General features: G+C 48.1%; 5 protein-coding genes and 2 pseudogenes across 5 annotated transcripts; 2 read left to right on the top strand and 5 right to left on the bottom strand.

Moving 5' to 3' along the window:
- Positions 1–2,050: 2,050 nt before the first annotated feature.
- On the bottom strand, positions 2,051–2,815 carry LOC101784660. The gene is made up of 2 exons (XM_004959155.1): positions 2,408–2,815; positions 2,051–2,116 (listed from the first exon to the last, which is right to left on the bottom strand). Exons 1-2 carry the CDS (start codon positions 2,813–2,815, stop codon positions 2,051–2,053), a joined length of 474 nt encoding a protein of 157 aa, XP_004959212.1.
- Positions 2,816–11,101: 8,286 nt separating this feature from the next.
- Positions 11,102–14,509, bottom strand: LOC101753047. The gene is made up of 11 exons (XM_004956052.4): positions 14,417–14,509; positions 14,237–14,308; positions 14,032–14,150; positions 13,691–13,945; positions 13,229–13,380; positions 12,807–12,832; positions 12,226–12,306; positions 12,001–12,132; positions 11,790–11,917; positions 11,426–11,719; positions 11,102–11,299 (listed from the first exon to the last, which is right to left on the bottom strand). Exons 1-11 carry the CDS (start codon positions 14,496–14,498, stop codon positions 11,117–11,119), a joined length of 1,524 nt encoding a protein of 507 aa, XP_004956109.2. The 5' UTR covers positions 14,499–14,509; the 3' UTR covers positions 11,102–11,116.
- Positions 14,510–29,100: 14,591 nt separating this feature from the next.
- Positions 29,101–30,407, bottom strand: LOC101786510 (two-component response regulator ORR5). The gene is made up of 5 exons (XM_004956050.3): positions 30,154–30,407; positions 30,001–30,047; positions 29,806–29,883; positions 29,636–29,706; positions 29,101–29,519 (listed from the first exon to the last, which is right to left on the bottom strand). Exons 1-5 carry the CDS (start codon positions 30,383–30,385, stop codon positions 29,429–29,431), a joined length of 519 nt encoding a protein of 172 aa, XP_004956107.1. The 5' UTR covers positions 30,386–30,407; the 3' UTR covers positions 29,101–29,428.
- Positions 30,408–33,138: 2,731 nt separating this feature from the next.
- On the bottom strand, positions 33,139–34,143 carry LOC101783856. Its single transcript, XM_004959154.1, has 3 exons — positions 34,046–34,143; positions 33,781–33,881; positions 33,139–33,686 (listed from the first exon to the last, which is right to left on the bottom strand). The coding sequence occupies exons 1-3, from the start codon at positions 34,141–34,143 to the stop codon at positions 33,139–33,141; spliced, it is 747 nt and encodes a 248-aa protein (XP_004959211.1).
- Positions 34,144–38,636: 4,493 nt separating this feature from the next.
- LOC101785704 lies at positions 38,637–42,187 on the top strand (annotated as a pseudogene).
- A 2,809-nt stretch (positions 42,188–44,996) lies between these two features.
- On the top strand, positions 44,997–50,626 carry LOC101785032 (exonuclease mut-7 homolog). Its single transcript, XM_004956048.2, has 8 exons — positions 44,997–45,543; positions 46,379–46,510; positions 47,434–47,557; positions 47,741–48,054; positions 48,203–48,279; positions 48,397–48,532; positions 50,003–50,206; positions 50,292–50,626. Exons 1-8 carry the CDS (start codon positions 45,073–45,075, stop codon positions 50,349–50,351), a joined length of 1,518 nt encoding a protein of 505 aa, XP_004956105.1. The 5' UTR covers positions 44,997–45,072; the 3' UTR covers positions 50,352–50,626.
- Positions 50,627–52,073: 1,447 nt separating this feature from the next.
- On the bottom strand, positions 52,074–53,785 carry LOC101783453 (annotated as a pseudogene).
- Positions 53,786–70,116: the final 16,331 nt, after the last annotated feature.

Raw genomic sequence — 70,116 nt, 5'->3', positions numbered from 1 at the left:
CTTGGATGAGGTGAAGCACCAGGTCGCCGATGTTGAAGGCTCGACCCCGCACCTTACGGCTGTGATACCGTCGCAAAGCTTGCTGGTACTTAGCTGAGTGCAGTAGGGCCACGTCATGCACTTCGTCGAGCTGGTCTTGCGCATCCTCGAGTGATGCTTGATTCCCTTGTTCATCGTACGCCCTGACCCTCGGCGACCCATACTCCAGGTCGGTGGGGAGGATTGCCTCAGACCCATAGACCATGAAGAACGGGGTGAAGCCGGTTGCCCTGCTAGGGGTCGTCCTCACGCTCCATAGGACCACGGGGAGCTCCGCAACCCATCGGCCGCTGAACTTGTTGAGTCGGTTGAAGATCCGTGGCTTGAGACCCTGGAGTATCATGTCGTTGGCTCGCTCAACCTATCTGTTCATGCGGGGATGCGCTACAGCCAACCAATCCACTCGGATGTGGTGATCATCGCAGAACTTGAGTAATTTCTTCCCGGTGAACTGCGTACCGTTGTCCGTGATAATGGAGTTGGGGACTCCGAAATGATGGATGATGTCAGTGAAGAATTGCACTGCCTGCTCGGACTTGATCTGCGCGACCGGTTGAGCCTCGATCCACTTCGAAAACTTGTCGATGGCGGCGAGTAGGTGGGTGAAGCCCCCGGGCGCCTTCTTGAAGGGCCCGACGAGGTCCAGACTGTTGGAGGTATGCCCTAGAGGCAATCATAGAGATGATGATATTCCATTTGTATCCATAATTTATATTGTGTTCCTTGAATATCCATTAAAGGCTGAATTGATTTGCAATTATGTGAATTGTGTGTGAAACTCTTTACTTGTATGGTTATTCTAAAGTTGTCCCTATTCGGAGTTCATGTGAGGACACACATGAATATTAGACTAGCACATGTATTAGTTGATGACTATGTTTCACAAGTCATGGACATGGAGATGTTGAACTAATAATGTGGGCACATGTGGAGACATGTGCTAGGATTGACCCAATACGAGAAGTAGTTCTCTCTTTAAACAACATATACGCTTTGTCCTTAGACCTGAGATTGTCGCATGTATTCAAGATGTGGATCGACCTACTTAGGGGCTATCAAACGCTACGCCATAACAGGGTAGTTATAAAGGTAGCTTTCGGGTTTGTCAAGAAGCATGTTGTGAGACATGGTCAATCAAGATGGGATTTGCCCCTCTCTGATTGAGAGTGATATCTCTGGGCCCCTCGAGTGATCGGATCCAAAAATGCATGGCCATGCTACGTTCGGTTAAGAGTTAACCTACAAAGGGATTCCGAATCACAGGATCGAGAAAGAGCGATCGGCTTGAAGATAGACCAAATATCATGAGGCAAAGGGAATAGCATGTATATAATGTTGTGATCTTCGTGTGCATATAGGAGTTGGCACGTCTTGCTAGAGGTCGCTACCGACTATTGGGCCGAGTAGGAGTACTCGGGCCATGTCTATATGTATCCGAACCCATAGGGTCACACACTTAAGGGGCTAGAAGCCCAATTCGGATGTGATCTGAGTTGGATTAGGTTTAGAAGTACTAATGGGCCTTAGACCTAGAGGCCTGTTAGGAACCTCTATAAATAGAGGGGTGGGGGCGCCCTAGGGTTTACACCTTTTTGGCGAAACTCATCTGCCGCGCCTCCCACGCCCTAGCCTGTTGCAACTCATGGATCTAGCAGTTCGGCTTGCGATGCTTCCTCCCTGCACGTGTGGATACCTTCGAGGTGTTGCGCCTGCAGCACTTGGACGAGCCGCTGACGAGCCACCGACGAGCCACGACGATCCGCCGACGAGCCACGACAAGCCGACGACGAGCCGCGGCACGAGGGAGATCTTGCTGCACGTGGACGAACTGCTGAGGAGCTGCTGGATGTCAACGTGATCGACTACGTACAACTACGTTGATCGACTTCGCTGCATCGACACGAATCTACATCTTCCGCACTAGTTGTGCGTCGAGTGGTAATCCCATGATCCTTATACGGCAGTTTTCCTAGTTTACACGGTAGAAAATTTTGTTTTGCGCTAGTGTAGCCTACCTCGTATCCCAACACAGACCCCAGACCACGAAGGGCCACATGATGGGGATGGTCTGGAGTACCTGGGTGGGCAAATGGGTTTGTCGCACGAAGAACTGGCATCCTTCGCAGGTGCGCACCACGTGGGTGGCGTCGGCTACCGCCATCGGCCAATAGAAGCCCTATCGAAAGGCGTTCCTGATGAGGGTTCTCAGTGCGGCGTGGTGGCCGCAGGCTCCAGCGTGGATGTCTTGTATCAACATTTTTCCTTGCTCGATTGGAATGCAGCATTGCAGGATGCCGGTGTGGCTCCGCTTGTAAAGCTCCTGGTCGATGATGATGAAGGATTTGGCACGGTGGGCAATCCTTCGCACCTCTGTCTTATCCGTCAGGAGTGACTCGTGGATGAGGTAATCGAGGTACGGGGTTCTCCAGTCAGGCGGGGGGTCAGGCCCCTCTGCTAGGTTCGTGTCGATTTCCATGACCTCGGGGTCAGAGGGATCGGCCCCCAAGTCTAGGATAGGTGGCATGTTGCCAACCTCTCTCGGGTCGGCTCCCGAGTCCAGGATAGGTGGCGCATTGCCAGCCTCTCCCGGCTCCTTGTAGCGGATCGAGGGCTTGTACTGGTCACTGATAAAGATACCGTCGGGGACTGGCTTTCGACCGAACACTGCCTTTGCCAACTCGTCAGCTGCCTCGTTGAAGCGTCTTGCGATGTGGTTGAGTTCCAGACCATCGAACTTGTCCTCGAGCTTGCAGAATTCGTTGCAGTACGCCACCATCTTGGGATCATGGCAGTTCTACTCCTTCATGACTTGCTCGACGACTAGCTGAGAGTCGCCCCGGATATCCAGCCGCCGGATGCCCAGCTCGGTGGTGATGCGAAACCCATTGAGGAGAGCCTCGTACTCAGCGACATTGTTAGATGCGGGAAAATGGAGGCGGATCATGTACCTCATGCGCACGCCGAGGGGAGACACAAAGACCAAACCCGCTCCGACGCGAGCTTTCATCAGCGACCCATCGAAGTACATCGTCTAGTACTCCTGCTTCTCTGGCGCCGATGGCGTTTGGATCTCCGTCCACTCTGCGACAAAGTCAGCGAGTACCTAGGACTTGATGGTTGTCCAGGGGACGTAGGTGATGCCCTGGTCCATAAGCTCGAGCGCCCACTTCGCGATCCGCCCTGTGGCGTCCTGATTCCGAATCACTTCGCCGAGGGGGAATGATGACACGACCGTCACCGGGTGGGAGGTGAAGTAGTGGCACAGCTTCCTCTTCGTGATGAGGACTGCGTATATGAGCTTTTGGATTTGAGGTTAGCGGGCCTTGGATTCGGACAAGACCTCACTAACGAAGTACACCGGGCGTTGCACCTTGAGGGTGTGTCCCTCCTCCTCTCGCTCCACCACTAGAGCTGCGCTAACCACCTGGTTGGTTGCCGCGATGTAGAGCAAGAGTGGCTCCCCATCAGTCGGTGGGACCAGGATCGGGGCCTTCATCAGGATGTTCTTGAGCTGGTCAAGCGCCTCCTGGGCCTCAGCGGTCCACACAAAGCGGTCAGTCTTTTTTAGGAGTCGGTAGAGAGGGAGTCCTCGTTCACCAAGGCGTGAGATGAAATGGCTCAGGGCCGCAAGGCATCCCATGATGTGCTGTACTCCCTTCAGGTTTTGGATCGGTCCAATATCGTTGATGGCCGATATCTTCTCTGGATTGGCTTTGATGCTGTGCACGAAGACGATGAAGCCGAGCAGCATGCCCCTCGGGACCCCGAAAATGCACTTTTCGGGGTTGAGTCTGATGCGCTTGTCTCTCAGTCTTTTGAAGGCCAGTTCAAGGTCGGGGATGAGCTGGTCGCCCTTCTTGGACTTGACCATGATGTCATCTACGTAGGCCTTAATGGTTCGCCCGATGAGGTCCCCAAAACACTTGAGCATACATCGCTGGAACGTAGCCCCCACATTTTTGAGGCCGAACGACATCGTGACGTAGCAGTAGGGCCCGAAAGGGGTGATGAAAGAGGTCACGAGTTGGTCGAACTCTTTCATCGCGATTTGGTGGTAACCGGAATACGCGTCAAGGAAGCTAAGGGTTTCGCACCCTGTGTTGGAGTCGACTATCTGATCTATGCACGGCAAAGAAAACGGATCCTTTGGGCATGCTTTGTTGAGACCCGTATAGTCAACACACATTCTCCATTTCCCATTCTTTTTTCGTACAAGAACAGGATTGGCTAACCACTCGGGGTAGTGCACTTCCTTGATGAACCTGTCCGCAAAAAGCTTCTGGAGCTCCACACCGATGGCCTTGCGCCTCTCCTCGTCGAAGCGGCGTAAGCCCTGTCTCACCGGTTTGGAGCCGGCCTTAATGTTCAAGCAGTGCTCAGCAACTTCCCTAGGGATGCCTAGCATGTTCGAGGGCTTCCACGCAAAAACATCGTTGTTTGCGCAGAGGAAGTTGATGAGCGCGCTTTCCTATTTGGGGGATAAGGTAGCGCCTATCCGCACGGTCCTGCCGTTGGAGTAGCTGAGGTCGAGAGGGACCTCCTTTACGCCTTCCGTGGCTTCAAAGGAGGTGGTGGACTGCTTGGAGTCGGGCGGATCCTCAGAGCTCTCCGCAAGCTAGACCGCGTGGTCCTCCGAACAGGTGATGGCCGCAGCATACTCGCAGCATTCGACATCACACTCGTACGCCTTCTAGAAAGACGTGCCGACAGTGATGACCCCGTTGGGCCCGAGCAGCTTGAGCTTGAGGTAGGTGTAGTTGGGGATGGTCATGAACTTAGCGTAGCATGGCCGCCCCAAGATGATGTGGTAGGTCCCACGGAAACCCACCACCTCGAAAGTGAGGGTCTCCATCCTGAAGTTGGAAGGAGTCCCGAAAGTGACGGGTAGGTCGATCTGCCCGAGGGGCATTGCTCGTTTTCCCAACACGATGCCGTGGAATGGTGCCTCACTGGGACGGAGATGGGATCGGTCGATCCTCATGGCGTCGAGGATCTCGGCGTAGAGGATGTTGAGGCCGCTGCCTCCATCCATGAGCACCTTGGTGAGGCGCTTTGTGTCGACGATGGGGTCGACGACGAGAGGGTAGCATCCTAGCTGCAGGACACGCTCCGGGTGGTCGGACTGGTCAAAGGTTATGGCGGACCTTGACCAGTCAAGGAAAGTCGGGGTAGCGGGGTCGGCCGCGTAGACCTGGCGGCATTCCAACTTTCGGTGGCGCTTGGAGTCGTAGGCCGCCGGCCCACCGAAGATCATGAAGCAGCCGTCCACGTTGGGGAAGCCATCTTCCTTCTCTCCAACGTCCTTCTTCTCTTCCTCTTCGGGCTTCCATCTCCGGTCACCCCTCACCGGGTTACTCACAAAGTACCTTTTCATGAGGTTGCAATCCTTGTAGGCGTGCTTGGCAGGGAACTCGTGGTTCGGGCATGGTCCCTTAAGCAGTAACTTGTCGAAGAAGCCGGGGGTGCCATCGCGCCGTTGCTTGTTTTTCTTCTTCTGCTGGTGGTTGGAGGTGCCCTCGTTGGCGTCCTCTTCCCGCTTCACCTTGCCTTTGGAGCGATCAAAGATTGCCCCGACGGCCTCTTCTCCCGAGGCAAAGCTAGTGGCGATGTTGAGGAGCTCCTCAGTGGTCCGTGGGTCCCTGCGTCCCAGCTCGTGGACTAGGGGCCTGCAGGAAGTTCCTGCCAGGAAGGCTCCGATGACGTCGGCGTCGGCAATGTTGGAGAGCTCAGTGCGCTTCCTGGAGAAGCGCCGGATGTAGTCCCGAAGGGATTCATCCGACCCCTGGTGGCAGCTTCGGAGGTCCCAGGAGTTTCCGAGGTGCATGTACGTGCCCTGGAAGTTTCCCACAAAGATTTCCTTCAGGTCGTTCTAGTTACAGATCCGACCTGACGGAATGTGCTCCAGCCAGGCTTGGGCTGAGTCGGCCAAGAATAGCGGGAGGTTGCGAATGATGAACAGGTCGTCATCCGCCCCACCGGCCTAACAAGCAAGCCGGTAGTCGCTGAGCCAAAGCCTGGGGTTTGTCTCCCCAGAATATTTGGCCATGTTGGTGGGCTACCTGAAGCGCACTGGGAACAGCGCGTTCAGGATGCACGCGGAGAAGGCCCTAGGCCCCGCTGGGTTGGGGCTCGAGCTCCGATCTTCTTTGCTATCATAGCGGCCACCACGGTGGACGTGGTAGCCGCGGTCCGCTCCATCCTCCTTGTCCGCGCGGGAGCGCCTACGCGCATCCAGGGTGTCGCGGGCGTCGCGGACGGGACCAACGCGCCAGTGGACGGATGGTGCCCCACCACCTGCAGGTGGTGGGGTTCGTCGAGCGGGCGCGGCCCGGTTCCCCCCGGGCGGAGGCTGGTGAACGGACTCCCCACGCCTTTCAGGAGGCGCGGTGGGCGCTGCCCTGCTGGGGTTGTGCCCGCGTTGCCGGGATGCGAAGCTCTCCGCCTGCTGGACTGCGGTGCATTCAAGCAGGTTGCGCACCTCTTGGTGAGCCTGTCTCTCCTCGGGCGTTGCTGGCTCAAGGAGTCATCAGAGTAGAGCCACTGTGACGGCGATGTTCTGGATGGCACGTGCGACGAGTTGAGGATGATCCTCGTCCTCGCAGATGCATTACTGGACGTCGCGCGCCCGTTGACACGTCCCACCTTCATTGCGGGGGCGCTCGACCTCCTGATTGGGTGCCGCTCGTGCCTTCGGCAGACGTGGCCGCTCCAGGACCCTAGCGAGGGCCCCGGTTGTAGCTGCAGCGCCCAGTGGGGGAGTGCGCTGCCTCCCTTTGGCGCCGTTGTCATTGGACCCCTCGAAGTGTGCGTCAGCCATGAAGCACTCATAAGAGGGGTGGTGGCTCCCATTGTCGGAACCAGCGTTGGAGGCTGTCCCCATCACGCCCACGAACTCGTTGTTCGCGGGTGGCACAATCATGGATCATCCCAGGAGACAATCGTAAGTCACCACGGCGTTGCGCGGGCCAAAGAGCCACTCCTTCAAAGGAGGCCCCGTGGTGCGTACCCACCCACCCACCACCATTCCGGTGGCGGAGCCGAAGATGACGGGGTGAGCAACCAGGACGAGGAGAGGAATCAGCTCGATTCCCTCTCCCGTAGCGAGGAAGTCTAGGCTCCCGAAGCGGATGTGGGAGCCGGGAGCGAAGCCGATGTCGTGGTTGGCCATCCAAAGCCAGTGATGATCGTCGTACGTGCAAAGGTCCCCTACCTGGCGCGCTAACTGTCGTTGTCAAGAATTACGAGTCAAGACTACGGCAAGTGAATTTGTTTTCTATGGGCGTAAGGCTCGGATGGTTGCGCGAGAGGACACGGGGTTTATACTAGTTCAGGCAGGAATAGCCCTACGTCCAGTGTGGGAAGCTGCTCGTGTTACTCACGCAGGGTTTGCAGTAGGGGTTACAAACAAGGAAGAGAGGGAAGCTGGTCCCAAGTCTCTGTGGGTGTGCACTGATGCTCGTGAGGAGAGAGTGTGAGTTTGGGGGTGTTCGGTGGCTGGAGAGTCCTCCCTATCTCGGGCCTCCTGGTCCTCCTTTTATAGCGCAAGGAGGGTGCAGGAGTTACAATTGAGCCAGGAGCCGAAGGGGAGTGAAGAAGGTGCGTAGGGAAGTAACAGCGCAGGGGGAAAGACCAGGCCCCCGGGGTCGTCGCCTTCCCCTCTGGTGTCTGTCCCCTGTCAGCATCACCACCGGAGGGGGATGGTTGTCTGTCTTCGGTCGGCTGTTGTATCCAGGCATGCGAGATATGCGTGGCGACCGTCCGCTGTAGCCATACGTGATGATGATGATGTCTGGCCACCGCAGTTGTGCACGTCGTGGAGGGTGGTCGACCTCTGTAGCCTCACGTGCTGACTGGGAGGTGCGGCGAACATGCTCCTGCCGCCGGGCCGTGCGGGAAATCAGGCGGCGCTCCCTCCCTTGCTGGGCGGCGTGGGCAATGAGTGCCCTACGACGAACACCATAGGGGAGAGTTAGGACGGTGCTGCTGTAGCCCCGTGCGGTCGTGGCTATAGTGTACCGCCCAAAGACTGTGGTGGGTCACGTCGAGGAGCACGTGCGCCTTTCTGCACGTCAGAGCCGCATTCCGTGTAGGCGCCCCACAGGTCGCATTTATGGTGAGATTGGTGGGAGCCGACGAGATCCGCGCTCTCGTCTGCTGGTATGCACCTACCCTCGGGCGAGGCGAATCCCTATCTTGTGGGCCCGGATGCGCCCGACCCCTAGTGCCTGGGGTCGGGTGAGGCGGAGCCTTGCGGTGAGGGGTCGGGTGCGTCCAACCCCTTGCGCCCGGGGTCGAGCGAGGCGGAGCCTTGCAGCGAGGAGTCGTGCGCGTCCGACCCTAGGACCATGGGTCGGGCGAGGCGGAGTGGAATATTTCCTGTCCGTACCAAGTCAGCAGAGGTCTCCGTCACCGCAGGTGGGCCCAGACCCTTATGACCATTGTTTAAGGAGTACAAAGAGGTCGTTAATATTTCCCCCCAACAATATCTAACCATTCTTTAATCTTTATTTATGTTACATTTTTTAACTTTCATCATGTTATTCTCATCTTTTAGGATATCTTTGGTCAAACTATTGAGGCAATGACTTTCATGCGATTCTAGCTCAAGTCTTGGATGTGTTGAATTATAGTTACACCGATTGAAACTCTATACGCACTAGAGATTTCAAGCTCCAAGCTCATCTCACTTTCTACTGGCTTTATGAGTTTAGCTCTCCATTGTTCGAAATCTATGGTAGTGCATGTGACCGTCCATGTGAAGCGATAGAGAGTGCACTAATTTATGGTCTAGTTTACATCGATGAAGTTCTAGGCTTTAGGATTGGAGACTTAAACTATCTTGCATATCTCAGGAAGCAAAACGGAGTATGAAATATGTAGTGCATGGATGTACCCTTACCCTTTTCATTTGGATTTGAACTTAGTTCTCTCTAAGACCTTAAGTATTGAAGTATGAACTTGTGAGACTAGTTATATATATATTTCATTGCACATACAATATTCTCTAAGGGTTGGATCTGAATGGGTTGATACTTATGAGACTTATATTTAAATAGGTTGATACATGGGAGAACCACATTTTAAAAATTTGGCATGAAAATGGTACAAAATTTTGGTAGGAACGATATTTTCAAGGACAGGTGACGCCATCACCCGCTCCTGGAAAACAATTTGTTTCCAGGAGTAGACCCGTTACTGGCTCCTACAAACAGCTATTTGTAGCTGTGAAAAACAGGAGCAGGTAGCGTGTACGCCCCTGCAAATGTTGTTTGAAATCATTTTTGTAGTAGTGCATGCCTAGGAATAATAGTGGTCTGCTTATCTCTTGCTCAAATAAATCTTGCGCGATCCTATATTTGCTCAAGTATATCCGCGATTTAGCATAAAAAAAGATACATTTTTTTATCATCAACTAAATCTTGCTCAAGTTGTTTTCTTTATTTTTTAGGTCAAGACAAATCAATAAGTAATCTCCGTAAGATTTACTTCCTCTGTCCTAAAATACAAGGTATCATAAAGATTTTAGGACATATTAGCAGGAGTAGCAAAAGATGCATGTACCCCTAAAGTATAGATGGGAAGTTGTATTGTCCGGCTCTTTTAATGACAAAATTGCATATAACAAGAAATTTATTTTTAGTAATAATCCACCAATCAGCCATCCTTAATTCAATTCTGGGTATAATTAAATAAGCAATCATCCAAATGTACTTATAATGCCTTGTATTTGAGGATAAATTTTAAACTCTTGAATGTCTTGTATTACAGGATGCAGCGAGTACTCCCCTATATATACAAAGAGTAGAATTGAATCTTGCCTTGCAGCCGCTTCCACCGCGCACCTGCGAGAGAACCTAAGGTTGATTCCGCTTACCCATGTTGGGGACATTGGCTAAGCAATTGCATCGTGAACCGGGAGAGGGCGAGAGGCAGCACGGAGCAGGTGTTTGGGGCGGCTACAGGTCCGACAGGTTAATGATAATTTGGAGGAAGAATGCAAGGGTGAAGACTGTGCGACGGTATTTTAGGGAAATGATAAAAATAATTGACCTGTAGGATTTTGGACGAGTAGTATTTTAACAAAAGTGACGGAAACTACGACGACGAATAATATGGGACGGAGTGAGTACACATGAACCCATCCAACATCTCATACAAAGCAGCTCAACAAAGCAGGTAAGAGATAACATCTGAAACGATGATCAACGAAACAACTTTCCTTCCAAACCCCACGGAATAGAGGTGTTGGGCTGCAACAGCAGGCGCACAGCAGAATTTGTTTACTCCAGCGCAAGTTAACAGTCGGGATAAAATTTGATTTGTTGGAAACGTCCCTACACACGGTCACAGCAGACCTCATTTGAGCAGACAGGAAGAGGTAGAAAATGCCAACGGATTCCAATTGTGTGCCTGATTTCTAAATTGAGCGACACTCGGATTGACTCCGAGACATAAAATAAAGATGCATGTAAACAGGTCCAGATGGAGAGATTAGTATTAGCTCAAGCTTAAAAACCACACATTAAATGTAGGTACATCAAAAAAAGACAATAAACCATTTATATCTTACATAGCATACAAGCTCAAACTAATACAAGTACTTAAGACATGCCAACTCGAACAAGCTCCAGTGAAGTAGAGCAAAGACTACTTGAGCACGCATTTAGATCCCATATCTTACTGGGCAGCCATCAGCTACGACTTCTTGTTTGTCATTCATATCATCCTCCTCCACATCACTTGGATCAAACCAATATGGATCAGGCACTGGCCACCTGTTATTCAGTAATTTACAACCAAACGTACTATGATCAGCAACTTTATAATGCAACTTCAATAGCAATGAGATGTATCAGCTTACTCATTTATTGGTTCCTCATCTCTACGGACAGTGTCCCCGAAACTAAACTCCGTAGTTCTGTGAAATACACAGAAAAATAGATTTAATAAAACAATTATGCTTGATAGAACATCCTTCAAGTAGTTTATTCAAATGTTAACCAAAGCTTACAGCTAAGTGCAAAATAAACTGAATACTTGTTCAAACAGGCACAATAACCAAAATAAAAAAAGAAATCTAGACATACTTAAAAAAACAAATATATACATACTTTTTTGTCTTCAAACATTCCAGGATTCTACAGAGATCTTCATAATCCATGTACGGGGTTCCTATTTTCTCACAATTGTAGCACATTCCATGAAAGTTCATGCCAATAAAATTACCATCAACATCAACAAGGGGCCCTCCAATCCCCACCTAACCAGGTTACAAAGGGGTTGTCAATTGTAATGCAAAGAATCTCAGTACATGATGTGATAGGTTAGTTAAACTTATATTTACTTCCCAACATGTTTAAAGTGGGAAAAATAAGATCAACACTACCTTACTGATTTTACATGTGGAGTAACAAAGAACTTTGCAATCAAGCGAGCTTGACCCCAGAGTTAGTTTCCCACTTGCAGCCATTAACGTGCCTGATTGGAAGATCCGCCCAATAGCTACTACCGTAGAATTATTTACCAGAGAATCATGAAGATTCACAGGACGCTTCTCAAGATTCATAGGACAAAGAGCACGGTGATTATCAACATTGACTACAGCAACATTGTAATGTAAACTATAATGTTTCAATGTCCCTATTACTCTGCACTTTTTGCTTGGGAGCAACACATCAATCTGCAAACAATACAATGAAACTTAGGTTGTATCTAGAAACAAGGATCACAATATAGTCAGGAGCACTAACCCTCAGGTCCTCAACGATCTTATTTGGATCATTACGATCTCTAATCAAGCTTGCTGAAGTAAGAATTTTCGGATACTCATCATCATAGTCAATAAAAACTCCAGTGCATGCAAAAAACCTTGTTTCTCCTGGACACCACGATTCTGATCATCAGCAAATGATGACCAAACACAAATATGAAATAGTAAATAGCACATTACTGCAAAATCACCTTTGAAAGAAGCAAGTGCCACAACATTTCGAGATATCTCAGAAGAAACTCTTTTCCTGAATTCACCCCAAACACCTTTAGGATATAAATCACCAAAAGGATCTTCACAAGTATTAACCAAAATCATGCCACCTGAAAAATGATGCATGGTATAATACTAGTGGTACAACAGGGCTGTACAAAGGCTCAATGCAGGATAACTAAGAAAATGTACAAGCCACTCACGATTGACCATAGTCCTTGATGGAATAGGATAACCCAAAGAATTCAGATCCTGAAATTGTTCCTTGTCAACAACATCATATGCTGGTACAACATGGTCAAGTGATTAGAAGTAGCACATACTAAGTCTAAGTAAAATTTGCAACAATCAAATATACCCATAAGCACCTCATCTCATCTCAAGGAATCAATGATGGTCATGGTGTGCTGTATGCACAATCTAGATCTTCTGTAAATGGATTTATGTAGACATGTGAATGCAATATTTAATAGCATCCTATTGCCCTATATGCAATTATGCATGTGTATACGTACGAGCCAATTGATGATAAAAATTTTAAGGCAGCGTAATGTTACTTTTCAAAATTAGAATCCGTGGAATATCAATTGAGATACATCACATTGCAAGGGCACCATGCTAGCACGGTAAAAATGTTGACTGATTAGCGTACGCTAACAGAAAATCACAACTTAATAAAGAAAAGGTTAAACTAGTTAATGGTTATCATGGAAGTACATAAGCTACTTTGCACTACTAATGGTGATGGATTGCACAATAAAGACATTTGATCGGTCATGCTCACCTTTAGGATGGAAGTAAAGTTCCCCCCTGCAGAAGAACATCAACATGAGCACTAGCACCAACACTAAGTATCAACCAAGCACAATACAATGCCACCATGGTGGCAGAGTTGTAGGAAAGGAAAAGATAATAGAGATGAGTTACGATGGACACTTCAAAAACTTTTAGTGTATAGTCTGAACAAAAAAACTCACATATTTTGAATAAGACATAAGCTTCAATACTGACACAGGATGACAGGAATATAGCTACTCTAAAAAAAATGCAAACTGTGACAGATACCAATAGCACAACTGGTCCATTGGCAGTTATCTTTAGGTAGAGGTACCAAAGAATTTTGTTGTTATTAGGGATCAACATTAGGAACTGCAACAAATGCACAAAGAAACTACAAAAAGGAATAAAGCTAACAAAACAGCTTACCTTTTAGTCTCATACCAACCATTCATGCCAACATAGCGAAATACCCCCCTTGATGTTGACCGTTCGAGAAATATTCTCCTTGGCAAGAAATAGCAGTGGTTCATGCCAACAAAATTTCCATCTATATCAAAAAATGCCGCCCCTAACGAATTCTAGAAAAAGAAAGAGTAACATGGATTTCACTGGAACAAAATAAAATGATCTGAAACAAGAGTTACTCCCCACTTTATCCCCAATTACTTGTAAATGCTTAGAAATGTATAATATCTTTAAAGTATGTTCCATTGCAAATCTAACCAATACAGAACCCATTCAACTTTATTGTACAGTTTAAAAGAACTTAGAAGCCAAACTATAGTCAATGGTGTTAAATAGAAGTAAACCAAGAGGAACACCATTTTCTATAGAATATGAGATGTAGCATTTCTAACCAAAGATTAACCCATATGAATGCAACTGTACCTCAGGGGAACGAGAGAATATAAGAAATTCTCTATCTTTAGATCCACGTGATATTTCCCCACTTGTTGCTATGAATTCGTCAAAGACACGCCCTACAGCTATTAGCTGCTTACAGGGCACAGATTCCATCCCAGGATTAAGATGTATGCAATAAACATTAAGGGGGGACAAGACTTTGACAACAGCAAGTTGACAGTCAGAATCATATTCGTCCAGATAGCCTGTGGCAACATTTCCTTCATAGTGCACTTCGATCTATAACATAAAGCATAGGAAATATTAAGGAATGACCATAGTTATCTTAAGTACACAATCAAAAATTAATGATTAGCAGCACCAACCTCTTCTTCATAGTCGCACGTCTGAAGAACACTAACCAACTTTCCAGTTGTCACAAACTTTGTGACATTGTTCTGGCATTCTATGGCAATACCAGAGAATGGAAACCGAAATCCGCGTGCTACAGAAGATCTTAATTTACATCATTCATAACTAACAATGTTTAAACATATATTTCGAAAAGTAAGGATACAGCAGCATAATCACCATTCAAAACAAGTGAGACAACACTTCTACGAAGATTTGATGCAACGTCTTCATGCAGCTGACTCCAAATATCTTGATTGTCCCCAAGTAAGTCAGTCAAAGAAACACGGTACAACAGAGATGTGAGTGATCAAATAGAGCTGCAAAAAAAATGTAGTGAAAAAGGAAGAGCCAGCAGACCTGAGATCGATGACTCTCCATCACTGCAAGTTCTTTTTTTCTTTTTTGAGAAAACACCTCTCTTCCCCTTACTTGCTGACATCTTTCCAGCACTGCTAAAGAACTAAAGGTCAACTCTAGGTTACAACAAGCAAAGCATCGATGCAAATCCATGGCTGAACAGATAATGAAAGGGCCACTTTAAAATTATAGCCAATGCTGCTGGTTCTCTATCCAACAAATGTTTACTGTAAGCCTCAAAATCAACTTCAATAAAGCAAACAAAAGGTATTAATTCACTGGTTGTTAGTTTCTCACTTCTCAAATAATATCGACCAGTAGAAAAATGCAGTTCACAACCATGTTCAACCCAACACTGAGAAGTATAAGCAAAGTGATAACTAGGCCGCCTACCAGGTAAGTGAAATCGATGGGAAGCTACTCAGTAAGATGCGATATAGGTACCAACCAGCCCTAATAAGCTAATCAACCTTGAAAAGCCAAATACAAGGTCAATGAAGCCATCATACTCGAACTAAGAAGGCCTCATTTTTTTAACAGATTCAAACAGCAAGAGAAGCAATCTGATGAACTGACAATTCAAGAAATAAGTCCTAAGCTAATGTCGATTTTCCAAATTTGGCGTTGGCGGCGTCCTGAAGAAATAATAAACCCACAATCCAACCACAGCACGCAGATCAACGACTATAAAAGGCGAAATATTTCAAAGAGTTCAAGAGAAACCTGAAAAATTTTCAGTTCCGAACGAAAAGACGAGTTAAGATATGAGCTTGTCATATTTTCCTATAAAGAATGGTATGTTGATTCAGCAAACATGTTCAGCCAGGCCAATCAGAGCTAAGGTACGAGCTAATTAAATTATCAATAATCAACATAATATTTGTGCTCAAGAACAACAGCCTAAAACTGCAAACAGAGAGCTAGTTATACTAGGATATGTTGATATGGTATTACTGCAAAGTTAGCTTGCAATTCTTGTGAATCATGGCAGGAAAAATGTAAACAAACAGATTTGGCATATTTAACCTTTGAAATTAAAAGCAATAAAAGTTACAGGATTAGATATACTAGTACACGATTATATTGGAAGCACTTTGAGACCAGTAGAGAAATTATGTATGTTGAGTCATGAGAAAAGTGCATAATGCTGTACAATGGATCCAAGTAAATTATGCTTTGTAACGGAAATGCAAGTAAACAGATCCAATTGCTGCCTCAGTTGACCTGAGACTATTGCAAGTGTAGTGCCCAGATCCTAGTGGTTGCCAAAACCAACTCAATGCTACTAGTGGTGTGGTCAGGTAAGGTTCTAAAGTAATTTATACTAATCCTGTGAGGTTGTGAAGATTAAATTAATGCAATAGATACTGATCTAACAACTCGATTTTACATCTAGCTGTTCAAGTCTCTGAATAGAGCATGTACAGACACATGCCCAAGCTCTATTGTGATCTCTGAAAGAAATTCAAATTTAGCTGTACATATTTGCTAAATTGGAAATCAGATCGCTTAAGCAAAGTTTTGTGCTGAGCAAAACTGAAACCCTAGGACCCACGAACGGTTTATAATATAAGTACATGCGTATGTTGTGTGACAGTTGAGGTTTTCCTCACTTTTATTTCTCACCTCCCAGGTTTATAATATAATTAGACAGGAGAAGAGGGTTCGAGAGAATGATGGGAGAGAGATCCATGACTCCGTACCGGCGACGATATGTGATGCAGCGGACGCCACCGCTGAAGTGCTCGCGTGGAGATATAGGCACGGCGAGCGGCGGCGCACTCCGCGCTGGAGATAGAGGCACGGCGAGCGGCGGCGCACTCCGCGCTGGAGACGAGGTTGAGCGACGGGAAAGAGGAGGGCGGTATCCTGATGCGATACCGGGCAGGGAGGGGGTAATGGATTGATAATCGGAGAACAGGTTTAGCAAAATTACCACTGCAAACATGAATTTCGCAGAATCACCCCTTAAAACGTTTGGCACCTTGTTTTGCTTGCCATTTTCTCACTCTCATTGATTTTTAATTTCTTTTTATCATTTACGAGCATAAGACATGAAAAAAGTGCCCTTTTCATGTGTAGGTACGTACCTGATTGGTTTCGGTTTGGATCGCTCCAATTGAGCGGTTCTCCATTAGAGAACGCGCGCCGCCGGCCAGGACGGCTCCCCTGATCACCACCAAGACGCTTCCCGCGATCACCGCCAGGATGGCTTGCCCGATCACAGCCAAGAAGCATCCATTGGCATGTGCAATTCTATTAACTTACAAGCACTCAGCAGGAATCAACTGCATTTATCCAATCCTGAAAACTACAACTTCGATAATAATCACTTTGCTCCTGCTCCTGCATAATTCCTGCAAACTACATTCAATCCTGAAAAAGACAACCGTACAGCAGCAGGTCTTCAGCGCCTCCACGAGCACATGCAGATCTTCAATTTCCTTTGCAAAGCTAATACATCAATGTAGATACGTTACGGCCAGTGGCGGATGTAGGACCTAGGCTGGGGGCTGCAGCCCGGGTCCAGTACAATGTAGCTAAAGAGAAAATAAGAGGTCTTTTACGGTGCATAATACTACCCTATACTACTGTTCAAAAAGGACTCGTATGCAAGGATCCGACGGTTGAGATTAATAGATTAATTGTATACTACTAAAACCTTAAGTTGTAGTATAGGTACTATGCATGAGTAGTATAGGTAGTATAGGGGTATTATTGGAAAGATGTAAAATAGTATTGTTGAAATAGATCAAATCAAATCTTTCTTAATTATAATCTTATTTCCTTTTATTCCTCCTCATTTCCAATCGGTGGCTGGGCTCCTCAGTTCCAATCGGTCCAGGTTGCGACTGGGGCTCCTCTAGGGTTGCAATGGGGTGGCGGCGGGCGGCGGAGGCTCCGGCGGTCGGCAATGACTACGAGGCGGGCAGCGGCGACTCCGCGGCTTAGGAGATGCGTGCCGCGCTGCTGCTCCACGGCGGCGCTGGCTTCAGCGCCCGGAGGTCGGGCGGCGCCGCGGCGAAGCGCGCGGCCCGGCCCGAGGAGGCCACCGGCGCGCACTGTGTGCGCCACCCGTGACACGTCCTTCGTCGGGTTCGCCGTCGGCGACCGGCTGTTCCACCACGGATTCAAATTCGTGAGGTATGTAAAATTGGCCAGGTAGATTGGGATGTTGCCAGAGAGGTTATTGTAGGAGAGATCCAATGTTTCCATGCTGGCTAACTTGCCATAAGAATTTGGAATCGAATCTTGAAACGAGTTGTGTGATAAATTGAGGTAGGTCAGCATTTGTAGTTGTCTGAATGAATCTGGAAGGTCACGAGTAGCTGGTTGGTAGAGAGATCTATCTTGTTTATTGTGTTCGAGCTTCCTATATCAACTTTGAGAGTACCGATCAAGTGATTGTTTGAGATATCAAGTTTGATAAGGTTGTAAAGATTAAATAAACTCTGTGGTATGGTTGAAGACAACTGGTTATGGGACATCGAAATACGTTGTTATTCAGGGAAAACAAAAGTTAAACTACCCTTGACGAATATGATATTGCCAATGAGTTCCTATTAACATCTAAACTAGTGATCTCCACATAGAAATGAAAAAAACTTGATTGGTTTGGAATACTCGATCATCATAGATAATGAAGTAAACACGGGATGGTAGCTTGGATGGGGAGGTAATCCATGCTTGGCATCTGTGGTCTATGATTTGTAGACTAAAAACCCTGTCCTATGTGTTGATTTGATTCCATGCTACTATCACTGATACAAATCTTTAGGTTTTGTTTTCATTTCCTGTTTAAATTTGCACACCTTTCTTTCATCTCTACTAGAATATGGGCAAGATAAATGTATTATGTGCTCTCTAGCTAGCAAACTATGTAGCAGTGAGTTCTAATTGAAATCGAACTGATTGAAGGTAGTAAAAGCACATACAAAGATTCTAACTTGAACCTGGAAGTTTAGTCCAATGGTTGTATGATGTGTTACCGACTATTTGTCTTTTCCTGTCTTCTGTTCAGATGCTGAGCATCAATCAAAGATCTTGCTTGACGGGTCGCAAATCATGTGGGATTTAGCAATTCTAATTCTTCAGAGAATCATATGGGTTCAGGTATGTTGAACTATGCAACCTCTTGCATAGTTTCGTTATCCTTTGTTTTAAACAATTTTTTCCCCATCAACGGAATATGTCCGACTGTGATATGGATGCAACATTTTACTGGATAGGAATGGCGGCTATAGCTACTGTTGCTGTATTGCTATCAACTATCTTGGGTATAACTGCATTATTCACAAAGACACGTGATTGGCTTCTTTCTATACCCCTCTTTAATAATATAAAGGAAAGTTGTGTGGAAATTTGTCTTGAGCATATAGAGATTTGTCCCATGTTCTAGTGTTATCATGGGCTATGGAAGAGAAGGGTTTCAGAACTTGGGATTGGGGGCTGCATTGAGGTGATGGTAGGGTGCTGGTGCGGGGGCTGTGGCCCTGGGCTGTACCTGGGAACATAACTGATAGTGTAAGCTTTACAAATTGACTAGTTGATTATTAGAAGGTCAGTGTGCCTCTTCCATTCGTAACTCGTAAGGGGTTACTAGCTTATGTCAAATACTGTTACTAGCTTATGCAGATCATATAACATAAGTACAATATATCATGCACACAAAGCTTCTGATTATGTCAAAAGTGTTCTGGGTTAAGTCTGAGGATCATGTATTGAAAGCTGTTTGATCTTTCTTGCCAATAAGTGATTTGAGTTCATGAACGTTTTCTTTTTTGCTTTGGCAGGTTAGGACTAATGGTTGCTGGTGGTGTTGTGCTGGCATCTTTTATGACCCACGCTGCAGAGCATCTTGCTATCTCAGCCTTCGACAAGGGTCAGAGACAGAACTGGGTCAAGAACTAGAAGCTCTTGTTTTTAAAGCCACGCAATGACGCAAATAGAAGTCTGTCTGGATGAAATACATCTGTGTATATTGTTCGTTCAGACTTTTGATTTGAGTGCAATAACCACCATTTGTTCTGCTGGACACTACTGGAGTCATCCTAGCCGCATACGATTGTAGTCTTAATGTCTTATACTTCGATTGTGTACAATTGCTGTCATCAGTAATACGGAAAACTGGAAGTCAAAGGCAGGATGAGTTAGACAAGGAATATACTTTCTTCTCTACCATAAACAACCGATCACACTCTTTCTTTTGCTCTCAACAGGACACATGCTCCAATCCACTGGGTAGTGGGTATTTGTTAAAACAAGCGTGACTTTGCCGCTTCTGTTGTTGAACCAACTTCCAGAAGATGAAGGAAAAAAAACACAATGCATGAGCATAGCACAAATTTATTTATTGCAGAAGTGAATTTATCCGCAAGTAAATAATTTTTTTTCGAGAACACGCAGTAGAGCTGCTTATCTTTGTATTAAGAAAAAATTAGATCATTTGATTTACAACGCGAGTCATCCAGGGCGTACGCACACTGTTCAACGACTCACTCGGCAACTATACAGAAAATGATTCAACCTAAGTGACTATCGTGCTCTAGAGAACTATCTGATCGCTAGTACTCCTGCTGCCGCTGCCGCTGGCCACCCCAGACCAGCCAAGTAAATAACTGAAGATTTGGAGTTGCATAGAAGAAGAGTAGGTAAGGTGAGAGCTTTTTTTTATCGATCATGTCAATCCTGCTCCAGATCAGCGTGGATAGCAAACCATACTGCAGAGTTCACTTACACACAAAAACACACAAAAAAAAAAAGCAGATCCAGAAAAGGAGGATGCTTGGATACAGAGATTGCTGGATTATTGAAAAAGATTGATCAGACCATGATACAATGTACCAGAAACTAGCAAAAACTATATTATAAAGGTGGAGAAATAACAAATCGCTGACTTCTGCTGAACTGGCAGAGCAGGATTCCAGAACACCGCAAGGCATAAAAATGCAAAACTTGAACAGTGGCATTGCTTGATTCCTACTACTATTACACATTTTTTTGTATGTATATGATCCCTTCCACCACCTAATTAAACAGATACAGATTGTGATCCCAAACCTCTCAGCAAAAGCTCAGATGTTATCAGCCATTGCTTTGATCCACACAAGAACACGAAAAAAAAACGAAAAAAAACATGGGACTTTCTTTCTTTCAGAAAGCGAGGCATCATCAAGAAGCCTCCCCCTGATCCCTGCTGACCTCCGAGCGCGATGAGCTTCCTCAGGTTCCTGAGGTGCCTCTGCAGGGTCCGGCACGCCCGCACCCTGACGCTCCGGATGGCGAGCCTGAGCTTCTTCAGCCGCACGCCGATCCTCGCCTTCACCCGCACCAGCGCCGGCGGCCGGGACCGCGCCGCCGGGCTCTTCTCCTCCAGCACCTTCTGGATCAGGTACTGCGCCCTGAGCTGCCGCGCCGCCTCCGCGTCCACCTTCGCGTACGCCGTTCGCGTCGGCGCCCTCAGCAGAAGCATCTTCGTGATCGACGCCGCGTTGCAGCGAGGAAGCAACAATGGCGACGGTGCGACGAGGAGGATGGGGAGGAGATCAGGAGAAGGGTTCTTGGTGTGAGCTTCTTGCAGCTGGCCGTCTGGAGGCGCGGCGTGCGGGCGGGGGACTGGTGGCGCGTGGGGACATGGCGGCGGGTGGACTGGCGGCACGTGGGGACGCGACCGACTGGGCGGCGTGCCGGCGGTGAAGGGGCGGCGTGCGGGCGGGGGACTGCGCGTGGACTGGCGGCGCGCGGGGAAACAGATTCGCGAAAAAATTGGCGACGCGTGGGGAGATGGCGGCGGTGCGGGGAGAACAGAGTCGCCAAAAAAAATTCCTATGACGTGCTAATTCCAATTCTACCCATAAAAAAATAAATTATACTCTATACTACCGTTGTGCAACGTAAAAGAGCTTAAAATAAAGGTCCAAGAAGCCTGCACTATCCTTGCCTACAACAGCAGCGGCGGCCAGCGAGCAAGCGGCCAGTAGGCGGACGGTGGCCGTCAGCCGGTGCATAGGAAGACGGACAGGCGAGTGGACGGCGGTCAGCGATAGGTGGGCGGGCGCCGGCGAACTACCCGCTAGTGGCGACAGATACCACATCGATTTTATCCGATTGATTCGGGGCCTATTTGTTTCAGCTTTTCTGAATAACAATTCTTTGGAAATCTAGCTACCCTCAAAAGCTGCTATCCACATAATCTACTGGTAGAAAAGCAGAGTATTTGGCAACCTGATTTTCTGTTAGGAGATTATTTGTGCTAAGTGTGTAATGGCATGTATGCCACTGAGGGTGATAATACCTTGTTTAATTGCTAAAAGCATTAATTTTTGACATTATAGGTTCATTAATTTTTAATTAAGGCATCAATTGTCATTACTAGAGCCTATTACAATCTCTCCTCGTACGTCCAAAATAACAAAAGCAACTATATGAGCAATCGTGCTACTAAAGCCGGAGCAATGGAATCCTGCAAAGCACCCATATCAGTGTCATCTGCTGAAGCACTCCCATCATGAGCAATACTTGCGCCATCTTGACTATCATTATCATGAACATAGTTTTCAAAATCAGCATCATGTATAGCACTATCCCTTATGAAATTGTGAAGAGCCATAACTGCAGATATGATTTTAGCTTGCTTGTTGATGGGATAGGCAAGCAAGCTCAAAAGAATGCGCCACTTCATCTTTAGAACACCAAAACAACGCTCGATCACATTTCGAAGGGACGAATGTGCATGGTTAAACACCTCTTTGAAGTCCACTAGTTGTCTCCCATGTTGCCATTCAGATACATGGTACCTTAGACCCTTGTAAGGGGCTAGATACCCATCTTTCTTAGGATATCTCGAATCAACAAGATAATACTTCCCTTCTGGGAGGTGTGGAAATTATTGATTGTATGTTTCCAAAGTATCTAGCAATACATGAGTGTCATGAACTGAACCAGGCCAATAGGTGACAAAAAATATGAATCTTATATCAAATTCGCACACCGCCTTACATTTTGTGATGCATAACCATATCGACCAAAGTATTATGGTTGTTCACTCAATGGGATCATAACAGGTATGTGTGTTCCATCAATTGCACTAATACAATCCTTAAAATGGAGCTAAAACCTTGAGTTATCCCAAATCCTAGAATGAGTTGTTGTAAAGTGAGGATCTTTTGGTTTTATAATGCCACCAGCCATGCTATTGATACTATCCAGTACCTCTCCAAACTTCCTACTGATAGTCTCTAGTGAGTGTCCAAACTTATTTTTGACTTGCATAAAAGATCGTGGTGCACCACATGCCCATAAAAATATTCCTAATGCATCCATGGTACAAATTCCTCTACTTGCTTGCAAGCCATACTCATTGACAAAAGAATCATGCAGTCGGTGGAACATAAACATATCATAGCAATCATTACTATTCTCAAGATTTTTCTGTACCCATTGAAATCCAGTCATAAGGGGCACTCTCTTAGGTTCCTTCACTATACCTGAGCCTCCATGGTAGTTCAAACATTCCAAAGCAGCATATGCAATCTGGTAGTCCAGCCAGATAAGTCAAAGGGCTTAGGGGCAATCTAGTCCATTCACTGCCTTGAAAAATGCAAAATCAATAAATGGGAGAAAATGGCAAACAAAACAAAGCGTCGATATTTTAAGTGGTGGTTATGCGAAACCTATGTGTGCATTGGTGATTTTGCGAAGCCCGTCGTTTGCGGTGGCAAAAATCTAAATTTCTTTTAATAATCGACTACAATGGATTTGGCAAGCTAGTCCATAGAAGTGGAGGCTTTCTTCAGTGCAGTTGGCATAAAGTCCCGTAAAGGTTGGCTAAGCGTATCCTGTTGTGACACGTGGCACCATCTTTTCAGTGTCGCGTAAAGGAATGGAGAAACCAACGAGGGTAGCAACATCATTGTACAGCCGCGGTCTCTTAGTATCCCCTATCCTTCATTGATGTCACCAATGAGTGCATCTGCATGGTCACCGGCGGAACTTTGTACTAATCACGGCCAATCCAGGATAATTGATCCCGGATGTCATCCAAGAATCGGCGGGACTCTGCTAAAATTGTTGGGCCAAGGAAACTCCACCGTCGATCGGTCAATGTCCGATAGGTTGGTGGTGGGGTGCCACCGCCGGAGGCTGTTGTTTTTACTCTCATTCGCACGGGTTACGTCGTCAGGTCTCGTAGTTACATTCCATGTTATCTTCATAAAGAATCAATTCGAATGGTTACGCCAAGCAACACCTCTGTGCATGCGGCACAGACAATCCAAAATTCTTGGTTTACATGAAAACACTGATGGTTTATGTACGATGCAGAATCCATTCGAATGGTTATGCCAAGGCTACATTTTACGCAACAGTACAACACCTCTGTGCATGCGTCACACAAGATCCAAAATTTCCAGGTTACACGAAAACTCTAATGGTTTAAGTACGACGTCGTTGAAACAAATTCCTAGCATATAAGCATAGAAGATCTCATGTTCGGTAATCGTTTACTATATGAGTAAATCAAGTAATCATCTGATGGGCCTGGCCATCTAGTATGGCCCACCTAGTTGGCAAATGTATTTGGTGTATGTACTGCTAATGAGCCCTTTGTACTCATCATAATTAGATCTACATTTCAAAAGCTTTACCGGTATGACCTCATTCTTCTTAAAAATTATAAGAACCTACATACTATTTGCCTTCGTACCAATATAATTTATCTCAGTTTCGGCCGAATTAAATGGCCGACCCAACAAAACAGGCTGTGCCAATTCAGTCTGCAAGCCCAAAGCAAGTATTCAGCCCATCAAAGAAGTTGTTCCATTCATCTAACCTGACAGAAACCGATGGGGTGAGCATAATTAACCGATGATCGAAAACCGAACCGAATTACCCTGACGAAAACTGAAATAGCCGCACCGAAAAAGTCAGCCACCAATTCGGTCATTAAGTTCCTGGTCGCGACTTTCTTCAACGCCATGCTCGGCGCTCGGCAGCCCGTGTAGTGATGCCTCTTTCCTCCCTTGGGCAAAAGCGACACCACAGCCACATGTTCCCTGTCCTTTCCTTTGACTATGCCTTTTGGTACTCGTAATCCATATCCAGGCTAACTAAAATCCATCTTGCTTCGATGTGCATACTATGATGTGTGCATGAAGACCAAGACCATCTTCTGCTACGATGCCCGCGCGTCAGGTGCCTCTGGACCAATGGGTGGCCCTGTGTTGTGCCGTACCTTGACTTGTTGCGCGTCCACTGGGGTTACATGGCCTTTTACAAGTGGAGGACCGCCGCGTCTGCTCGCCAATCATCCCCACCTTGCTGTGGAACACAACTGGAAGGGCCGAGATGACTAGTCTTTTAACAACTCTATCGTGCCTATGAGAACCACATCTTCCTTGTTGTGGCTGCTGATTTGGCATTATGGAAGCATCGGCTGCGTGAGTTGAGGCAGCTAACTCTATCAAAGTTGTCCATCCGGGCCACCCGGCCCGATCCGGCACGGGCCCAGCAAGGCCCGTTAGTTTTCGTGCCATGCCGTGCCAGCCCACGGGCTGCACCGACGGCCCAAGCATGGGCCCACAGTGCCTTTTTCGTGCCGGGCTGGCCTGTAAAGCATGGCTGCCTTCGCCCCCGCCCCCCCCCCGAGGCACGGTGGGCCCTCACAGCTTGCTGACTGTGCACCACTGTGACCGTCGTCGCCTCCTGCTCAACGAGCTGCCCCCTGCACGCTGCCTCTTGCTTGCTCCTGCGCGCCGCCACCGTCGCCACTGCTTGCTTGCTCGTCGTCGCAGCCGCATAAGCAAGGGTGCCGCCGCGCCAGCCACCGGGAGGGGCAGAGGGAGGTAGCTCACCTTTTGGCCGGAGGGAAGCGGAGCCGGCGGCGAAGGGTAGGTCAGGCGGAGTGGTGGCGGCGGCGTAGGGGAGGAGAGGTGGAGACTGGAGCGGTGGCCCCGTCCCTGTGCGCCGGCGCCGCCCGCTCACCCCCTCGCCATGGCACATCGCCGGAGCCCAGAGGAAGGCTGTAGGGGAGCTGGGGAGGCATATCCTGGAGCTTGGAGGGGAGGCGGGGGAGATGGTCGTCGGAGGCCGGAGGGGAGGTGGTCGCCGGAGGCCGGAGGGGTCAATGGGAGCCTGGGGAGGTGAGGAGACGAACGGAGAGGATTGGATAAGGCTGGAACGGAGAGGAGCTGACTGGTTGGAGTTGGAGATAAAGCCTTTGAAGGAGTTAACGGGCTGGCTCGGGCTGACCTCTAAAACTCGTGCTGGGCTGGGCCACCCGTCGTGCCAGGATGGTGGCCCACGCCCGGCACGAGTTACCGAGCCGGGCCAGCATGGGTCCGAAAAACTTCGTGCCAGGCCGGGCTACATTCGGGCCAAAAAAACGGACTCCGTGCCGGGCTAACGGGCTGCGGGCTGCATGGACATCTATAAACTCTATCCTATTATGGAGTAAGTACTTTCGCAACATTGTAAACTAGTGGCACTCTCTCGCTCTGTACCCTACTCTCAAAAAACTATATGAAATAATATCTACCTAAAATCAGATGAGCTGATTTGTATTTTGTGTTCCATCTATGTTCTATATATTTAATAATAAGTTCTTACTCTTTCTGTTCTTTGGAAAAATTGAACAGCTCCTATTTCTTTATTTCATTATGAGTCGTATGCTTGCGACAATAATTAATTCTTATTAAAATATGTAATGTCACATCTAAAACTTCTCCATCGAGTGAATCGGGAGCTTCTTCTCTGGACTGGCGCAATGTGGCAGTGGAAATTTCCGGCGTCGTCTGCGACGCAAACCCAGGAGCTAAATACAAACGTCACGCCTTCTTTGAACGCGACGGTAGGCTTGATGATGACTTGAGCTATCAAGTTCGCTAGCAGATTCTCGACGAGAAGTACTATCTGACGCGTCAGCTGGTCTCCTGGCAACCTAAAGGTATCCCCAAGAGTATGGGCGTAACATATCTATCAATACCTATTATTAAAGCAAGCAACGTCTCTGCCAGGATTTTCGTACGTCACCCTAATTTTGCAAAAAAAAGCTCTGACGTTTCATGAAATCAACCCGCAGTCCAAATTCTGAAGAGAGAAAGGCCTCGGGTGGAAAAGGGAGGGAAGAGAGGGGGTTAAAGGGAAAAAGCTTCTCCTTCCTTGGAAACACGAGCGGCGGCCGGAGCGGGGCGCCCCGCGTGGCCTCGGCAGCGAGGTCGGCCGGGCGGCGGTGGCCTCTTCCGCGTTGGCCTCAGCGTCCGCAGGCCAGTCACGCCCATCCACCAGCGCTGCGCAGGTCTGCCCCTCCTCCCCTCCCGCGGTCCTGAGGTTCCGTGCGCGTGGGCCGGCGGGTGGCTCGCGTCTTGGGTCGGTGGGGCAATACAGGTAGGATTTCATGGTCGATGCTGCGGCGATCAATCGGTTCGAGGAAATTTGGGTGGAGATCTGACGCGCTTGTGGGGAGCTGAGGTGCGGGCATTGGATTTCGAGGCGGAGCTTTTGGCTGCCAGGTGAATAGACCATTGAAGTTGTACAAGAATGAGAAGTATGTTCTCTTTGTTGAGCAGTTTGGATCAAGAGAGCCAACATTTCTTGTTGCATTCAAGTGATTTACTGCTGAAAATGCCATATAAATAGCTGTCCATCAGATCAACAAATGCATATCATGTATCTGCTTCACTTATTTTCAGGAGGCGGCAAACAGCATGTCTGTCCTGAGAAGCCTCTGGCAGGCACATTGGCTTCAAAAAAATGGGAAAAAACCAGGATGAGATTTTCTCTTGGCTAGAGGATAGCATTCTAGCATTGGAGCATGGATTTACTGACTTCCTCGAGCAAATGGAAAGAGCTGGCTGGGATCAGAACCAAATCATTCTGAAAGTGCCAAAAGAACCTGTCTTGGTATTGCAACACCTGGACCAAGAGGTTTAAGATGCTACTGTAGCCTAGCAATTCCTCACTGACATACACTTCAGAGGTGATGGATCCTGACATAACAACAATCAGCCCAGTGAACAAGCTACACCCGCAAGATGACATCCTGGCAACAGGAAGCTCAAGGTAGGCCTATCGATGTATTAGTGCCCAATATCACTATCCAGTGCTAGATCTTTTTTTTCCCTCCCACAACTCACAAGATGGTCCTTGCAGGTCCATTTTCATATGGAAACCAAAGATTGAAGATGAATTTACAGAAGAAAGGACCAAACAGAAGGCCAAGGAATATGTATATGGATCGGGTTCCGGAAGAAATCAAATGACAAGTCTGACAATAGTAGTGATGACGACTCAGATGGCGATTCTGGCAGAAAGAACAAGAAAGCGAAGAAGACTCGTTTCACTCACACCGCAAAAGGAAAAGGCAAATCCAAAGTCTGATACTTGGTGTACTTCATGCTTCAGTAATTTTGACAAGAAATCGGCCACTTACCAGCCGCTGCTGAACCTTCGTTTCATCTTTTGTACCATCTTGTCCCCTAGCTAAGATGCTGAAGACCCATAGTTATCTACTGCATGCACCCAAGGAGTTTTTGATAAGGAGCCCCCAAGGAGTTAGCTCTATAAGTAGGTTTCTGTTGCTTTTGGATCCCGATATGCTTATGGTCACTGGTCAATGTTGGCTTTTAACGGTTCATCCAATATATAAATGCTCCTGTACAATTGGCTGAATGCAGTTTATGTTCATAAAATACTTATCGGTGCACTATTTTTTTAAAAAAATGTCTGTCTACTAATCATCCATGCTGACGAGCGAAGAACTCATTTTTTTTCTTGACTGCCTATTTTACCCATGTGCGTGCGGAGAAACTATAGAGTACATAAATAGAATTTTAAGCAAAGTGATAGGTAACAACACTTTCATTGCTTCCCTAAAAGACGGAACTTATAGTACCATGTCGTGTATGAGAGGATAACCGATGCATCAGATCGAATAGTCATGGACATAGGCGATGTGGAAGAGCCTTTTGCACAACACTGCACAATTGACCGGAGCTACTTGCTCCTAGGAATAACAAAAGCAGCTGATGCATTTGTGATGGTATTTCCAATTTTGACAGTGTGAAGTGTAAACATCTGGTCATATGCCAAACATAGTTTTTTACAATATGAATTGCTAGATCACTAAGCATCAGCTGCATGAGAATCTTGGCATATATTCAGTTGCAATTGATTTAGCAGGTCAAGATCATGCTTTGAAATTGAAAGGACAAGTAACACTATTATATAGAACATCGAATGCTTAGGTTATTAAGAAGGACGTAGTTTTTGTAACACGATTATTTGTACAGGGCTACACATTTTCATCAAAAGGTGGCGGGTTGAAATAACGGTAATCCACTATGTTGCGGGTTCGCTTATATAATCCTCTAAGATTAAAATTAGAATGGTTATCACTTGCTTAAATAAAAAGTATAAAAAGTATAGTAAGTACGAGTAGAAAACATATGTTAAGTCAAAATTATATTGATTTTCTAGCAAATATATAGATCCGTTATAATAAAATATAGTAGTAGAAATATAAAAATACACGAGGTTTAGAAAATACAATCACATTTTACCGTAGCAACGCACGGGCATTTGGCTAGTATATAATAACATCACGAAGATTGCATCAAATCATTCAGAGATTAAAAAGAAGTTAATCACAGGATACGGATCAAGACATCAAACTCGGATGGACACAGATAGAAAACAAAACTTACTAGTGGTGGCAAAAGGATCAGGCACCGTAATCCTACTTTAAACAAAAAGATTCATGCACTGGTTACACATCTCAAATCTTAGGGAAAGAAGAAACTCGCTACTGGAATCCTACAGCTAATTGCTGCTACTAGTTTCCGAGAATGACACCCAAAGATAACCCAAAGCTATTTAATTAAGGAGCAGGAGCATTCCCCAACTGCATTACACATCGTGCAAACTAATAGCTATTCTAAATTTACTCGAGTTCTATTACTGCAAAACACTACTAATAACAATGCGATTGACTGCGGTGGCCACTGATCCAAGCAGAGCTCAGTGCAGTAGCATCCGGGTGGTTATGCGGGAGATGTCCGACGGCCTGACAGGCTTGAGCAGGAAGTCCTCAGCACCTTCTTCCAAGCACCTGAAATATATAATGGACAGGAATTCAGATCGTCATTATCTTGCTTTAGTTTGTATTTTTCATGAACAAGGGGACATCAAGGATTGAAAAACACATTGGTTGGTTCAGAAGCAGACCTGCTGATCCGTGTTGGCACGTTCTCGGAGGACATGATCACCACCGGGATCTGCTTGAGCTCCGACGATTCCTGGTTAGAAAGATGCATATTATGTCAGGCGTAATGCGCGTGAGGATGCCATTTGCGACGCATATCAAGAAATGTATATCCAAGTCAATGCTTGATTACCTTGACCTTCTTGAGCAGGTCGTAGCCAGTCATCTCCGGCATCCAGTAGTCCGTGATGATCATGCTCACGTTCGGTTCCTAAATACATGCCAACAAAACATTTAGCCACCAATGTTCAGCGAAAGACACAAGATTGAAGCCATTCTGTTTTGTCCGTCCGTCAGTCAACGAAACAAGTGCTGACAGAATACGTACCGAGCCCAGTATCTCCAGCGCCCTCTTCCCACTGTCCACAGCCGTGACTGCATCAACAGAACCGCAGATTTTTTTTTTTTGTTCTGTAAAACGAAACGCAAAAGGAAAGAAAAAACTGAAAACGTGGCACACGGTAGTACGCCGCCTGCGGACCTCTGTACTTGGAGCGGCGGAGCAGCGCAGTGACGATGGCGCGGTCGACGGAGCTGTCGTCCACGGCGATTACGCACGGCTCCACAACCTCCTCCGCGTCGTCGTCGTCGACGGGCACAACCCTGCCGCCGCCCTTGGCCGCACCGCTCCTCTCCTTCCTCTCCTCCCCGTGGCCGTCGCGGCGGCTCCCACCGCCCATCGTCACTTCCGGCTTCGCCGAGGCCTGTTCCATCGAGTATGACTTGTAGTATGGCTGTGCGAGATGACGAGGGCTACAGGCAAACCCCGGACCAGGGCGGCGTTATTTATACGGGGCAGAGAAGGATGGCGGATCGGAGGCGAATATGGCAACCGGACGGTCGTCGGATCGGGGATCAGAGATCGCGATGCGGGCGCGGATGATTATATCCGATCCGATTCCCCGCCGCGCCGTATCCTTTCCTCCTCAGAGGCTACGGTGCCGGGATCGCGCGTATCCCCTCGTATACGGCACGGACGGATCATGGCAGGATCGCGGCAGGATGGCGATCTCACGCGGCCGGGGCGGTCAGGGGTGGATCGGTGAGTGTCCGTGCCAGCAGCGGCGTCCTCCTGTGCCTGCGGCCCCCGGCCCCCGCGCACGGCCTGCGCCGTGATCCGGGTGCGGGATCGCGGCCGGCGCCCCCCCCCTGCTCGTTCGGCAGCGAGCTCTGCCTCCCCGGCGCCGAGCAAGGCTGTCGCGCGGCCGTGCGGCTGCCCGGCGGGCGCGGGGCAGCCGGATCGGACCTGCTGGCCACATGCATTCAATGGACTGGGGTTGCGCGGTGATAGTGGGGGATCTCATCATGTCCTGCCACGATGGGATCGATCGCTATCCCCGGCCTCAGGTGGGCGCGCGGCAGCTTCGCACCGTACGCGGCAGTGCACGGACCGTACTACCTCACGCTGCCACGTCACGCCGGGTTCTGGTTCTTGCGATGCGGGTGGGGCCGGCAGGATCTTCATGCCGGGGCCGGGCCCACGGCACCAGTTCCTGCTCGGCTCGGCGCTGAATCCATTGGTCTGAGGTTTTTGCAGGCTGAAATAAAACGCCGAGGGCCCTGGCGCCTGGCATTGTTGGGGTTGAGCTGTCGCGGTAGTATGCATGGTAAAAGGTTGTCGAGATCGCGATATGGACCGTGGCGTCCGATCATTTGGCAAATCCTATGGAGTTGATATGATACGATATGAAAATTCCAGAGTAGTATCACACAGACACAGTCCTAAAGGTAGGATCCCATGTTGAGATTGTAATTTGTAAAAAAAATACGCACGATCCTGCTTAGGGTCAAGTGGACCATTATCCTACCCAAAAATTATGCCAGCATATAGAATTGGGATCGCATTCTATGAACTTGTTGGCTTTTACTGGTGTAGTTTACTTGCGATTAGATCTTTGTGAGTCGCTGCAAATAATATGTAGCGGCCTTTCAAATGAAGGGTACTTTATCCAAAAATAAATGTCTCCAGTTCGATTTTATGCACCCATGCCTAAGGGCTCCGCTGCTACAGGCTTCATATTGTAAGCGTATGCACCAGCCACCATTAAAAGAAGGAAAAAGGCAACCTTCATATAACAGCATGCCCAGAAGCATTTGCGTTACACTCACCGGGGTAACTTGTGCAGATCCCCAACAAGGGCTTCTATGCATATATATCAAAGCATGTGTTGACATATAAAGTGCATATTAAATAAAAATAGCACGAATGTTAGAAAAATTATGCAAATTTATCAAAAGATCATATCAAAATCTAGCTTTCATGAATTTTTGCACTATTTCCAACATTTATGCAAATTTCACCAGATATGCACAATGTAGCCCCCACAGCGAGATGTATGGTTGATATACTGTATATATATTGTCACATTTGTGTTGGGACTGATTTGCACTTATATGCGTTGATTTTAATCTTGATCTGATAGTGTTTTAGATCATTATGCAGGTATGGATTTTCACTTACGTCAACTTTTATGAGCTTTGAACTCTTAAAGACGAACGGTAACAGTAGAGATTCAAATTGTATTTACTTGCTACTGGCACCATTATACTTGACCATTGATAGACAAATTGGACATAATTCAAACATAGGCATGCCATGATAAAAAATTCCTTTTTTTTTCTCTATCATCATCACTTTGCTCTATTTCTATCCATGTGCACACTATTGAGATTGTGGCCTTTGACATATTACCATGAACCATTTTTGTCTAAACCCATCATGGAATAAAAAATCCATTTGCAGAGCATATAAACCATTGCATAATTGTGAATAGATTCTTTAGAAACTCTCTGAAAACTATTTGCACCGCATATAAAAATAGAAGAAAAAAAACTATTTGCGGAGCATATGAAAACAGAAAATAAACAAAAATCTGCCACAAGCAGGATCGAACTACAGAACTTCAGTAAATAAGGCTGACGCTTTACCACTGAACTATAGGGGCGAATTTTGACCTTTTTTTCATCAAAATTATACGGACAGTTACCGCGGAATGATCAATAATTATATCAGGTTAAGGGGCTGTTTGGATACGAGGTGCTAAACTTTAACAGTGTCACATCGGATGTTCGGATGCTAATTAGGAGGATTAAACATGAGCTAATTATAAAACTAATTGCAGAACCCTGTGCTAATTCGCGAGACGAATCTATTAAGCCTAATTAATCCATCATTAGCAAATGGTTACTGTAGCACCACATTGTCAAATCATGGACTAATTAGGCTTAATAGATTCGTCTCGCGAATTATACTCCATCTGTGCAATTAGTTTTGTAATTAGCTTATGTTTAGTACTCCTAATTAACATCCAAACATCCGATGTGACAGGTATTAAACTTTAACAGGTGTTTCCCAAACACCCCCTAACTATTACTGCATCAGCCAGAGAACGATCTCAGAATGCGAAATCGTTGGGATACTTTGATTGCTCACTTATTATTGTGTCTAGCTGCCGTGGCTCAACTTTCATGTGCGGCGGTGCACACGCGAGTGGTCACGCGCTGCCGACCCAAAGCCATGCACGCGCAGGGACGACATGGCGGACGGCACCTCCGTTCCCCTCGGCCCGGTCGAGTGGCGGTGCCGCCGTCCACTCCCCTGGCTTACTCTCGCAGCGTGCTCCACCTTAGAGTTGACCCTCTTCAGGCGCAGGGACTGCCGAATCCTCTCCTTCCTCTTCTCCCGCACCGACGACGACTTCCCCCTCGACCTGCCGGCCGTCGTGACGCCCCCGCGGCGGTCATCACCGTCGTAGTCGGAGGAGGAGGAGGATGAGCCCGTGTCGTAGTTGCTCCTGCTCGTGCTGAGGTCCCCCAGCTCGACGTCCCGCCGCCGGCCGCGTCGTCGGCCACGGTAGACGCGCTTGGTGTCGCGCACCTTCCGCCAGAGGTGGCAGCACGCGCCGCCGAGCGCGCGGCAGCATGCCGAGCAGGGCTTCCACACCATCTTGAAGGCGTTCTTGGCCACGCACTTGACGATGCCTAGCTTGCACAGGAGATACCCGAAGAACAGCACTGTGCGAACAAAGGCATTCTCATGCAAATCCGATGCGCGTACACGTGGCTTATAAAATCATATACAAATTCGATGCGCATGACGATGACTCACCGACGTAGGTGACGGCGAGAACCGCGACGAGCCTGGCCAAGCTTGAGAAGCAGAGGTGCTCGATGAAGCAGGGCAGGTCAAATGTCCCCGAGCAAACGCCCCTTTTGACAGACAAGAAAACAAGTGAAAACCGGCCATCAACAATCTATTAACGAACAATAGAGCAGCGTGATTTCACCGCTCCTGGTTGCTAATTGCAATAAAATGGAACGGCCTCGCTGCTGTACTGATCCCGATCCGCGATGTCTCGTCAGGATGGACTTACTCGCAGGACGCGCCGAAGAGAGCCCTGAACGGCGCCCCCAGGGCGTTCCCGACGAACGTGCCGACGCCGTTCGCCGCCGAGCTGACGACAGACCCCATCGACGATCTTCCACCCTGGAATCAAGTATCCGAGCGACCGCTCAGAGTGCTCTCGTAGACTGATCTTGATGTGGCCGGGGGGTGCCGCCGGCGAGCCGCCGCAGACGGACTACCCATAATGCTCGCAAGGGTTGGGATGGAAACTGTCTGATCGCTTCTTCTTGTTGTTGTTTTTTTTTTGTTGATGGAAACTGCCAAACCGCACTCTGCCAGGATGCTAGCAAGGGTTCGGGCGGAAGCCCAGCGATGTGGCGTCTCGACGAACTCGGCGACTACTGACTGGTGTGAACAGCGTCGTAGATCACTAGATCGGCGATCATAATCAGTTGCCGCCAAAATAACACATGCGCGTGATGACGGGTGAGGAGAAAACTGAAGAGCAGTTTAGCCGCCACAGATGTTGGGCCGGGCCGATATTGAGAAAATTATGTTGGGCCGGGCTCTGGTGAGCAGAGAAAAGTGATGACTTGGAGGCCCAATCTAACAATGACGCAAGCCCAGACGCTCTTTGGTTGCTAGGTCGGTTAGGACTATGACGGCTGGACCTCCGTTCCGTGCACGGCGACGGCTGTTGAGAAGGAAGAAACCCCAAACCCTCCTCCGGTCCTCCCTTCTCCACGCACCATCCCCGCCGCCGGAAACCCTAGATCGCCCGACCCATGGACCCGCAGCAGCCGGAGCCCGTCAGCTACCTCTGCGGAGGTAATCCTCTCGCCCCCTATCACCATCCGCACCTTCGATTCGTTCTCAGACTTCGGTCACGCCGGCCTCGCGACGGTTGATCTTTCTCTAGCGCAGCAGCAAGCAGGGGCCTCTCTAGGCTAGGATTATTCGATTCCTCTCTGGAGCCGCGGCTTCGGTTTTTTGTCCCCCATTCCTGTGATCCGCTGCTGAATCGAGGGTTCAAGTTGAGATTGATCCTGAAATTGGGCGTTCTAGCGGCTACCGGCCTGTTCTGCTTTCCTGTGACTTGTAGTGTTTAGTTTTGAATTTCTCGTCTCCACTATTTTCCTCAGTCTTTTTCTTTGGCAGAATAAGGATGAAGAGGATTTCTCTTTCGTTTGTTTGATTTGAAAATTTAATGTTCTGCTTCAGATTGCGGAGCTGAGAACACCCTGAAGCCAGGAGATGTCATCCAGTGCCGTGAATGTGGATACCGCATCCTCTACAAGAAGCGAACCCGCCGCAGTAAGGCCACATCATTCCTTCTCTTTTCAGCTCCAATATATGATTGCTTGTGTTCCCATTGCATAGATTGAGGTAGAGCAAACAATGCTATCAGTAAATCTAAAGACCAAATGCTGATGATAAGCAACCTACATACTTTAAAACATCCTATACTTTTGTGGTTTGTCTTGGCATTTGTTGTTAGCTGTCACAGTGTGAATCAGTTACTTGGGGCAGATGAGTATCAAGTGCCGAATATATGCTGACGGCAATGTCACAGAAATGTTTTTAAAAGTACTGTCGTATAATGGAATAGATGTTAGCTGATTAACGAACTTGGTTTACACGAGTATACAAGTTAATTGCCGAAGACCCAGTTTCACTTCTAACAAATTAGGCCACTATTCACTGGCTATTTACTCAGCTAGGCTTCTTTTTAGAACATTACTTTCAAGTCTCTGTTAGCTGTATCATCGCACTTCTTACATGGTGGTTGTAGAGCATTGATGCCATTTATGATCTAGTTTTCTGAGTATTGATCTTTCTAGCTTTCCCGTGTCCATTACAATTTTAGAGGGTATCTCAGTTTTGTCATGTTAGGACTTCTCATTTCATTCTTTTAGAAACCAAGTAACTTAAATGTCTTCAAGTCTATATGCATTAAAAAAGAGAGGGCATTAGCTGCTAGTTTGGATGAGCATATATGTACATAGAAAAGAAAATGTAGGGCACCAATTATTGTATTCTTTCTAGAAGGCAAGTTAACGTGAGTATCGTGTGTTGAATGCTGAACATCCATATTCAAGGGCCAATTGTTTCTCCCTTCTGCTGATACATCAGTTAGTTACCTTTCTTATCCATTTTTCATATTGGAATAAGTGAAACAAGCTGAGGCAATCAACCGCAGTGAGACCTTTGCATAACTTTTTTTAATGGATATGATATGTATTTGCTTCTGTTTAAAAGACACTGGCTAGTTTTCTAAAAGGGTCTTAGATTTTCATTAGTTAATATTGTGGTACTAGAGTATACAAGTTCTGTATGGTCTGATCTTCTGGTAGACTCTGTGCTGCTTTAATCCCCTCCCTTGACCCTTGTATATTCTGTAAGATGTGATGCATTTGTTTTTTCTATGCCTACCTTCTTATGTATCCTAAAGAAAGGGAAAATATGGATATAACTTTATTTGCCGCATTCTTACTGTTTTAGTTTCTGTTCTTCAAAATTCAGATTACATTGCTAGCATACTGGTCTTGACCTTAGTAGGGCTTCTGATATACAAACTTAGTGAGTTAAACATTTTACAGTCTGCAGTGCTACACTTTGACTCAAGTAGTAGAATGAGGTTTTGTAGGACATTGTGCTAAGGTTCTAAACATTTCTGGTACCTTTGCACTAACAGAAAACTGTGGCTCTTTCTTCGTGTGTACCAATTTATCTTATTACAATCATTACAGAATGGGAATGAAGTTGTCATGCAGCTAGCAGCCTAGTATGATCTGATGTTCTTTATAGCTATGTCTTACCCTTATGTGTGTTTTTTTTTAAAAAAAAAGAAGAAATAAACTCACAATGTGTGCATTCAAAGTAATGATTGATTTAGTTATTGTCACAGTTGATAATGTTAGCTTAATTGTGTCCAAGAGTCTAGTCATCAACAAATTGAAATATGACCAACTGTAAGCCCTTATAAACATGTATGCATTATTTGACACAGTAGCTATTGATATATCTTATATGGTTCTCACCCAATAAAAAAAAATCCTCCCCAATCTTACATAATTGAAAGTTAGCCCATAGCTGCAGCCTGCAAGTCCTTTGAAACATATATTTGGGGCTATGCCATAGTTGCACTGCGATACCTGAACCTAATGGTTTAGAAGGGATTACCCTTGTGATAGGAAGAAGATTGTAGCCTGTCTTCTTGTCAAAGCCATAGATCAAGTGGATTGTATGCAGCTAACTTTTTTAGTGGGGACATAGGGTTAACATAAAGGTGTGGTTGTGGTGTCATGTGGCAAAATGTTGGGACAAGCAGGACCGCAGGTATCCTGTAGCAACATTACTGATGTTACTGCTGAAATGCAGTGAAATGTCGTTCACAATCCATGTTTAACACGTGCATCTGATCTTTTAGACACTTTGTAATGGTTAGGCTGCCTTGTTGAATTTGGTGTTGCTATAAATACTGAAATATGGAAACGACAATTCCTGTACCTCGTCGTTTATGGTTTGACAAACATAGAGCAACGTTAGGAAAGGCATAACTTACTCTGGAAACAGTAGCTGAATTGCGTGCAAAGTTTGATATGATTGTTGATAAGCTGAATTTGTTTTGCATTCCACTTTATCTTTTTTCGCTTGTACAGTTTCTTACTAAATGTTTTGTTTCTTGTGTATAGTTGTCCAATATGAAGCACGCTGAAGACAATAATGCAATGCTTTTAGTCGCCCCTCTACCTATATGTAATGAGCTTCCTGAGGAGGGGAAATGAAAATGTAATACACAAACACAATGTTTGAGTGTCGTGTGCGTCCATTGGACTGGAGATGTTGCATTAATAATACGATTGATGGGTGTTGAATCTCGAGTGGTGCCGAGTGCCGACGATCAAAAAATAAAAAATCATTGGCGTGCGGCAGTTATCTTCGTTTACATGGCCGTATCGTTACCAGCGACCAACGTTGTGCAATAATTGTTCATCCAATCATTCAGCTAAAACTGATGAAAGCTGGGTGCGATTCATTTGTAGTGTGCTTGTACTGTCACTTAGTATTTTTGCCTAGACAAGCTGTTGCCATTGACAGGCAGTCGTGGCGAAACTGTCGGTTCCAAAACCCGAATCGCATTATTGCGGAATGGGGGCGCGCCTTATGTGTTGTCTGGAGAAAAATTGACGGCACGTACCGACATACGGCTTGTCCCTACGCCGACGCCGAGCCGTGGTTTCTGATTTTGTTGCCCCACCTACGGCTGAGACGGCAAGATAGGAGGTGGCGTGACAAAAGGATTCCCAAAGCTCGCGAGCGTTGTCGGCGCCATGTTTGTTGTGGAATCTTTGGAACGGCTTGTAGAACGAGTAGTAAGCCTGGGTAGGGGTAAGACCGTAAGAGGAGGATGGTGATTGGAAATCACTTTAAGTTTCTGGAGTGCCAATAGCACGGTAGCAATGTAGGGACCGGCACGCCCTGCGCAGTACACCCAAAACAGAAACAATCCGCTGCGCGCCTGCCCTCCACAATCAGATGTCGGCCGTGCGTCACGGCTTTTTATCTGGGCTGAGCGATTCCCACGCACGTCTCCTCTCGGTGCAAATAAAGCCTGAGCGTGCTGACATGGTGCGCTACGCATGCACGAAAACAAGAAGAGGAGCACGTACCCGAAACCGAAAGCGCACCGCTACGCAACGTCTAGCAGTGTAGCGGCCGCGGCCGCGTCACGCTTCGGACAAAAAGGGCAGCGGCCGCGTCTCGCCCCGCTGCGGCATATCGTATATCCGTCACGGGCTCCCGAGTCCTCCATCAGCGATCGGTCGGACCACCACCCCATCCGGCGCACGCACGCAGAGGCAGGCTGCTGAGGCGAGGCGACGCGGAAGGATGGCGCCCCGCGAGGCCCGGTGGTGCCCTGTCGCGCGGCGGCGTCCGAGTCGTCCAACGGCCGTCCTCCTCCTCCTGCTGCTGCTGCTGATGGCCGCTTGCTGCCTCGCCGCCGCCGCCGACGCGCGGCCGCTGCTGCCCACCGCCAGCGGCGCCCGGCGCGGCCTCCTCGACAACGGGCTCGGCCTCACGCCGCAGATGGGGTGACGACTCACGACGAATCCTCCTCTCCAGCATTCAGATACGCTGATGCGCATGGGGGCATGGCGTTGAGAACTGAGCTTCTCGGCGCTTTTCTTTTTTCTTTACTGATGATTTATCATCTCCCGTCCTCGCTTCCTCAGGTGGAACAGCTGGAACCACTTCCAGTGCGACATCAACGAGACGGTCATCCGGAGCACCGGTCAGAGAAAAGGCTCTCAACTCGTATCTGAATCACTAGTTTCTGATGATGCTGATGCTGACTGACGCTCTCAATTCCTTGGACCGACAGCGGACGCGCTCGTCGCCACCGGCCTTGCCAAGGCAGGCTACACGTACGTCAACCTAGGTGCGGTCTCTGCTTACTCTGTTTGCGCGGCATTAGCACAGATCATATATTCATATGCACAGCTCCGTACGCCGTCGGTTATCAGAGTGGCCAAAGTTACTGACAGATGACACTGCCTTCTCGGTTGCAGATGACTGCTGGGCAGATGACCAAAGAACCAAAGAGGTATAACCATGCCAGTAGTGCTACCCCAGCTCTTCGTCAGTTACTTTAGTTTGCAGTTAATTCTTGAACTCAACACTGGACATCCAGCACGATCAGTTTAACTGCAACCTACAACAAACAGACTATCTTAGCCAGCATGCAATTGACTTGCTGACAGGGCTACATGACCGCTAATCCCAAGACGTTCCCATCTGGGATCAAGGCCCTGGCGGATTATGTTCACAGCAAGGGGCTTAAGCTTGGCCTCTACTCGTCAGCTGGGTACGTTTTCTTTCTCTCTTTTCCCAAGTAGTATAGCACAGTTGATTTGTGTAGGCTGAAAAAACTTCGAGAACCCAAAAGTATATGATGCGAGGATACGATATGACACGAACAATCCAATCTTCAGGACGAGAACTTGCAGCGACAGGATGCCTGGATCCCTGGGCCACGAGGACACAGACGCCAAGACCTTCGCGTCATGGGTACAAAATAATGCCGCAAATGTTCAGAGTTCAGGCTACTTGGTTCAGATAGCACATATAGCTACTTATTCTGAAGCTACTGCTTCTTAAGTCGCTACTTCACTTGATTTTCTGCTGAACTGTGATGAGAGCACGATGGTGCGTGTGCAGGATGTTGACTACTTGAAGTATGACAACTGCTACAGGGACGGCACGCCTGAAACCGAGAGGTTCAATCCTGTTTCATCTGCGCATTCCTGTAACCCGAACGCTGAAGAATTGCAGCGTTCTTGTTTCAGATGAATACCACCTGCAAACTGTGATGCAGGTTTCCGAGGATGTCTCGCGCGCTCAAGGACTCCGGCCGCCCAATCTTCTTCTCCCTCTGCGAATGGTCCTACCGACATCCTTTCCTCTTCTTTAATTTGTGCGTTCTTTTTACTTCTGCTTGGTTTGTGCCTCATGCATAGTTAACCTTGTGGATCGATCGATGCATCAGGGGCTACATGGAGGTGGCGAAATGGGGCGCCACGTCCGGCAACAGCTGGAGGACCACCGGCGACATCAACGACACATGGACAGGGTAAGTGACGACGACGCCCGTCGGATCACTAGATCAGTAGGAGCGAGCAACTGACGGGCTGATCGGGTCGTTGTGGTTCTTGCGAGCGAGTGCTTGCAGCATGCTGGACAACATCGACCGTAACGACGCCTTCGCCCAGTACGCCAAGCCCCGCGGCTGGAACGGTCAGTTTAATTTGCTTGCTTGTTCGCTCACATCTTGTATCTCCATGCATCCGCCTGAATGGAAATCGATGGAGCCTTTTCCATGTCATCTGAGCCTGATCGTTGTATGCTACATGCGCAGACCCTGACATGCTGGAGGTTGGCAACGGAGGGATGACCTACGTACGACGAGTACGTCGTGCACTTCAGCTTGTGGGCCGTCGCCAAGGTGACCAACTGACCTTGCCATCATTTCTAGGCTCAAAAGGACCTCTGTCTGCCAATATGTTCAGAATTACTGAACGTGCCGGGCATTTACGTGCATGGCGTCGATATTCGACAGGCTCCTCTGATAATCAGGTGCGACGTGACGAGCATCTCCAAGGAGACGCTGGGGATCCTCTCCAATGCAGAGGTCATCGCGATCAACCAAGGTTCAGAACTGTACTGGACGCCATCTCTTCTTGTCAGCAATTTTTCACATCAGCTGAAGCGTTCAGTTCTTTCTACTCGCGCATTTTTCATCGTGTGTACTATAACAATTTGGCGCAGACCGGCTCTGTATCCAGGGGAAGAAAGTGAGGGATTACGGCAACGATCTCGAGGTACACATACAATACAAATGCCTCTAGCGAAAATCGTCAGGAACACATCTCGGGCAGATATCTTCTTAATTATTAGCGCTGAGGACAGGAAAACTCAAGCCTCTGCTGTTTGTCTGCAGGTATGGGCTGGGCGGCTCAGCCGGCACAGGCAGGCGGTGCTGCTGCTGAACCGTGGCGCAGCGCGCTCCGCCTCCATCACCGCGGCCTGGCCGGACGTCGGGATCCGCCCCGGCGTCGCCGTCGAGGCCAGGGACGTCTGGAAGGTACGCATGCATTGCTCCGGCCAGCTGCTGGAGTGCTGAGCATCAAATTACTAGGCTGTAGTAATTGCGCCGTGTGTGTGTGTGTGTGGCTATATCTGATCTGTTTGTGCTTCATCTGCATGTGCAGCACGAGACGCTCCCGGGGAAGTTCGCCGGCAGCCTCACGGCGGCGGTGGAGCCGCACTCGTGCAAGCTCTTCGTCCTCACGCCCGTCCCTCGCTGACGCCACCTTAATTGGAGACGCATGGACCGACGATCGGGCTGCCGATCGAGATAGTAGAAAAATAAACTCGTATGATTTCAGATTGGTAGCATGACTCCCTGACTGGTGGGACAGCAAGAAAGCTCTCAGCAGCATGCATCTGTGGGTGATCTAGTAGTGATTTCCATTGACAAAGTTTGGCTCAGATTTGAGATCGGAGGCGATGGATAAATTAATTAGTTGGTGTCATTGTGACAACTTCTCTACCTATGCATATGGTCGCCGCGATCGAAGGGACGCAGAGCCCAAAAGTTTTAGCTCCAGTCCATAGCATTTGCCACGTGGCACCAACGCAAAATCCTTTGCGATAAAAACACAAAGACACAATACCAGAAAAATGACCCGTTCCTTCTTTGTCTCTCGAAAATTTTTCCTCGACAGTAACTTCAACTTTCATTCCCAAATTGACACTCTATTCGATTTTCCACCCGACCACGGTTAATTACCCTGTGAAAAGACCATTTTGCCCATTGAACAAAGTGGGCCCATCACTGCCCCTGGAATAACGTGGGCCCCATCGCAACCACCCTTCTCCTTGGCTGGCACCCGCCTGCGCCTGCGCCGACCGACGCCGCACCGGCCGTCACCCACGCTGCACTCCGCCCCTGGCCGCAGCTACCCGTCATCCGCTTGCGCCTCCGCACCGTACCCCCGGCCGCGGCTGCCCGTCCTCTCCCACGCCAGCCAACGCGCCACCCAACACCTCCCCCCACGCCGTCGTACCCCACAGTGGCCCAGCCTCGTCCGGCGACGGCAACCCGGGCTAGTGGGCCGCCTCCACCCACTGTGCTGAGGCCGAGCTTTGCCAGGCCCTGATGGTGTCGAGGACGAGCTCCGCCTTGATGGAGGCCGTCCACGGCGGCCCTGCTCCACCCCATCTGTGTCCTCAAGCTCCACCAATCTCGCAGCCGGGCGGCTCTTGCCACCCCGCACGGGCTATAGCGGCATAGGGAAGGTGACCGGGGCGAGCAGTCCGCAGCGACGGGAGCATGAGGACAACAATCGGGGTGGGTGGGGCATGGCAATGGCGGCTGGGGCGGGCTAGGTGCACGACGACGGTGGGGGGCAACTATGCTTCGGTTTTGGGGGCTCGGCTCGGCTATGGCGCAACGTTGCACAGGGATGGCGGACGGGGTGCGCGGTGACAGCAAGCGGGCTGGTGGTGGACACCCAGGGCTGTTTAGGCCATGAGAGAGGGGGAGGGAGGAAGGAGAAGGGTGGTTGCAATGGGGCCCACATTCTTTAAGGGGCAAAATAGTCTTTTTACATGGAATTTAACGGTGGTCGGATGGAAAATCGAACAGAGTGTCAATTTGGGAATGAAAGTTGAAGTTAATTTGGGAATAAAAGTTGAAGTTAGTGTTAAATAAGGCCCTGTTTGGCACGGCTCCACTCCTAAACTCCAGCAACTCCATCAAAAAATTCAGCCAAACACCCCAACTCCAAAACTCCATGGAGTTTCCAACTCCATGGAGCTTTAGTGCAAATGGAGGTGGAGTTTTGGAGCACCTCTTTTGCTACTCCAGAAACCTCTCTTTTGAACCTCCTCGTGGAGTTGGTGGGTAATTACCCACCAATACCACTGGTTACACAAAAAATGTTTCATTCTATTCTCCCTTCTATTCTCCCGAGCCCCACTCGCCGCCAAAGCCCCGCCCGTTGCCGCCCGCCGCCCGTCGCCGCCCGCCGCCCGCCGTCGCCTGTCGCCGCCCCCGTGGCTGGCCGGCCCTGCCGCCCGTCGCCGCCCAAGCTGCCCCGCCGCCCGTCGCCGCCCAAGCTGCCCCGCTGCCCGTCGCCGCCCCCGTCGCCGCCCACCCCGCCGTAGAGGGTCTCTTGTGTGCGGCACAGTGCAGTGGAAAAAGGGGAAGAAAAAGATGGGATAGAGAGGATAACAAGTGGGGCCTTAATTGGGGGGTAACAATGTCAATCCACACTGAAATCGATCTTTTTTAGAGCTGAGAGCACCCATCTAGCCAAACACCCCATTTTTGTTCTGGAGTTTTGGAGCGGAGCTGGCTCCATGTGGAGTTCTGGAGTGGCGCAGCTCTACCCGGAGTTAGAGCCATGCCAAACAGGGCCTAAGAAAGGAAAAAAATTTCGAGGGTCAAGAAAGGAACGGGTCATTTTTCTAGTGTCAAATAGGAAATTCTCAAAACAAATGATTTACTTTCAAAAACAGCCGGCTATAACCTCTACTATATCCGTTCTCAAAAAATAAAATAAAAAACTCTACTATATCCACGGATCTCCAATGTTGATTCCCCATCTAGATACATTGTGTGACTCGAAACCTCTTTTGTAGACAAGTTCACTATCTTCAAAATACCTTTTCATTGGAGATATTATTCCACAAATTTATGCTTGTTATTGTTGCAGGCGCAACGTGCATTTTTATTTTAAATTATACATTTTTATTTGAATTTTTTGGAACATGTCATATGTTTTCTATTTATTGAATTATAACTTATACACAATTTTTTTCATGCTTTTCCTTCACTTACGAAGTGTAACTCGGTTGCTGGATTTTCCAAGTCCATATACGTATGCAAATGAGATTTATCAAGTTCAATGGATTTTTCATGGACCAGGATTTTATTTTGAAAAGAATTCATGCATTAAAAGGGCATAAGTGTACTTACGAACCAGGATTTGAAAATTTTACTGCTGAGTATATGTGATGTGCATGAATAATACGCCAAAGATGCAAATATTTGTTTCACCAAACTTTCTTTACAGAAAACTGTTTGTGCAGCGCAGTGAGGGGACGTTTGGTTTCTGACTTATTTTTAGCACCCGTCACATCAAATATTTAGATACTAATTAGGAGTATTAAACGTAAACTATTTACAAAATCCATTATATAAGTGGACGCTAAACGGCAAGACGAATCTATTAAGCTTAATTAGTCCATGATTTGATAATGTGTTGCTACAGTAAATATTTACTAATAATGAATTAATTAGGTTTAATAGATTCGTCTCGCTATTTAACCTCCACTTATATAATAGATTTTGTAAATAGTCTACGTTTAATACTTATCTATGACATGTGACACGTGCTAAGCAAGGAACCAAACGCGCCCTTAGCCGAGTCGAGTCGTGTGCATCGTGCTCCCCGTTCGCTTCGCGTCTCCCTCCCTCCCGCACCCATGGACCCCGCAACGGCGCCACCGCCACCGCCACCGCCACCATTCGCCGTGCACCTCGTCACCGGCGGCGGGTCCTCGCCGGAGCTCGCCCTCCTCCTCCGCTCCCTCGCCGCCGCCCGCGTCGTCGCCCTCGACGCCGAGTGGAAGCCGCGCCGCCGCGGTACCCCCGCCGCTGCCGCCCCTGCCGGGCCAGGTGATGGCACCTCTCCGGCGACTGCGCCAGCGCCAGCGCCGCCGCAGTTCCCCACTGTCACTCTCCTCCAGGTGGTCTGCCGCAGTGGCGATGGAGGCGAGGGCGAGGTGTTCGTCGTCGACCTCCTCGCCGTGCCGCTCGCTGAGCTGTGGGCGCCGCTGCGGGATCTGTTCGAGCGGCCCGACGTGCTCAAGCTCGGGTTCAGGTTCAAGCAGGACTTGGTGTACCTCTCCGCCACCTTCGCGGCTGCACTTGGGCGGGATGCCGGATTCGGTAGGGTAAGGGCGTGCTGACCAAATTCCGTGTTAGGCCTCAAATTCATTTCCATTTCCTTGAGGCGATATTGATGTAAATTTGGATTAGAATAGTGATTCCGACGCAATTGATAATATGGTGCCAGGATGAGTTTAAACTTTGCACTGCTTGCTTAAAATTTTCTACCAAATTGTACAGGATCGACCTCCTCTGTCTGCCTTTAGCATCTTGTCTATGGGAAAGGAATTAAGATGTTCAAATGTTTGAACTAGCAGACTAGCCCTCAGCTGTAGTTACTATCGGTTCAGATGACACTATTTTAGAAACAAGAGAAATTTTAGAATGGTTGGAAAAATGAGACCCGTCCACCCCAAGAAATTTAACGATGGAAACAAAGGAAGTACGTTGAAGTACCTAAAAAGAAGTACCAAGGACTACCAAATTGGTGGGACCAAGTGCCTGATGGTAGCCATATGTATACCTCCACTGTATACAGAACAAATTAAGGATATTATTATGTTACTCTAACAAATTGAGCAAAATCAAAGAACAACCAGACTTTAGCAATCAACTGCCAATCATGTGGATCCCAATGCATTAGTTGGACGCGTTTCACAATCACAATACCTTTGCTGATAAATTATAGGCTTTATCATAGTTCGATTAGTCTGCTCCTAATAATACGCTGAATTATGGATGGGGAGGCTTTATGCGTGTGTTCATGAAAATATATTTCTCCATTGTATTTTAATGAGACTTTTAGGATGTTATCCTTCTATCATTGATTTCCATGATTTTACGATGAGCACTATCTGGTGTGTACTACAATGACGCCATGTTGGCATTCCTCTCTGCAAGGTGGAACCTTTCTTGGATGTTACCAACATTTATTACTACCTCAAGGGCCATGACAGGCAGAAGAAGCTTCCAAAGGAGACCAAGAGTTTGGCAACAATTTGTGAGGAGCTGCTCAGTATCTCTTTATCAAAGGTTAGCATTGATCAGATGTCTTGCCTTCATGTTTGTAAGTACTTTACAAGAGAGTACCGAGCACAGACATAGGATATACCGTACAAAGCTTTGCAAATTATGATTTTGTTGATCCAGGCTACTATTCCTTGTTTTTCTAATCAGTGTGTATCCTATTGAAATTCCTGTCCACTTGAGTTTGTTGGTAGACTTTATTCTGGTTTTGATAATGGTTATGTACTCAGTAAGATGCAACATTTTACCTGGGTTAACTCACACTTCAAGTGCTTAATCCCTTTTGATCAATCCGAACTAAAGAAAATAAGGGTTCAACTTGTACCTGGTTATCTCACATTTCATCAAGGTAGTTGCCATTACCAAAATCATGAATGTTATTCCTCAGTAAAGGTTCAACATGTACCAGAATTACAATTGCTTGTAATAGGTAAATTCTAGTGGTGGAGCTTTGATAGGAAATGAGAGGAGCCCAATACAACATGAGCTGCAAGAGCCATTGGGTGTGGGGGTTGCAAATTAATATTTCTTTGGGGCCATGGCTGACCTAGGACCCCACAAACCTCCACCATTGTCCACATTGTACTGGCATCTTCTCTTAGCACCTGTGAGCATTGGACTGAGATAATCTAGGTTTAAGCCATCCTGGTCTCAAAGCGCAGCTCATTTGTTACAAGAGCTTGCCAGTAGTCAAGATGGATTGCTTGAACGGATAGATATTCATGCCTTGCATTCAACGTCAATATAAGTTTTAAGCTTGTTATTTTTGAGATTTTACCTGGTCTTGGGGTTGGACATTTCAACTCATGTTTATGAGACAAATTTGAGCTTGATCTTCCTTCCCGGTCAGGGCTCTACAGCACTAGTAATGTTTAAAAAACATTCGTGTTGTTTTGCCTGATTGTTCTCCGTGCCTTTTGTTTTACTAGGAACTCCAGTGTAGTGATTGGTCATGCCGCCCCTTGAGTGAAGGGCAAATACAATATGCTGCATTGGATGCCTACTACTTGCTAGACATATTTGATCTGTTCCAACAAAAGATAACAATGGAAGGTAACTTCTTAAGTTCTTGTTCTTAACACCATTATTTGGTTGTGAGAAATTATGTCATTAATTTCTCTCTCTGTTTTTTTAATTTCTTGTAAGCAAATATTATATTCTTGTTAGGTCTTCTATAAGTACCAAGAATGACGACCATTTATGAATGTCCTTTCTTTATTGTTATTTCTGTCGCAGGCAAATGTTCATCTACAACGGAACTAACTTCAGATAGGCATTGCTCATCAAGTGTCATAGAATGCTCATCTTCTGGATATGACATTTGCTCTGGTGGTTACTTGATGTCCATAGTAACTAAGTACAGTGAGAAGATCTTGTTGACGGAATCTGGTACAAAACCACGGTCCTCAAGACGGAAAGAAAAAACGAAGCTTCCTACTAATGCTAAATGCAAGGATAAGGTGGCTTGCTGTACTGAATGGCAGGGTCCCCCTCCATGGGATCCTTCCATTGGCGGGGATGGGTACCCGAAGTTCTTGTGTGATGTGATGGTAGGTTCCCCTGATCCCTTCTAACAGCTGTCTCATGGTTTCATTTGATTAATACAGCAGATAAGATGAACTTAGGTTTCTGCCATACATGTCAGTTATGTTCCTTGTTTGCAAATTACTGGATTTGATTTTGAGTAAATTTAAACAGATTGAGGGCCTAGCTAAGCATTTGCGTTGTGTTGGAATAGATGCTGCCATTCCATCTCCAAAGAAACCTGAACCAAGGTCTTCCCTATACTTTCTGCGATAATATTTGTAACATTCTTGGTGTAATTTCAATTGAGGAACAATTCTCAATAACCTTTTCTTGTGCTGTCTGCCATCCATTTTACTCACCTGTAGGGAGCTATTAAATCAAACATACAAGGAAGGAAGAATACTACTAACACGGGATGTCAAGCTCTTGAAATATCAGTATTTAGCGAGTAACCAGGTATACAGAGTGAAAAGCCTGCTTAAACATGGTCAACTAGCTGAGGTATGTGCGTATTGATCTTTTCCATCTGAAAACTCGATTTATCTGCAGGATCCTTCACAAGTTAATGTTAAATCTCCCATGGCCCAAACTAATGTTAGTTATCTTGTTACCATGTATTTTGTCAGAAAAACATAACTTCCCTCTTGTTGGTTAATTTATGATTAAGTAGCTCCTAGTAAATCATCTTTCTGGCAGTAACCAGTGACCAGTCCATTATTAGCCCAACCACAGGAGACAAACCTTTCAACGTTTGAACCAATCAAAGTCAAACCATGGAGTTGTGTACCTTCTAGCAAGACTCAATATAAAATACAAATTGATGTTTACTTATTTACTTACAGTTTACTGATTAAAAATCAATTTTGACTCCCTTATTTAGTCATCCATGCTTTATAACAGGATTCCAAAAAAAAAATGAGAACATGATATTTTCTCAATTGATTCAAGGAATTTCATGTTCTAGAAAATAGAAATGGGGCTTCTAAACTAATGACACAGAATCAGGGTTATATGAACAGAGAACAATGTACTGGGTACCATCTCAAAGATCATAAATTTGAAATACCACATACGAGGCTGATAAGTGTGCCCTGGGCCCACATGTCAGTGACACCTATGGTATTTTCGGACCCAAGTGATCTTTGTGATGGTATGGAGAGCTCACCCCATATCTGATTTGGAACACATCAAGCTATGGATGGCAACGGGCACATTACCTGCGGGCAGAGGGTTTACAAACCCGCACCCGCGAGGCAAACCCTGTACCCGTGCCCACGCCTACCGCCCGTCGTGGGCAAGAAGTTGTGCCCACTCCCGTCACCCGCGGGCACACCCGTGCCTGCCAGGCAACCAGGTGGCGGCGGGGACTCGGACGGCGGCAGGGAGGTGGCAGCGGGGACTCGAGAGGGGACTAGGGAGGTGGCGGTGGGGAGCGAGGGCAAGCGGTGGCCGGCGGGGAGCGAGGGGCGAGGGCAGGCGGCAGCCGTCTGGGCGCCTGTGCTGTGGTGCGCGGGGTGCGGGAGGGAGCGGCCGAGTGGGAGGATAAGGATGGGAGGGACTTGAGCCTAGAAATTGAGTAGAGGGTCCACATGTCAGGCAGTATGTAGCGGGTTCGCGGGTTTGCGGGCACGGGTAAGATATTTTTATGGCCGCTAATTTTTTACCCGCGGGCACAAACTCAAACCCGCACCTGTACCCGTGGGCACAAAATAGCACCCGTGTCCTTGCCCTACCGGGTTTTTGCCTGCGGGCACGTGGGTAATTTATGCCCATTGCCATCCATACATCAAGCTGGTTTTTGTTTGTTTTTCCTAGCATGTCTGATTTGGATGCTGGGTTAAACCATGCGAGTACCAGTTAGCTATCACCTGTGATCTGATAACCCATATCACGAATTTCTAATTGAGTAGCCAGGGAAACTGAGGAGATTTGGAGGCTAACTGATTTTGTTTGTTAACTTGCTTGCTTTAGGTAATTAATACCTTCCAGTTAAAGATCTCCAAAGACCAACTTATGTCAAGGTGTACAAAGTGTAATGGTAGTTTTATTCAGAAACCACTCACCCTTGAGGAAGCTGTTGAAGCCTCAAAAGGTTTCCAGGTTATTCCCTTGTGCTTGTTCAACCGAAATCTTGAGTTCTGGAAGTGCACCAATTGCAATCAACTCTATTGGGAGGTATTTAATCTTCTACCTTACACAATTCAGGCCAGATTATACTGTTTCTCCATTTGTTATAAGCAGCTATCTTATACATTCACAGGGAACTCAATACCACAATGCAGTTCAGAAGTTTTTGTCAGTCTGCAACATCAGTGACTAAGCAGTTGGCCTTCTTGTGTCTGTAACCTACTGAGACTTCATCACCTCTCGGTGAGAGAAAACTGGAATATCATCTGAATGATCTTTGGCATCCAATTGCGTGTGATGAAGCAGACCTCCTATTGTAGTGGTTGTTTGTCCCTGAGTCGTTGTAAATAGCCAAACATGTTTCAGTTATTGCCTTACTGCAACTATTTTGAAACGTGTTCCTTTTGTTTTGTACAGAAATATAGACAAAAGATGGAATACCCAGTACAGTATCTCTGTTCAATTTCCCTACTTTGCCAGCCTGATCCAACATGTACCGTGAAAAATCAGAAGGTGAAATTACAGCAAATATACACTACGGGAAACAGTAATTAATTTTGCCGAGTGCCTCAGGCACTCAGTGAAAATCCAAAAACACTTGGCAAAGTGTTTGCCGAGTATAACACTCGGCATTCAGCACTCGACGAATTTTCCGCCGGCAAATAGGTGTTTGCCGAGTGTCAAACATCGAGCACTCGGCAAAAGGTTTGCCGAAGGTCAAAAAAACACTCGGCGAAGATAAACACTTGGCGAAAAGGGCGGTAATAGCGTCCAGGGTAACGGCAAGTTTGCCGAGTGTCAGATGGAAGACACTCGGCAACAAATTAAAGTTTGTCGAGTGTCGGCCGTGTGGCACTCGGCAACGACCTTAATGGCTCGACACTCGGCAAACACGTTAAGTTTGCCGAGTGTCGGGGCCGTGGCACTCGGCAAACATGGGTCACCGGCAGCATTTTATGGCTTCTTTGCCGAGTGTTTAAGCCAATACACTCGGCAAAAATGCACCAGAACGTGGTGCAACTGCCCCCTTTGCCGAGTGTTAAAGCCAAAACACTCGGCAAAGCCCCTCTTTTTTACCTATTCTGTCACGTATAACGGACCCCTCTCAATTCACAATACACATCATCACAAGAAAAATAGTTTTGGTTTTGCCGAGTGTCGCAAAAAACACTCGGCAACCATTGGCGTTTGCCGAGTGCTGGAGGAAAACACTCGGCAAACACATGGCTTTGCCGAGTGTCGAGCGAAGCACTCGGCAAAGCTGGAACTTTGCCGAGTGTCTATGACGGACACTCGGCAAAGGACTAACATCCGGCACGCCCCCCTAACGGATGGCGCATGTGCCGGTCACGTGGTGAAGATTTGCCGAGTGTCACCTATTTGCGAGTGTTGGTTATGACTTTGCCGAGTGTTTTCCATTTGACACTGGGGAAAGAGAATTTATGCTGAGCGTAGAATGTTTGCCGAGTGCTTTCATGGAGACACTCGGCAAACACTGCCTTTGCCATGCCCGAAATAAAGCACTCGGCAAATAAAAAACACTCAGCATTTTCACTGTTCCCGTAGTGATAACATCCTTTGGCATAAATTTGTTCATACTTGGATATGATTGTACAATTGTCTCGGAAGTTTGCATGATGGCGCTAAATTCATGTCAGGACGCACATATTCCGGCAATTGGAGCGGCAATAACGCCAAATCCATGTTAACTAAACATACAACGCCAAATCAGCGTAATTACAACATACTTAATCTTAGGTTGCATCTATGCTCTGTAGATAAAGCAGTGACAAGTGTACATCTAGGTTTCATCTATCAATTCAATCTATCTATCATCCATATGACTACATGTTGAGTTGTTGACACATTGCTGGTGAGGCGCGTGTGCTGGTCATCTGGAGCTCGCCGTCGCTGGCTACGCGGCGTAAGAATCACTCCATGGCTTGTCCTCGGCGGCAGCCTTCTCCCACCTCTTGTTGAAAATCTGCATCTCCCTGAACGACCGCAACCTCACCGCGGCCCGCCCTGCCAATGCCGTGGCCTTGCCACCGTCGCTGAGCATGGGACGCCACGGTGGAGCACGTACTGGCTGTCCACCACGCCGACGTTGACGGCGCGGTCGCCCTTCGCGCAGTAGCCGAGCTTGTAGTCGAGTCCCCACCCGTGGATGAGGTCGTTCTGCACCATGCGCACCGCCACGCCGCCCGCGAGAACACCGGCACCATCACCTCCACCCACCCCTCGCACGGCGACCGCCCCGTGCTGCCGTCGCCGTTGCCGCAGCGCGCATTCTGCACGCGCCGGTGCATGCCGTCCTCCGTCGGCGACAGCGCATGTGCCGTGATGGCATGGTGTATCTCCGAGCGGCGGTCGAGCACCGGCTGCGACACCTCCAGCTCTTCACGCTTGACAACGTCGAGGTATCTGACGGGGTTGAAGGCGTCGACCTCGATGTCCTCGTCCCAGATGAAGACGTAGTCGTACTCCGCCACCACGTCCGGGTGCAGGAACCACTTCGCGAACTACCACTTGGTCTGCCCCTTCGCCGCCACGTGCACCGCGCGCTCCGACCACTCCATGTCTCCCCACTGCTCCACGGCGCCGTCGTAGTGGAAGAGCATGACGGTGAAGTCGTCGGCGGGGAACTTGCAGACGAGCTTGTCGACGACCGCCTTGTTCTTGATCCCCACGGGGATCGCCACGAGGCTCTTGGGCATCGGCGACACCGTGGCTGCTGCTTCCAGCTCCTTCTTCCGGTGCTCGGGGTCCCTGGCCAGCGAGGGCTCCATCTCCAGGTTGGTCGTGTCGTGCGCGAGCCCCCTCGGCAGCGGCGCGCTGCCTGATGATGACCGGCGTTTGCCTGCGCAATTCAGGTAGACTTGGCTCAAAATACTTTAAAACAAAAACTTGTCAAACATGGGGTTATTTCAAGTACCGAGTGGCGGGTTAGTATAAGAATATGCATGAAAATATTAGTAAAATAGTACTAAAATTATGTCAATAACAAGTGTCAACAATCCCCCACGTTTAGCTCTTGCTCGTCCTCGAGCAAATCAGGTGACTATAAAATTCTCCAAAGAGTTGAACAAAGGTCTTGAATCAAACCTGAGCAAGCGAGCTAAGTACCCAGTCCTTCAAACAAAAGATTAGAGGAGCAACAAAGGTAATCAAAATATGCGTGTTCAAAGAATCATCTAAGCAAGACTTACCCCACAACTTTTTATTAGAACTAAGTAGCTTCAAGAATTAGTCACACTTACTTTGTGTCTCGTCTTGGAAGTTTTTTCCTTTGTGAAACAAACTCTCTGCAACAAGAACTGAAACCAAATTTCTTTTCCAGGCACTTTCATGTCACTCAATTATAAGGTGGCTATCCTATTTGTTTGTAAGCTCTCATCTCTCAAAAGTCACTCAATTATATTGTGGAGCTTGGACAAGACAAGTAGGAATTAACACTTATATTATTGAATTAAGAAAACTCTCTAACGGTCGCCTACCTTCCGAGCCAATAATCATAAGAATATCCACATATGTGAGGTTTTCAAGGATAAGAAGATATGGAATGGTGGACATATGCAAATGCAAAATGAAATAGTGACTCTGAGGCACAAATGATATCCTCGTCATCGGATTGCACATGGTTGGAATGAAAATTTGTTCCATAAACAAGGTAATCCTTCTTTGCACTTTTCTTGATCTTCATGACAGTGAAAAACTACTCTTTCTTCCATTTCTTTTTATTTCCTTTCCTTTTCCTTTCTTTTTCTTTCATTCTTCCATTCTTTTTATTTTTCATCTGTTCTCCAAACCTCCTTTGAAAAGCACCCTATAAAAATTAGTTTTAGAATATTCTAGAGTCCTCCCAAGAAATTTTTGTGCATGAACCAAGGCAAAGGGACCCTAGGCCGATCGACCTATAGGGTGACAAGCCAATCGGCCGGGCCTCTTCTGCCCTCCTTTCTGGTGAGGCTTCCATATCTTATATCTTCCATAATTTTGCATAATCCTCAACCAGAAATGAAACAGATCTTCAAATATTAGGTTGTGTTCAAGGAATAGGTAATAAAATTGAGAAATTTTCGGTTCAGGTTTAGGAATTCAGTAGATCATATGATTGTTCCAGCGAAGAACTTTCATTACTAAATATTGACGAGGCTAGCAATAAAAGATAGTAGAAGGATATGATCAATGCTTGGAATTAAAGCAATCCAAGAGAGAACGATTCTAACTCAAATCAAAGCATCAACTCTGCTTATGGTGGATGAATAAATCTTTTTAGGCATTGGATAGGATAAATAACTCTCAACCTGGTTATAGAACTTGATTAATCTTGTTTTTGCAGAGGTTTTAGATAAACAATTGTTGACGCCAGATTTTGACACGTGTAAAATCGGCGTTGGGAGAAGAAGAGGTTAGAAGATGCAACGAGATACAAGGGCGACGATTGGAAATCGGCCGATTGCTGCTACAGTCAAGGATCGGCCAGTAGATGCTACAGTCGAGGATCGGCCGATTGATCCTTGGAGTTCCGCCTCGCCCGACCCCTGAGGCTTGGGATCGGACGCGCCCGACCCTCCGAGGGAGGATCTCTGCCTCGCCCGACCCCTGAGGCTTGCGATCGGATGCGCCCGACCCTCCAAGGGAGGATCTCCGCTTTGCTCGATCCCTGAGGCTTGGGATCGGACGCGCCCGACCCTCCAAGGGAGGATCTCCGCCTCGCCCGACCCCTCCAAAGGAGGATCTCCGCCTCGTCCGACCTTAGCACCCAGGGTCGGGATGAGTCTGAGCCCTTGACGTGTGGGTCCTGATCGGTTATCCCCTTGCTAAAGAAGTGATCGGCCGATTAGGAGGTTGGAATGGTTGGGCCGATATGGGCTTAAAAAGGATTATGAAGATGAAGGGGGGTCAGCCCATGAAGCGCGTGAAAATAGTACGAATCGTACTTGTAAATATTTGTTTTCTGTTTAGATTTGGGGATAAAGTTCTAGTCGGATAAGAAGTTTTTCTGTTTAAATTTAGAGATAGAGTTCTAGTTGGATAAGAAGTCGTTTGTACAGGGCTATAAATAGTCACCCTTATGGATCTGTAAAAAAACAATCAACTCAATACAACAAACTACTTTTTTCCTCGTACTTACTTTCAAGCAGGCGACTTCGCCAATACTTTTCTTCTTTTCACGAGTTCGTACGGGTTGGCGGGGCTGCATCAACTTGACCTCCGGCTGATCTTGTAAGTTCCGTTTATCGAGTAATTTCTAAGCTTTAACTTCGGGCGCATCGCTGTCGTTTCGTTTAGATTTATTCACTAGTTATCGATATTCACTAGAATTCTAGGTTTTACCTGTTGTTCTAGTTTTATCACCAGTTATCCAGCTTGGAATTAGAACCTTCGGCTTTATTATATCTTGCTACTTAATTTACTGCTTTCTACATAGCCGATCGGATCTGTTCCTAGTGTTGCTACCTTAGCGTTGTTTAGATTGCTCTAGTAGTTTTCTCTACAAACGTTACTTGGTAATCGGTTGCTTCATAGCCGATTTCCCTCATTACTGCAAATCGGCTGATTCGCTGATAAGCTTTCCTAAGATCGGAACTTTAGCCGATCGCAACCCCTAGGAATTGACACGTTTATTTCCTTGCCAATCAACAGGTCAGATTGGCTGGCACGCCGCGCGAACCGCACCAGGGCAATCACCCGAACAGGAGCTAAGCAGATTCTCCCGGGTCATGTGTCCGACGCTGGGAATTCGATCAGTGATTTCTAGCGCCAACACACTTTTGGCACGCCCGGTAGGACCAATACAACCACCACCATGTCGAAAGCTGCTGAAGTCTCCGAAGATAACGTCATTGAAGTGACAGAGGCAGATCTCAGGGACGACCAGAAGGAAGAACTAGAGAGGCAGATGGCATACTACCGGAAGACATGTCTGCAGTCCTTCAGTCGCTCCAGGAGCGGGGAGGCTATTAAAAAGGTTCCGTTTCCAACTCCCCGCCAGATCACAATCACCGAGGACTCGGACAAGATGTCCGAGATGGTTCAGCAATCCGTCTATCAAGCTTTCATCGATCAATCCCCGGTGCTTTCTAATACGGTGTACAATGCCGTCATCAGCTCCCTGGCCAACGGTGTATCTCAAGGGTACCAGGGGCCGGCATATGCTCCGCCGATTATGGCTCCGAACAAGAATATACCCTATTCGGCTTCTCAGCCGATCCAATTTCCAGTTGGAGGTTCTGGCGCTTCTTCATCATCGATTTCTATGGATTTAATGGTACGCAACACCTCCAGCCACGTCCCATTCAGTTGTCCTCTGCGCAGTTTCCTCCGGTTAATCCAGCGTCTTGGGGGGCACCATCAGCGACGGCCGTTCAGGATCAATCGGCTAATCAGGGAAGCCCCCAATTCCAGGCGTCTTTCCAGGCAGCCACTCGTCCAACCATGCCATCGTACCAGCCTGTCGCACCAGAGATGAGCAAAGCAGCAGAGCTCGTACTATATGATGAAATGAGCGGTTCATTCAAACAGCCGACCCTGAATGCACAGCCGGCTATAACACATCAAATGCCACATGCTTTCACTCAGCATCAAGTCATTCCGCCGCCGATATACCAGTACGTACCAGCCCCTCAGCCGACGGTTTACCAGCAACAGCCGGACTGGTCGGCACGTATAGCAGAGGTGATTCAGGAATAATTCGGCTTGAAGCCGAAGGTGCAGACTTACACCTACAGGACACCGTACCCGTCTACGTACGACTTACTGCCGTTTCCCCACCGGTATAAAGTTCCTAACTTCACCAAGTTTTCGGGGATGGATGACACCTCAACTGTAGAGCACGTGAACAGATTCATCATCCAATGCGGAGAGGCAGCAGCACAAGATGCTCTACGGGTGCGGCTTTTCTCGTCGTCCTTGTCTGGGTCGGCCTTCCAGTGGTTCACAACCTTACCGCCCAACTCGATAATTACATGGGCCGATCTGGAGAGGCAGTTTCATAAATACTTCTACGCCGGGGTACATGAGATGAAGCTGTCCGATTTGACCAGCCTCAGGCAGAGAAGCGACGAGCTGATAGCCTCATATGTGTAGAGGTTTCGGGAAATCAGGAACAAATGCTATCCTCTAGCTCTGACTGATGCACAACTGGCTGATATAGCCTTTCAAGGTCTCCTGCCTCACATCAAAGAAAAGTACGCCTCACAAGAGTTTGAGAGTTTGAGCCAAATCGTCCACCGATTGTCTAGTTAAGAGGTACATTCTTTCGATCCTCGAAGGAACTTCCAGAAGAAGGTGGCATACTTAGAAGAGGTCGAGGCCGAAGAAGATGCAGAAGTCGGTCTTGCAGAATGGGTTAAAGGGAAGAAGCCGATATCATGTCCGTTCGGCAAGAAGGAGCCAGAAACGTTTGACTTTGACACATCAAAGGCCGATAAAATCTTTGACCTCCTCCTACAGGTGTTGGAATACGAGGTAGGCTACACTAGCGCAATTCAAAAATTCTACCGCGTATAACCAGGAAGAACTGCCGTATAAGGATCACGGGATTACCACTCGACGCACTACTGGTGCGGAAGATGTAGATATGCGTCGATGCAGTGAAGACGATCACGTAGTCGTACGTAGTCGATCACGTCCAGCAGCTCCTCAGCAGCTCATCCACGTGCACAGCAAGATCGCCTCCGGTACCGCGGCTCGTCGTCGGCTCGTTGTGGCTCGTCGGCGGCTCGTCGGCGGTTCGTCCAAGTGCTGCAGGCGCAACACCTCCAAGGTATCCACACGTGCAGGGAGGAAGCGTCGCACGCCGGACTGCTAGATCCGCGAGTTGCAACAGGCGAGGGCGTTGGAGGCGCGGCAGGTGTGTTTCGCCAAAAAGGTGTAAACCCTAGGGCGCCCCCACCCCTCTATTTATAGAGGTTCCTGATGGGCCTCTGGATCCGAGGCCCATTAGTACTCCTAAACCTAATCCAACTCGGATCAGATCCGAATTGGGCTTCCAGCCCCTTAAGTGTGTGACCCTATGGGTTCGGATACGTATAGACATGGCCCGAGTACTCCTACTCAGCCCAATAGTCGGTAGCGGCCTCTAGCAAGACGTGCCAACTCCTATACGCATACGAAGATCATATCAGACGAACCATCACAACATAATATACATGCTATTCCCTTTGCCTCACGATATTTGGTCTAGCTTCAAGCCGAGCGCTCTTTCTCGATCCTGTGATTCGGAATCCCTTTGTAGGTTAACTCTTAACCGTACGTAGCATGGCCATGCATTTTCGGATCCGATCACTCGAGGGGCCCAGAGATATCACTCTCAATCAGAGAGGGGCAAATCCCATCTTGACTGACCATGTCTCATAGCATGCTTCTTGACAAACCCGAAAGCTACCTTTATAACTACCCTGTTACGGCGTAGCGTTTGATAGCCCCTAAGTAGGTCGATCCACATCTAGAATACATGCGACAGTCTCAGGTCTAAGGACAAAGCGTATATGTTGTTTAAAGAGAGAACTACTTCTCGTGTTGGGTCAGTCCCTAGCACATGTCTCCACATGTGTCCACATTATTAGTTCAACATCTCCATGTCCATGACTTGTGAAACATAGTCATCAACTAATACATGTGCTAGTCTAATATTCATGTGTGTCCTCACATGAACTCCGACTAGGGACAACTTTAGAATAACCATACAAGTAAAGAGTTTCACATACAATTCACATAATTGCAAATCAATTCAAGTAGCCTTTAATGGATATTCAATGAACACAATATACAAATTATGGATACAAATGGAATATCATCATCTCTATGATTGCCTCTAGGGCATACCTCCAACAGTCTCCCACTTGCACTAGAGTCAATCTAGAAGGTACCTAATACCCATAGCTCTTACATGCGCATCATGCTTAGCCTGCGGGAGTGGTTTTGTCAACGGATCAGAAATGTTCAGATCCGTGTGTATTTTGCATATCTTGATCTCACCCCGGTTAACGAAGTCTCGAATTAGATGAAATCGCCGCATTACGTGTTTGTTCTTCTGGTGGTTCCTTGGCTCCTTTGCTTGCGCAATTGCCCCATTGTTATCACAGTAGAGATTCAATGGGCTGGACGCATTCGGGAACACACCAAGCTCAATGAGGAAATTCCTTATCCAAACACCTTCCTTCGCGGCTTCCGAAGCCGCGATGTACTCGGCTTCTGTCGTAGAATCGGCCACCGTCTCCTGCTTGGAACTCTTCCAACTAACAGCACCACCATTTAGCGTGAACACAAATCCTGATTGTGACTTTGAATCATCTCTGTCGGTTTGGAAACTAGCATCGGTGTAACCTGTTACAACGAGCTCCTCCTCACCTCCATAGACGAGGAACATATCTTTAGTCCTTCTCAAGTACTTAAGAATGTTTTTCACCGCTGTCCAGTGACTCTCACCTGGATCAGATTGGTGTCTGCTTGTCATACTTAGCGCATATGAAACATCTGGGTGAGTACTTATCATTGCATACATGATAGATCCAATAGCCGAGGCATATGACACTCTACTCATGCGATCCCGCTCATCAGTAGTCGAAGGACACTGAGTCTTGCTGAGATGTATGCCATGTGACATAGGCAAGAACCCTTTCTTTGCCTCTTCCATGCTGAACCGCTTCAACACTTTGTCAATGTAAGTATCTTGGCTTAAACCTATAAGCCTTCTCGATCTATCTCTATAGATCTTAATGCCCAGAATATATGCCGCTTCCCCTAAGTCCTTCATCGAAAAACTATTTTTCAGTGAAGTCTTTACGGACTCAAGCATAGGAATGTTATTTCCAATCAGTAATATGTCATCCACATATAAGATTAGAAATACTACAGAGCTCCCACTAACCTTCTTGTAAACACAAGACTCTTCTTCATTCTTGGTGAAGTCAAACCCTTTGACCACTTCATCAAAACGAATGTTCCAACTCCTAGATGCTTGCTTCAATCCATAAATGGATCTCTGAAGCTTGCATACCTTTCCAGCATTTTTCGGATCGACAAAACCCTCGGGCTGTATCATATACACGTCCTCAGCTAGGTTTCCATTCAGGAAAGCTGTCTTGACATCCATCTGCCATATCTCATAATCGAAATATGCAGCTATAGTTAGAATAATCCGAATGGACTTAAGCATCACTACGGGTGAGAAGGTCTCGTCGTAGTCAACTCCTTGAACTTGTCGAAAACCTTTTGCGACAAGTCGTGCTTTATAGATGTGAACATTTCCATCCATGTCCTTTTTCTTCTTATAGATCCACTTGCACTCTATGGCTTTAACACCATCAGGCGGGTCAACCAAGTTCCAAACTTGATTGTCTCCCATGGACTCTATTTCGGATTGCATGGCACTCTGCCATTTTTCGGAGTCTGGGTCCATCATTGCTTCTGCATATGTCGCAGGCTCATCATTGTCCAACAATAATATTTCCCGCATTTCGCGGAGCCTTGCTGACCTTCGTGGTTGTGGCGGTGCTTCTCTTGCCATGGGTATCTCAACTTGTTCTGCTACGTTAGCATCACTCATTGATTCTTGCCCGATTGGCTCATGTTGAACTTCTTCAAGATGCACTGTCTTTCCACTCTTTTCTCCTTTGAGAAAGTCTTTCTCTAGGAAAACCCCGTTCCGAGCGACAAACACTTTGCCTTCTGATCGGTTGTAGAAATAATATCCCAAAGTTTCCTTTGGATATCCCACGAAAATGCACTTATCCGACTTGGGTGTGATCTTGTCCGACTGAAGTCGCTTGACAAACACTTCACATCCCCAAATCTTTAGAAAAGACAAACTAGGAACCTTTCCAGTCCATATCTCATATGGTGTCTTAACTACGGATTTAGATGGTACCCTATTAAGTGTGAAAGCTGCTGTTTCTAGAGCGTATCCCCAAAATGACAACGGTAGGTCCGACTGGCTCATCATTGATCGAACCATGTCTAACAAAGTTCGATTACGTCGCTCGGACACACCGTTTCTCTGAGGTGTTCCAGGCAGCGTAAGTTGTGGAACAATTCTGCAACTCTTTAGATGATTGCTAAACTCGTGGCTCAAATACTCGCCTCCACGATCAGATCGTAAGGCCTTAATTTTCTTGCCACGCTGATTTTCAACTTCATTCTGAAATTCCTTGAACTTTTCAAAGGTTTCAGACTTGTGCCTCATCAAGTAGACATAGCCATATCTACTAAAATCATCAGTGAAAGTTATGAAGTATTGGAATCCTCCTCTAGCCGTCGTGCTCATTGGTCCGCATACATCACTATGTACGTGTTCCAACAAGTCTACTGCTCTCTCAGGAAATCCTGTGAAAGGCGTCTTGGTCATCTTGCCTAGCAAGCAAGCCTCACATGTCTCGTATGATTCAAAATCAAACGAAGTTAGAAGTCCATCAGAATGGAGCTTCTTCATGCGCTTTTCACTTATATGACCCAAACGACAATGCCACAAGTAGGTAGGACACAAATCATTAGGCCGAGGCCTTTTAGCACTTACATTACAGACAGGTGAACCATCAAGATTTAAGACAAACAATCCATTCATGTAACGCCCGCAGAAATCACTAACTAAAATCACCCGTTAAAAACCGTCTTTAAAATCTTTTTACCGCTGAGCTCCCGGAAATCGGAAACCTCCCCGGCGATTTCGCCGTCCCGGTACCCATGCCGACCCCCACCTATCTTTTTTTTATCTGGGCCCGCGAATCTCGCCGCGTGCCGGTGTCGGACGCTGTGCGCGTGCTTCGACCGCGTGCCGCGAGTGCCGCCGGTCTCTCCCTTTTCTTTCTCTTTTTCCTCCCCCTTTTTCCTTTTTCTTTCTTCTTCTTTCTTCCTCTTTCTTCTTCTTCTTCCTCCCTTCTTCTCTCTCTTCCTCCTTTCCTTCCTGGTGCCACTCCCTGGCCGACCCCAGCTCATTACTCCGGCGCCCCCCCGTTCCCTGGCGCCATACCGGCGGCCGGCCCGGCCAGCCGCTCGCCTGGGTCCCGCCGCTCGGCCGGTCCCGCCGGACGTGCCGGCTCCCCCCCTCGGGAGGCGCGCCGCCCGCCGGCCCCTACCCCTCCGCTCCAAACTCCGGCCACGGCACCGGTGCCGTGCCGGCCTTCGCCGTCGCCGGCCCCGAGCGGCACGCAAGCCGCCACTCCCTGCCGGACCCCGTACCAACGCCGCCCGCCACACGCCACTCCCCCGCCGGACCCCCACCACCACCGTCCGTCGGTTCCGGCCCCGCCGGCCACCTCACCGGCCTATAAAAGGGGCACCGCCCCGGCCGTCTTCCCCACGCCCGCCCCCTTCCTTTTGCATCGCAAACCGCCGCCGCCACTCAAGCCGCCGCCGCCGGCACCTCCACCACCCGAGCCACCACCACCGCCGCCAAGACCCGCCGCCGGCCACACCCCTTCCCCTACTCGATCCCCCAAAGTAAGTAGCCAAATGGAGCTCCCTTCCACCGCCGCCCCCGGCCCGAGGCTCGCCGCCGGCGGAGCCCCGCCCGCCCGGCCGGCCGGCCGCCGGCCCACTCTCTCTCTCTCTCTCCCTCTCCAAGTTCCTGGAGAAGAAAGGGAAGACTTCCTTTGGTTTTAGATCCGACCCCCAAGTTTCCCCAAATTACACATAAGCCCCTCCACTTCCGAAAGAAATTACAAATAGGTCCCTGGTTTATTAAAAATCAGCCCTAAACCTCCATTTAAGCCCCTAATCAATGATTAACCCGTCATTTCATGCGCCAAACTCCCTCCAATTAATCCCAAATTTTACCACGTCATCCTCCAGAATACTTTCGCCGATCCATATCCCAAATTTCCCAAAAATAATCCCTCTACCTATTTTCCGTTCGCATTTCCTGTTCGGAGCTCCCGGTTAAAAACCGTTTTCTCTTTTATTTATTTGTGTGTCTGTTTGTGTGTGCCGTAGATCGCGGATTGCCCGAGGAGGAGCCCGAGGAAGAGTTTGACCGCGAGCCCGAGTCCGAGGACCAGTACCGTGAGCCGGAACTCCCGGAAGGCTTTGAAGACGGCAAGTCCAATCTCACCCTTTGATGCATACTTAATACCTAGTTTTTCAAACACAACCTATTGCCCTGTTTTACAAAATGCATATGATTTCACCGCAAGACATGGTTGTATAGCCACCCCTTGATTGATATGAACATTCCTTGTTGTCCTATGCTTATCTCTAAATATGACTCGCTCTGTTTAGTGGATAACCGCTGCTAGAACGCTTAGGAATCTGTTACTCAAATGCAATCATTATCACATTGGTGTATTCGGGAAATTAAGGTGTGTGTGTGTCCAAGTAAGAATAATGGCTTTTTGGTTAGGGAGAAGAAATGTGTGGACGGGATGGATGGGTGTTCCTTGTGTGGGATGCCCAGTTGTTGTGCTCGTACCTTGGTGGTTGAGCAATGTTGGGAGATATCCATCCGGTCGTGATTAAGGACCGAGTTAATGTGTCATCTTGCCTAATTCCACTATCGTGCAACCACTCGACCGTTGTATGGGCAACGGCTTAGCATAAATCCCACTAGCTGGATGGTTAGTCCTCAGGAGTGCTGGAGAGCAACGGGAACCCACGGAAAAGGATTAAGATCTTGGTGACTTGAGCCCCGGTTACAGTCTCATGAATGAGCCGTGGACCCCCTTGGGTGTTCCGTGAGAACTAGCCAGTCTTAGCTAAGGTGGGTAATGGCTTTGTTAGGATCCGTACCGTCACTAAGGTGATTGTGCTACGGTACCCTACTTGTGGGAAAAGTGTACACCCTCTGCAGAGTTAAAACGTATCCGGGTAGCCGTGTCCATGGTATTGGACGAATTACGGCTTGGTCACATAACTAGTGTTTGGGCAAGAATGTCATGAGTGTGTGTGTGTGTGTGTGTGGAATTTCAGAAGAGTCCGGCAGTTGTGCCGTGCGCTATGACGGACGGGGAGTCCGATAGCGATAAAAGCTTGGATCCTTTGTGTAGGATCAACCCCACCCAGTATTTCGGGTATTAAAGGAAACTTTACAAAAACCCTTTCGAAAACGATCCCCTGCATGTGTTAAAAACTAGCTTTTCCGCAAAATAAACCCTAGCCTACCCTTGTTATACTTGTGCATAAACTTGCTTGTATCCCCTCCGTGGATGGGGTTGGACTTGTTGAGTACGTTAGTACTCACCCTTGCTTCATTACTACAGAAGAAGACCCTGAGTTCGTCGCAGAAGACCTCGAGTAGAGGTTGTGTCCGCACCCGACGCTGCCTGTGGTGTTGCCCTGCCCAAGATGCTGCTGCTGTTGGAGGTATGCCCTAGAGGCAATCATAGAGATGATGATATTCCATTTGTATCCATGATTTGTATATTGTGTTCATTGAATATCCATTAAAGGCTACTTGAATTGATTTGCAATTATGTGAATTGTATGTGAAACTCTTTACTTGTATGGTTATTCTAAAGTTGTCCCTGGTCGGAGTTCATGTGAGGACACACATGAATATTAGACTAGCACATGTATTAGTTGATGACTATGTTTCACAAGTCATGGACATGGAGATGTTGAACTAATAATGTGGACACATGTGGAGACATGTGTTAGGACTGACCCAACACGAGAAGTAGTTCTCTCTTTAAACAACATATACGCTTTGTCCTTAGACCTGAGATTGTCGCATGTATTCTAGATGTGGATTGACCTACTTAGGGGCTATCAAACGCTACGCCGTAACAGGGTAGTTATAAAGGTAGTTTTCGGGTTTGTCAAGAAGCATGCTATAAGACATGGTCAATCAAGATGGGATTTGCCCCTCTCTGATTGAGAGTGATATCTCTGGGCCCCTCGAGTGATCGGATCAGAAAATGCATGGCCATGCTACGTACGGTTAAGAGTTAACCTACAAAGGGATTCCGAATCACAGGATCGAGAAAGAGCGGTCGGCTTGAAGCTAGACCAAATATCGTGAGGCAAAGGGAATAGCATGTATATTATGTTGTGATGGTTCGTCTGATATGATCTTCGTATGCGTACAGGAGTTGGCACGTCTTGCTAGAGGCCGCTACCGACTATTGGGCCGAGTAGGAGTACTCGGGCCATGTCTATACGTATCCGAACCCATAGGGTCACACACTTAAGGGGCTGGAAGCCCAATTCGGATCTGATCCGAGTTGGATTAGGTTTAGGAGTACTAATGGGCCTCGGATCCAGAGGCCCATCAGGAACCCCTATAAATAGAGGGGTGGGGGCGCCCTAGGGTTTTACACCTTTTGGCTGAACACACTTGCCGCGCCTCCCACGCCCTCGCCTGTTGCAACTCGCGGATCTAGCAGTCCGGCTTGCGACGCTTCCTCCCTGCACGTGTGGATACCTTGGAGGTGTTGCGCCTGCAGCACTTGGACGAGCCATCGACGAGCCGCCGACGAGCCACGACGAGCCGCCGACGAGCCACGACGAGCCGACGACGAGCCGCGGCACCGGAGGCGATCTTGCTGTGCACGTGGACGAGCTGCTGAGGAGCTGCTGGACGTGATCGACTACGTACGACTACGTTGATCGACTACGTACGACTACGTGATCGTCTTCACTGCACCGACGCATATCTACATCTTCCGCACCAGTAGTGCGTCGAGTGGTAATCCCGTGATCCTTATACGGCAGCTCTTCCTGGTTATACGCGGTAGAAAATTTTGTTTTGCGCTAGCATAGCCTACCTCGTATCCCAACAGCTGCTGCCGTGTAGTCCCGAGTGCTGTCTTTTGGCAGTCGCTTGGTTAGCCGCCGTTGTCTATTTACTGTTTATCGCTGCGTGGCTTTCACGCCCACTCCCTCGGGAGTTGTACGGTAACTGAATTATCTGTCGAATAAATGTGTTATCAGCCGCCTGGGACTGATATTTGTATCACATTTAGTCTCTACTTATGTGGGGACACTTCAGGTGGTATCAGAGCCGTCGTTGGCTGTAGGACGCAACCTTAGGACCGGATTAGCCCTTTTGACCAAAACAAAAGAATTACAAAATTTCTTCCTACCTTTGCTCTATTGTAAAACTAATTTGTGCCCCGGATCTTTTCTAGATGGCCGAGGAAGGGTTGTGGACCCACAGCCGTTGCACGGAGGAACCGGGATTTCCCAAGCTACTACTGGTCTGCTTGAAGCGCCTCGGTATCCGGGAGCCCCCGGAGTGTTCCAGCAGGGAATACGAGCGCTACGGTATTCCTCAGTGTGAAGTAATCATCCACATTGGGAGGAGTGCTCGCTACCCCAACATCGAGCCACTCCAAGTGTCCGCTATGGGATTCCGACACCGAGACACCTACCCAGTAGCGGCTCGTAAAGCTCTCGGTTACCTATGCCAGATGTACGAGATGCACCTTGAGCCCACCTCCATGAGGTACTTTCCGCCCGCCGAAAAGGACCACCCGGGTTGGAGAGCCCGGATGAGGGCTTTGGATGAACACGGACGGCGCGAAGAGGACGCCACCATATATCATATGGCCGCCTACCTCGTCAGCTTGGATAGACTCTATGATCAGCAAGCTGTAAAGCTGAGGCAACAAGTCCGCCATGTCGAGAGGGCCGAGATTCACATAAGGATGCTTCAAGCAATGCTAAGGGAAGCAAGGGCACAAGTGGCAGCTGCTCGAAGCACAGAAAATGCAGCCATGGAAGCCCTTAAGCGAGCTCAGAATCAACACCTCCGAGAGCTCAAGGAGGCGCATCTCAGCGGAATCACTAAAAGATGGATGGTTACCCCGGAAGCCGAAGGGCCTCCTTGCTCTGAAGGGAATCCTCTCGCTCTCGAGTACTACAAGTACCATGGTATCCCAATTCCATCAATTGCCCCTTTTCCCGATACTTCCAGAAGGGGCATTGATCTCACAGTGGGAGAAGCCGCAGATTCCCCTCTCGAGTGCGAAGCATGGAACAAGGACGAGGAGCCATCCCTTCTCATTCCAATGGAAGATCACTCAGTCCAGGGAGAAGACTCGCCCCGCGAGTAGTATGCCCAACCCGGATTGCCAAGGAATGAAGCTGTCATGGTCCACAGTTAGAGTTGTACCCTCCAGTGGTGTCGTTGTAACCGGTCGTGTAGTGCATGTTTTGGCCTTACCCCAGCAGTGTTGTACCCCCGTGGCAAAATAAATAAAAATCGTTTGTGTTTGTTGCTTGTTAGTCTGTGTGTTTGTCGACAGGAGGTGGATTCTGTCTCTTCAAAAATGCGAAATAACCACTTTAAAGATCACTAAAATCCAAATCATACTCTCATAAAAAGGTCTCACTCAATCTGCAGATGCCGCCCAAGCGTGCCACCAGGACTTCCCCAAGCCAGGCCCATGCCACCCCCAGTGTAGAGAGGCAGCCAGAAAGGCAAGAACCGCCTCCGGCAGCACTTCCTGAGGAGCAGGAAGTGAGCCAGCCTGAAGGAAGGGGAGAAAGTCAGGTGGGGACACAGCAGCCACCACCCCCACTGGTTATTGATCTGGTTCAAGTAATGAACAACCAGACCCTTCTACTGGAAGCTCTAGCCAACGCCATTACTCGCCAGAGGCCCCGCGGGCAGAACATGAATGAGAAGTTGACGGACTTTCTCCGGACCAAGCCACCCACTTTTGGCGAGTCTGTCAACCCTCTGGACGCAGATGACTGGCTGCGTGTCATCCAGAGGAAGCTGGAGCCATTTGGTTGTGAGGGCAGGGACAAAGTTCTCTTGGCTGCCCACCAGCTCACTGGAACCGCCCTAGCTTGGTGGGAGAACTACTGCTCTGCCGCCCAGGATGCCTCTACTATCACCTGGGATGAGTTCGTGATGGAATTCCGTCGCTACCACATTCCCGCCGCCACCATGAAGCGCAAGGCGGATGAGTTCCGTGAACTCCGCCAGGGCAACCGCTCGGTGGAGGAGTACACCTTCCAGTTCATGGAGCTGGCCCGTTATGCTCCGGAAGAGGTGGACAAGGACGAGAAGAAGCAGGACATGTTCAAGAAAGGCTTGAACGTAGAGTTGAGGACCCTGCTCACTCCCCAGATCTACCCCGACTTCAACACCTTGATGAACATGGCCATCCTGACTGAGAGGGCCAAGGCAGAGGAACGGAGGGACAACAAGCGTCGGTTCCTGGAAAACAAGGCGCACCAGCAGGACCGATTCCAGAAGCCAAGAAGCTTCGGTCACCCCTTGCCCAGATCCCAAGCTCCCATGCATTATCAGACCCAGTCCCAAACACCTGGCTCACATCAGACTGCTGCCCCATTCCGGAGCCAGAACTCCATCAAGGCCCCACAGAGCAGCGCCAGCCAGGTCACCACTAATGGTAGGGCATGCTTCAATTGCAGAGAGCCAGGGCATTTCATCGCCAACTGCCCCTATGCCAACAAGCCGGCAGCATCAGCCTTGTCCAACTCAGTAGCTGGGCCCAGGACCGCATTGTCAGGAGCCAACCGTGTGCCAGTCCGCAGCAGTGGCAACCCCAGCAACAACAACAGCCAGCAGATGAGGCCGCCCCAGCAGTCATTCGGACGAGCCCGCGTCAACCACATCGGCGCGCAGGAAGCTCGCGACGCTCAGGGCGTGGTACTCGGTGAGTTCCTAGTCAGCTCAGTCTTGGCAACAGTACTTTTTGATTCTGGAGCATCACATTCCTTCATATCCTCAAGTTTTGTGGAGAAACATCATATACCTACAGTACTACTAAAGCTACCCCTATTAACCCGAACCCCTGGGGCCGACATTCAGTGTCGACTAGGCTGTTCCCGGGTAAGGATCAATTTAAGTGGGGTAGAATTTCTGGCGGATCTAGTAGTACTTAAGTCTAAGGGGATAGATGTGATCCTTGGGATGGACTGGTTAAGCCTACATGACAGTCATATAGGGTGTGCTGATAAGGTAGTGCACCTGACCAATCAAGATGGTGTGCAAGTGACCTGTCACACTAAGGGAAGTGGTCCAGACCCCATGGTGTTCAGCATGGAGACTAAGATCTTAGGAGAAGTCCCGGTAGTGAGCGAATACCCGGACGTCTTTCCTGAGGAACTACCTGGAATGCCCCCTGACCGAGACATAGAATTCGCAATTGACCTTGTCCCCGGAACCTCCCCTATAGCCAAGAGACCCTATAGAATGGCAGCCTCAGAGTTAGCCGAGCTGAAGAAACAGTTGGGAGAGTTGCAACAGAGTGGTTTTATCAGGCCCAGCTCATCCCCGTGGGGAGCCCCCGTGCTTTTTGTCAAGAAGAAAGATGGGAGTATGAGGATGTGCGTGGATTATCGCGCATTAAATGAGGTCACCATTAAGAACAAGTACCCCCTCCCTAGAATAGATGACTTGTTTGACCAACTAAAGGGAGCCAAGTATTTCTCCAAGATAGATCTGAGATCGGGGTATCATCAGCTCAAGATCAAGGAGAGCGACATCCCGAAGACCGCCTTTGTCACCCGCTATGGTCAATTTGAGTTTACAGTGATGTCCTTTGGATTGACCAATGCACCTGCTTACTTCATGAACCTCATGAACAAGGTGTTTATGGACGAATTAGATAAGTTTGTCGTAGTCTTTATCGACGACATACTGATCTATTCCAAGAGTGTTCAAGAACATGAACACCACTTACGGGTGGTCTTGGAAAAATTGAGAGCCCACCGACTCTATGCTAAATTCAGCAAGTGCGAATTTTGGCTTGAGAAGGTGGCATTCCTTGGTCATATCTTGACCGCGGAAGGAGTAGCAGTTGATCCTGAGAAGGTGGAAGCCGTCTCCAACTGGCAGCAGCCCACTAATGTTAGTGAAATCAGGAGTTTCCTGGGTTTAGCTGGATATTATCGGAGGTTTATTGAGGGATTCTCCAAGATAGCCCGGCCCATGACAGAGTTGCTCCGAAAGGACAAGAAGTTCACCTGGACCGAGTCATGTGAGCGGAGTTTCTAGGAGCTGAAGAGAAGGTTGACAACAGCCCCAATGCTGACCTTGC

The sequence above is a fragment of the Setaria italica genome, chromosome II (genome assembly GCF_000263155.2).
Source record: "Setaria italica strain Yugu1 chromosome II, Setaria_italica_v2.0, whole genome shotgun sequence".
Classification (NCBI taxonomy): domain Eukaryota; kingdom Viridiplantae; phylum Streptophyta; class Magnoliopsida; order Poales; family Poaceae; genus Setaria; species Setaria italica.
The sequence above is the reverse complement of the archived record's forward strand: the minus strand, read 5'-3'. Positions and strand labels throughout refer to the sequence as shown.

Bases quoted from the DNA above. Each gene is read 5' to 3' on its own strand.
- LOC101784660 (XM_004959155.1), bottom strand. From the start codon at position 2,815: ATGGTGGCGTACTGCAACGAATTCTGCAAGCTCGAGGACAAGTTCGAT. The intron at 2,117-2,407 runs GTGCGAAGGATT...TTGCCCACCCAG, and splicing joins TCCTGACGGATAAGACAGAG to GTACTCCAGACCATCCCCAT.
- LOC101753047 (XM_004956052.4), bottom strand. From the start codon at position 14,498: ATGTCAGCAAGTAAGGGGAAGAGAGGTGTTTTCTCAAAAAAGAAAAAA. The intron at 13,381-13,690 runs GTACAGTTGCAT...TTCTTTTTCTAG, and splicing joins TATTCTCTCGTTCCCCTGAG to AATTCGTTAGGGGCGGCATT. The intron at 12,133-12,225 runs GTGAGTGGCTTG...ATCATTTTTCAG, and splicing joins ATCAAGGACTATGGTCAATC to GTGGCATGATTTTGGTTAAT.
- LOC101786510 (XM_004956050.3), bottom strand. From the start codon at position 30,385: ATGGAACAGGCCTCGGCGAAGCCGGAAGTGACGATGGGCGGTGGGAGC. The intron at 29,884-30,000 runs GTACGTATTCTG...GCATGTATTTAG, and splicing joins CGCTGGAGATACTGGGCTCG to GAACCGAACGTGAGCATGAT. The intron at 29,707-29,805 runs GTAATCAAGCAT...CTTTCTAACCAG, and splicing joins ACCTGCTCAAGAAGGTCAAG to GAATCGTCGGAGCTCAAGCA.
- LOC101783856 (XM_004959154.1), bottom strand. From the start codon at position 34,143: ATGGGGTCTGTCGTCAGCTCGGCGGCGAACGGCGTCGGCACGTTCGTC. The intron at 33,882-34,045 runs GTAAGTCCATCC...GTCTGTCAAAAG, and splicing joins CTCTTCGGCGCGTCCTGCGA to GGGCGTTTGCTCGGGGACAT. The intron at 33,687-33,780 runs GTGAGTCATCGT...TTGTTCGCACAG, and splicing joins TCTCGCCGTCACCTACGTCG to TGCTGTTCTTCGGGTATCTC.
- LOC101785032 (XM_004956048.2), top strand. From the start codon at position 45,073: ATGGACCCCGCAACGGCGCCACCGCCACCGCCACCGCCACCATTCGCC. The intron at 45,544-46,378 runs GTAAGGGCGTGC...CCTCTCTGCAAG, and splicing joins GGGATGCCGGATTCGGTAGG to GTGGAACCTTTCTTGGATGT. The intron at 48,055-48,202 runs GTAGGTTCCCCT...AAATTTAAACAG, and splicing joins AGTTCTTGTGTGATGTGATG to ATTGAGGGCCTAGCTAAGCA.